This window comes from Zingiber officinale, chromosome 2A (genome assembly GCF_018446385.1).
Source record: "Zingiber officinale cultivar Zhangliang chromosome 2A, Zo_v1.1, whole genome shotgun sequence".
Taxonomy (NCBI): domain Eukaryota; kingdom Viridiplantae; phylum Streptophyta; class Magnoliopsida; order Zingiberales; family Zingiberaceae; genus Zingiber; species Zingiber officinale.
In genome coordinates this window covers 99,319,513-99,391,601 of record NC_055988.1, presented here as the reverse complement: position 1 = coordinate 99,391,601, position 72,089 = coordinate 99,319,513, and the positions used below count along the sequence as shown (strand labels likewise).

Genomic DNA, 72,089 nt, shown 5'->3' with positions numbered 1-72,089 from the left:
TAAGTGGTCCTCACACATTAGGATGTATAAGATCAAATGGAGAGTAAGGAAAAAAAAGACTTTTATTAAACGGTAAGGTAGAAAATTTGTTATGTTCAGAACTTGCGATCTCAGAGGCTGATTAGGACAAGCCGTAGGTAAGGAGGACTCTATATTTTGGATCAACTCAAAATATCATATGTTGTACCTTTGAATGTGAATTTATTATCTTTTCGTTTGAGGCATTCATCTTCTAATTTTTATTTGTGGCATTTTTATTTAGGTTATGTTTCAACATCTCGTTTATAATTTTTAACTTCTATAGGAATATTATGACCTTTTAAAAATTATGATATTTTTTATTATAGTGTTTGTAAAGTGGTTGATTACAAGATTTTCATGAAGAATTCTGATGCAACAATGGTGACTGTTGAGGTTGTTGCTGCTGATACTATTGTTACGGTGGTCATTTCTGCTGTCGTAGCGGTTTACCTTTGTTCAATAATAACGGATATTGAGACTTCCAATGTCCATTATCTTTGCAATAAGAACACTCAACATTAGAAATCTTCGAAGTCGACTTATGTTGGTTATGAGGTAGAGGTCGATATGGTGCGAAAAAAATAGATGGCATAGATGGTGCAATAGTCCCCTTATCAACTTGAGACTTAAAGCGAATCTCCTCAGCTAGCAATTCATGTACTATTGAATCAACGGAAGAGAGAGGACTATGATGTAAAATTATCTCATGCAACCTTTAAAATCATCACGAAGAGTCATCAAGAATTGGACCAACGTTGTTCTTCTCTATAAGTGATATAAGTTAGGAATGCTCGCAATTCTGAAGATTCTGTGAGTGTCAACTGGTCTCATAGTTTTGACATGACAGAATAAAAAACTTGGATATTCATAAATTTCTACCGAAGTGCACAGATATCTGTTTCTAATTGATATTGTTTGATAAAGTTAAACCATGTGTATAATCTTGTCAATTGATCTCAAAACCTTTTTGGCAGTCTCACACTTGGTCAACTAAGCATCAATGAAACGTGTAATAGAATTATTGATACATATAATAATCTTTGTATTATTGACCTCCCAAACATCCATCGATTTTGTATAATCAGTAGCTTTGTTGTCTGTTGGTTTAACTTGCTCACCTAAAACATATCCACATATAGATTTTTCCCAAAAGAAATTTTTTATAACATATCCCTAATACGAATAATTTTTTTCCATCTAGTTGAACACTAATCAATTAAAGAGAATAATCTGTATGATCAGTAATGGTGACAGAATGAACAATGCTTACGAATAACCAAATAGTAAACAAAATCAAGTTGATGTGAAAACAAAAGAAAGCCAATCAAAAGTTTCAGAACAAAAAAACTATACGGATGAAAAATTGTACGGACTGTAACGCCCGAAAATTCTCAAAAGACTTTTAGAAATATTCTATGATTTTTCTGGAATTTTAAGATATTTTTACAGAATTTTTAGAGTAGCGGAAGTAGCAAAAACAAATAGAAACGTAAGATAGCTTAAGCGGGAATTGAACCCGAGACCTAATAGACCTTATGCCTTATGGATGACTCTAGTAACAAAGTGAACCCAGCAGGGCCGTGCTGAAAGAAAATGGAATCAATTATATTTATATTTAAGTTGGTTGAATTAACCACTTAATATAAATAGGAAATTAAGAGGAGAATTATTTTCATCGTAACTTTTCCTCTCCCTCAAACCCTTACACGCCGCCCTCTCTCTTCCTTCTCTTCTTCTCTCGGCGCACCAAGCCAAAGGGGCTAGGGTTCCGTCCCAAGGGCTATAGGAGCACCTTCCGGCGACAACTCCGGCACGAGAACGCTCCTCTCCAAGAGAAGAGTACATAGACGCGAGGAGATCGACGAAGGGATCTTCTCCACCGGAAAACCTAGCGTTTAGATTTGTAAGAAACTTTAAGCAGGAGGTAAGAAACCCCTCACCTGCAGTATAAGTAGCTCTTCGTACGTTTTATGCAGAATTTTCAGTATATAGGGTGTGAATTAGCGCACACCAAGTGTTTGCTTTAATGCCTAGCTCAGTAAAATGCCACTATAGGCATTCCAATAGTTAGATAAATGCAGTAGAAGCATTTTATAGCACAGTTAGTCTTGCTACAGCTTTTATGGGACTACGGTCCAATGGGTGGGCTCCCACAGTCGCCTCTAGGTTTAGATAACCTAGTTCTAGGTTCAGACAACCTAGTAAAAGCAAGACAAGAATTATTAGTTTGTGCTCAGTATTTTACTTTTAGCAGTGGCACTGTACTTGACTAGATGTCCATTGGGTTGGGCTCTCATAGTCGTCCCTAGGTTTAGATAACCTAGTAAACCCTACTAGATTCGGAATTTGCAACCCCGGGTTTAGTTAGGGATGCGCGCACAGCAAGTACAGTTGTCGGGTCCATCAGCAGCATGATTATATATTTTCATCCATTTATGATAAATAGCTTTCAAAACTTCGCAACATAGTTTATGTGAATACAGAGCAGCTTAGCATAAGTTAGCAGTAGTGTAGCTTAGCTTTTATTTCAGTTTAGTTCTTATGGATCCACATGATGGTTTTATGCTTAACTATGATTGTCATGTATCGTATGTGATTATGCCATGTTTTAGAATCCATGTTTAGCAATGTTCAGCATATATTTCAAATAGCATGTTTTAAAAGCATAATTTGCATCGTATGCATGTTTTGTGAGGTAGATGGTTTCTTACTAAGCTCTCGAGCTTACAGATACTTCTTTTCCTTATACTGCAGATAAAGGTAAAGGAAGGATGGATTAGCGGAGGCTGGAGGACAATGCAGTGAAGATGTGTGTGGTTGGGAACTTGGAATAAAGACCTTGGAGAAACTAGCAAAAAAAAAAATAGAAACCTTTAGCATTTTCTTATGTTATTACGTTTCCGCACTTCTAGTTATTTTAACATTTTGAATCATGAAAGACCTATTTAGGTTGTTAGTGATCATGCTCAGAATGTCAGTTAATTGTCATTGGTATGTTTACAGCCATGTTAGAACCTATGCATGTGAATTTGGCCTGAAACAGTGCTGAAATCAGACTCCTGATACTAAATCAGAAACCCCGATCGATCAGCCGATCGATTGGGGGTCCTCAATCGATCAGTTGATCGATTGGGGAGCTGTTTCCGCGAACAGTAAGCTTCTGGATCGATCTGCCGATCGATCCAGACGCATTCTGTCACGAACAGAAGGCTAAGGGATCGATCAACCGATCGATCAAGGAATTAGCTCTCGCGAACTGAGAGCTTCAGAATCGATCACTGGGTCGATTGGCAAGTCTGGATCGATCAGTCGATCGATCCAGAATATTATCCCGCGCACAGTAGCTCGCTGAATCGATCAGTGGATCGATTAGTCAGGCCGGATCGATCAGCCGATCGATCCAGAAGTTCTTCCGTGCACAGTAGCACGCTGAATCGATCAGTGGATCGATCAGATGATTCCAATCGATCAGCCGATCGATTGGAGTGTCTGATTCCAGCTGGAAGGGTCTCATTTCAGTCTTTTGATCAAATCGAAAGTTTGGGTTCGTTCCCTAGTGTATGCATGCCAATGGAAAGGTCTTTGAACCTAGTCTTACAGACTGTAATAGTCATTAGTAGAGTAAGATTTTAATTAACTCAGTTTTTCGCACACTAAGAATAGTTAGCAACAGTATAATGTAACCCCCGGCCTTACGGCTTAGTTAGTAGGAGGCGGGGCGTTACAGAGTGGTATCAGAGCGAAGTTCCATACTTCCTACACACACATCAGCATTGAACCTACAGCTTCCAAGTAAGAACATCTCTCACTTTATTTATGTTTTGTTTGTTTTCATGTTCCTAGATAACTAAAGCATGCTTATAGATGTATGATAGTACCTAACATGATAACAATAGTTATGCAATATGGTCCTATTAGTTATGTATGTCCTCTATTTCTTTAGAAAATGGTACGAGGACGCCCAGCTAGAAAGGCACCAGCTACTGAGCCCCAGCATGAGGCAGGCAGCTCAGTGCCTCCTCCAGACCTTGCAGCAGTAGTGGCTCAGTTACAGAAACAACTAGCTGAACAGCAACAGGAGATAGCCACCTTAAGGGCTAGTCAGCAGAACATTCCCACTGTCACTCCAGAACCGAATTTAGCAACCCCGGTAGTGATAGAGGTTCCACCAGTCCAACTTGCAGCACCAGTAGCCCCAGCAGCAGGGGCAAGGAGAGAAGCCTATCTGATCCAGTGGCAGAAAATCAAGCCAGAGAATTTCTCAGGCACCAGCGAACCATGGGATGCCCAAGTCTGGTTCAAAACACTGGAGAGTACGATGGAGCTTCTGGACTGGCCAGAACATGAGAAGGTGAAGTGCGCCTCTTTCTGCCTGACAGGGGACGCACGTATGTGGTGGGAGCGAATTAAAGCGAAGGGCCCAGTGAACCAGATGATGTGGGCGGACTTCGAGAAAGAATTCTTCAAAGAGTTCTTCCACATGCGGGTCACAAACCGCCACTACCATGAGTTCACTGAATTTCGCCAGGGCAACCTTTCAGTGAAGGAAGTTGTGAAAAAATTCAACAGATTGGCTCGTCTATGCCTTGAACTAGTCAGTACTGAAAAAGAACGAGTTCGGTTGATGCTCAAGATGCTAAGGCCGGAAATAGCAATGAATGTGGCCAGCGGCGTCCATAGGTCGCAAACCACTGAAGAACTAGTAAGTAGTGCTCTGACCACCGAGCACTACCAGAACAATATCAAACAGTAGAAGCAAGTCCTCACAGAGTCCAAAGGTCAGGGAGGCTCAGGTACTCAGAAACACCAGGGCCACAGCTCTAACTGGAAAGGGAACTCCAGCAACAAACGCAAACCAGAGAGTTACCCAAAAGGAGGACTAGCCAGCAAACAACCTAGTTATTCCAAGTGTTCTACTTGTGGGAGATTTCACCCAGGAGTTTGCCGCAAGGGCACACGAGGATGCTTCGAATGTGGACAAGAGGGGCATATGGCTAAGCAGTGCCCGAACAAGACCGGTTTTCCTCAACCACAACTGATTCAGTATGGAGGTCAGCCAGCCCAGTTACACCAGATGCAGGCTGCTTTAGACGGTCCATACATCAGCCAGGGCAGACTAGAAGCCCCCTCAGCCACGACGAACGTGAGGATCTATTCATTCACCAGAGAGGATGTAGCGAATGCCTCGACAGTTGTTACAGGTTAGATCAGTATTTTACAGCAAAGTACAACTGTCTTATTCGATACTGGGGCAACCCATTCTTATATATCCAGGGCGTTTTCCGAAAAGTTAGTGATACCTCCAGAGGTACTAAGTGGTCAGTTTCTGACAACACTACCTTCGGGAGAAATTATGACATCCACGCACTGGCTCAGAGCAGTGCCAGTCATTATAGCAGACAGATAACTCTTTTGTGATCTGATAGTGCTAAATATGACTGATTACGATGTCATTTTTGGAATGGACTTCCTGATCCGATACGGTGCCTCTATCGAGTGTCGTAAACAGAAAGTCATATTCCAACCTGAAGCAGGAGTACAATTTGAGTACAGCGGAGAACCAAAGAGAAAAGCCAAGAAATTTATTTCAACTCTGAAAGCACAGAAATTGCTAGATTCAGGATGTACGGGATTTTTAGCGCATGTAGTCAATACCAGTCAAGACAAGGACCGAAAGCTAGAAGAGGTCCGAGTTGTATGTGACTACCCAGCAGTCTTCCCTGAAGAGCTACCAGGCCTAGCACCAGACAGGGAGATTGAATTCGAGATAGAACTCATTCCCGGTACAAATCCCATCTCTAAAGCACCTTACCGCATGGCTCCAACAGAACTGAAGGAACTTCAGGAGCAACTACAGGAGCTGCTTGACAAGGGCTTCATACGTCCTAGTCACTCACCATGGGGAGCGCCTGTATTGTTCGTGAAGAAGAAGGACGGGAGCATGCGCCTGTGTATAGATTACAGAGCACTGAACCAAGTCACGATCAAGAACAGGTATCCTCTTCCCAGAATAGATGACCTGTTTGATCAGCTAAAGGGGGCAGCAGTGTTCTCCAAAATAGACCTACGGTCAGGATATCACCAGGTTAGAGTTAAAGAAGGAGATATACCCAAGACAGCCTTTAGGACCAGATATGGACATTATGAGTTCGTAGTCATGCCCTTTGGCGTGACAAATGCTCCAGCTACCTTCATGGATCTCATGAACAGAGTATTCAGGGAATACTTAGATAAGTTTGTTATCGTGTTCATCGACGACATTCTTATCTATTCCAGAACTCAGGAAGAACACGCAGAGCACCTGAAGACAGTACTACAGATCCTTCAGCAGAACCAGCTGTACGCCAAGTTCACGAAGTGTGAATTCTGGCTCGATCAGGTGTCTTTTCTGGGTCACATCATCTCCAAGGATGGTGTTATGGTAGACCCCAGCAAGATAGAGGCTGTGAGTAACTGGAAAAGACTTAAGAACGCCAGTGAGATCAGAAGCTTCCTAGGACTAGTGGGCTATTACAGAAAATTCGTAGAGGACTTCTCCAGGATAGCCTCCCCACTGACAGCTGTTACCAGAAAGAACAGAAAATTTCAGTAGACAGAGGACTGTGAGAACAGCTTCAGCGAGCTAAAGAGGAGATTGACCAGTGCTCCCATTCTGGCTCTACTAGAAAACACAGACAGCTTTGACATTTATAGTGATGTCTCTAAGTTGGGACTAGGAGCAGTACTGATGCAAAATGGCAAGGTGATCGCCTATGCCTCCAGACAACTCAAGGATTATGAGAGAAACTACCCTACTCATGACCTCGAGCTTGCAGTAGTTGTCTTCGCTCTCAAAATTTGGAGACATTACTTGTATAGAGCTCATTGCAAAGTGTATACAGATTATCAAAGTTTGAAGTACTTCTTCACTCGGAAGGATCTGAATATGCGACAGCGTAGATGGCTCGAGCTGGTCAAGGACTATGATATAGACATCCTCTACCACCCAGGGAAGGCCAATAAGGTGGCAGACGCACTTAGCAGGAAGTCCAGTGCCACCCTACTATCCCTGGCAGCCATGTCACCACCCCTATAGAAGGAGATTACAGATTTTGGTCTCGAACTTATAGCGGGACAACTCTCTACTATGACTTTAGCATCTACCCTACTTGGTGACATCCAGACAGCTCAGGATCAGGACCCTGAAATTCAGAAAACCAAGCAAGGGTTAACAGAATCAGAAAGTGGAGAGTTCAGAGTCTTAGATAGTGGGGTATTATATTTTGGTGATAGACTATGCGTTACAGATCAGGAGGAACTACGGAGGAAGATTCTAGACGAGGTTCACAGGACTCCTTATGCGATGCATCCTGGTTCCACCAAAATGTACCAAGACCTGAAGAAACGATTTTGGTGGCCTGGGATGAAAAGAGACGTCGCTAGGTATGTTAGTATTTGTCTGACCTGTCAGAGGGTCAAGGCAGAACATCAGAGACCAGGAGGAGTTTTGCAGCCCATTCAGGTCCCAGAATGGAAGTGGAAGGATATTTCCATGGATTTCATAGTGGGATTACCCAGAACCACGAATGATTTTGATGTCATCTGGGTAATAGTCGACAGGTTGACTAAATCAGCCCACTTCTTAGCTATCAGGATATCCTACTCCATGGAGCAGTTAACTCAGTTTTATCTCAAGGAGATTGTCAGACTGCATGGAGTTCCACGGACCATTATTTCAAACAAAGATAGCAGATTTACATCACACTTCTGGGAGTGTGTACAGTCAGCATTGGGTACTAAGTTAAAATTTAACACAACTTTCCATCCTCAGACAGATGGTCAGACGGAGCGAGTAAATCAGGTACTCGAAGATATGCTCCGAGCGTGTGCCCTAGACTTCAAGGGAAGTTGGTGCAAATATCTGAGTTTAGCATAATTTGCATACAACAGCTACGAGGCTCTCTATGGGCGGAGGTGTAGATCTCCAATCTGCTGGTATGAGAGTGGTGAACAGAAAGAGCTAGAACTTCAGACAGATCTAGTGGCAGATACCACAGCAGCTATACAGTAGATCCGCCAGAGGATAGAGACAACTCAGAGTCGCCAAAAAAGCTATGCTGATACACGGCGCAGACCCTGAGAGTTTACAGTTGGGGATACAGTGTTCCTCAGAGTAGCTCCCATGAAGGGAGTAATGCGTTTTGGGAAGAAGGGCAAATTGAGTCCCACATATGTGGGACCATACCTTATCACCAGAAGAGTTGGCAAGGTAGCATATGAGCTAGAGCTACCCTAGGAGATGTCAGCTATCCACAACGTATTTCATGTCTCTATGCTGAAGAAGCATATCCCAGATGCCACCCAGGTGATTGAGCCCCAATCGGTACAAGTCCGCGAAGACCTCAGCTATGACAGTCGGCCTATTCAGATAATAAACCAAGCAGTTAAGAAATTACGGAACAAGGAAGTACCATTAGTAAAAGTTATTTGGCAAAGTCACACAGCAGAAGAGGCAACTTGGGAGACAGAAGCCAGTATGAGACAGAAGTACCCAGAGTTATTCTAAGTTCGAGGACGAACTTTTTATAAGGTATGGGGGATTGTAACGCCCGAATATTCTCAAAAGACTTTTAGAAATATTCTACGATTTTTTTTGGAATTTTAGGATATTTTTACAGAATTTTTAGAGTAGCGGAAGTAGCAAAACCAAATAGAAACGTAAAATAACTTAAGCGGGAATTGAACCCGAGACCTAATAGACCTTATGCCTTATGGATGACTCTAGTAACCAAGTGAACCCAGAAGGGTCGTGCTGAAAGAAAAGGGAATCAATTATATTTATATTTAAGTTGGGTGAATTAACCACTTAATATAAATAGGAAATTAAGAGGAGAATTATTTTCATCGTAACTTTTCCTCTCCCTCAAACCCTTACACGCCGCCCTCTCTCTTCCTTCTCTTCTTCTCTCGGCGCACCAAGCCAAAGGGGCTAGGGTTCCGTCCCAAGGACTATAGGAGCACCTTCCGGTGACAACTTCGGCACGAGAATGCTCCTCTCCAAGAGAAGAGTACATAGACGCGAGGAGATCGACAAAGGGATCTTCTCCACCGGAAAACCTAGCGTTTAGATTTGTAAGAAACTTTGAGCAGGAGGTAAGAAACCCCTCACCTGCAGTATAAGTAGCTCTTCGTACGTTTTATGCAGAATTTTCAGTATATAGGGTGTGAATTAGCGCACACCAAGTGTTTGCTTTAATGCCTAGCTCAGTAAAATGCCACTATAGGCATTCCAATAGTTAGATAAATGCAGTAGAAGCATTTTATAGCACAGTTAGTCTTGCTACAGCTTTTATGGGACTACGGTCCAATGGGTGGGCTCCCACAGTCGCCTCTAGGTTTAGATAACCTAGTTCTAGGTTCAGACAACCTAGTAAAAGCAAGACAGGAATTATTAGTTTATGCTCAGTATTTTACTTTTAGCAATGGCACTGTACTGGACTAGATGTCCATTGGGTTGGGCTCTCATAGTCGTCCCTAGGTTTAGATAGCCTAGTAAACCCTACTAGATTCGGAATTTGCAACCCTGGGTTTAGTTAGGGATGCGCGCACAACAAGTACAGTTGTCGGGCTCATCAGCAGCATGATTATGTATTTTCATCTATTTATGATAAATAACTTTCAAAACTTCGCAACATAGTTTATGTGAATACAGAGCAGCTTAGCATCAGTTAGCAGTAGTGTAGCTTAGCTTTTATTTCAGTTTAGTTCTTATGGATCCATATGATGGTTTTATGCTTAACTATGATTGCCATGTATCGTATGTGATTATGCCATGTTTTAGAATCCATGTTTAGCAATGTTCAGCATATATTTCAAATAGCATGTTTTAAAAGCATAATTTGCATCGTATGCATGTTTTGTGAGGTAGATGGTTTCTTACTAAGCTCTCGAGCTTACAGATACTTCTTTTCCTTATACTGCAGATAAAGATAAAGGAAGGATAGATTAGCGGAGGCTGGAGGACAATGCAGTGAAGATGTGTGTGGTTGGGAACTTGGAATAAAGACCTTGGAGAAACTAGCAAAAAAAATTAGAAACCTTTAGCATTTCCTTATGTTATTACGTTTCCGCACTTCTAGTTATTTTAACGTTTTGAATCATGGAATACCTGTTTAGGTTGTTAGTGATCATGCTCAGAATGTCAGTTAATTGTCATTGGTATGTTTACAGCCATATTAGAACTTATGCATGTGAATTTGGCACGAAACAGTGCTGAAATCAGACTCCTGATACTAAATCAGAAACCCCGATAGATCAGCCGATCGACGCTGATCGATTGGGGGTCCTCAGTCGATCAGTTGATCGATTAGGGAGTTGTTTCCGCGAACAGTAAGCTTCTGGATCGATCCGCCGATCGATCCAGACGCATTCTATCGCGAACAGAAGGCTAAGGGATCGATCAACCGATCGATCGAGGAATTAGCTCTCGCGAACAGAGAGCTTCGGAATCGATCACTGGGTCGATTGGCAAGTCTGGATCGATCTGTCGATCGATCCAGAATATTACCCTGCGCACAATAGCGCGCTGAATCAATCAGTGGATCGATTAGTCAGGCCGGATCGATTAGCCGATCAATCCAGAAGTTCTTCCGTGCACAGTAGCACGCTGAATCGATCAGTGGATCAATCAGATGATTCCAATCGATCAGCCGATCGATTGGAGTGTCTGATTCCAGCTGGAAGGGTCTCATTTCAGTCTTTTGACCAAATCGAAAGTTTGAGTTCTTTCCCTAGTGTATGCATGCCAATGGAAAGGTCTTTAAACCTGGTCTTACAGACTGTAATAGTCATTAGCAGAGTAAGATTTTAATTAACTCAGTTTTCCACACACTAAGAATAGTTAGCAACAATATAATTTAACCCCCGGCCTTACGACTTAGTTAGTAGGAGGCGGGGCGTTACACGGACGCATCAAAAGGCTCAGTTCAATCTGCAAATGTTGTGGATGTGATTAACAGTCCTTCAATCAAACTATCAAAACCATGAAGATGAATGCTTTAATACCATATAGAAATCAAAGAGAGAAAACTGGGGCTTGCTTTATTATATACATTAATAATACAATGTTACCCATATGTATAAGAAAAAAGACTAATATGTCTTTAATAGCTAATAATCCTGTCCGAATGCTGAATCAACGGACGCTGGACACGGGGCGCTATTCGACTGCTGTCATGGATCTCCGACTGGTGGCACGAAGCTCCGACGGACCTGCACAGAAGTCGGGCCGGGAAGGGGTTCCCGGCGGCGACCCTCCGATGCTCAAGTCAGGCGAAGCTCGAGGAAGAAATAGTGGCTTCAAAACGCGTAGAATGCATACCTCCGGCGAAGAATGAGGGCCTTTATATAGGGTAGCGAAGAAGTGAGTGTACACCTGCCGAGGTGTACACGTGTCCATGGCCCATACCCCAGTAAGGACTTGTCAGTGAGCTTCCCTAACCCATACTGCTACAGTCTCGGCATGTCCTCGATGGGACAGCGGAATCCCCTGTCACAAGATTTAGAGCATGGCCTACACGTGAAACATACCTGCTGTCAGAAAAAGACGTCCCTTGTCCTTTTCCCCCATTGCTCCAGATCTGGCGTCCGGGCGGACAGCAACCTCAACATCCGGTCGGACATATGCGGTGGTTTACTTGGGGAGATTTTCCATCATATACTTTGTGGAGACTATTAGTAGTGTTACCTTATGGCTTTGGCCGAGCGTGCAGTCCGCTCGGCTTTACGACTTTTCCCATTGAGCGCCGGAACCCTGATTTCGACAGGGTGCCTTTAACCATCAGCCGAATATCATCCGGTCGACCAGCCGATCGGACCCATCCCTCTCCGGACGTTCGATTCCACCGGACGACCGGCCGGACAGCCGGTCGGTGCCGGCCCTCTCCGGATGGACAACTGCCACTGTGACTTCCACGTGGCGTTGACTCCATAGGGTGGGGTCCCCTGTTCTTACTACCGGATCACTTGCCTCTCCTTCAAGTCTAGTCGAAGGAGGCGAATAGTCCGACTGACTGGACTAAGAATCTGGCCGAGGAGAAGAAGACAGCCGACCAGGCCCATGCCCTGGCCGAGTCCGAGCAGCAAGTCAAGTCGCTTGACACAAAAATAACTCTGGCCACCACTCGGAAGAATACTGCTATCTCCGATCTGGAGAAGAAGAACGTTGAGGCTCGGGGCCTGGAGCTGAAGATAAAGGAATTGACAGAGCAGCTCGACAGGGAGAAGGCAGGCCGCTCGGCCGACGCGGCTAAGATTCAGAATCTGAATGAGGCTCTTACTGGCTCCCAGGCGGCTTTCAAAGCATATCAGGATGCCGAGCCGAGCCGAGTCGCCGCTCTACGGCAGAGCTACATCCGATCGCCCGAATTCTCGGAGAAGATCCGCGAGCGGATGTACACAGCCTTCGACTTGGCCATGACTGCCACTATAACCTATCTGAAGTCGAAAGGCCTTCTTCCGGAGTCCACCAATATTTCGGCCGGTGATCAGGTGGCGCTCCTAGATACCATCCCCAGGACCCTCTACGATTATATCGAGTAATTTTTGTAATTTGGCCGCTCGGCTAAATATGATCCCTTTTGTACTTAGGCCGCCCGACCTGAGATTTTATTGTTAATGCAATGTTTTCCTTGTATTTGCTGTCTCCTTTCATAACCGAGATGTGTGTTTATCTGCTCGCCCATAATTATTTCGTGTGCTCCCCTATAAGGGATCTTAACAAAGTAATCGTCGTGATCTCCCCGCTCGGCAAAATATACCGCGTTCTTTGCGGGCATAGCTCGTTTACCAAATGCCAAGTAGTTTTGGATACTGGGCCGCTCGGAGAGTGTATAGACGATCGAACGACATCGAAATCGCGTGCCTCGGGACATTAGATGCTTTAATCCACTCAGTGGGTTTATAGATGCCGGCTTGCCTCTCGATATTTAACGTCGGAGCTCGACGGTATTCCGCTTGGACGTTTATAGACGCCGGCTCGTCTCTCGATATTTAACGTCGGAGCTCGACGGTCTTCCGCTCGGACGTTTATCGACGCCGGCTCGTCTCTCGATATTTAACGTCAGAGCTCAACGGTCTTCCGCTCGGACGTTTATAGACGCCGGCTCGTCTCTCGATATTTAACGTCGGAGCTCGACGGTCTTCCTCTCGGACGTTTATAGACGCCGGCTCGTCTCTCGATATTTAACGTCGGAGCTCGACGGTCTTCCGCTCGGACGTTTATAGACGCCGGCTCGTCTCTCGATATTTAACGTCGGAGCTCGGCGGTGTTCCGCGCGTATACGCCGGCTCGTCTCGATATTTAACGTCGGAGCTCGACGATCTTCCGCTCGGACGCTTATAGACACCGCGCTCTCGATATTTAACGTCGAAGCTCGGCGGTCTTCCGCTCGGGCGTAGACGCCGGCTCGTCTCGATATTTAACGTCGGAGCTCGACGGTCTTCCGCTCGGACGTTTATAGACGCCGGCTCGTCTCTCGATATTTAACGTCGGAGCTCGACGGTCTTCCGCTCGGACGTTTATAGACGCCGGCTCGTCTCTCGATATTTAACGGCTAACTTCGATACTGCCGATCGGCGGAACCCTTGGCCTTCCTTTGAATTAATTTCATTTCCTGCATTACAAGGACACGGGCGACTAACATGTACAAAAATGATTTACATTCATGCACCTTTCACCCCGCTCGATAAGGCTGGAGATGATTCGCACTCCACGGTCGATCCAGCTGCCGCCCGTCTTCATCCTCCAAATAATATGCTCCCGATCGGAGCTTCTCAATAACCTTGAAGGGACCCGCCCAAGGAGCTTCTAGTTTGCCGACGTCGCCGACCGACTTGACTTTCTTCCAGACAAGATCGCCGACCTGGAATGATCTGGGGATTACACGACGGTTGTAATTTTGCTTCATCTGCTGCCGGTACGCCATCAGCCGAACGGACGCCTTGGCTCGCTCCTCGTCGACCAAATCTAGCTCCATGTTCCTCCGTTCGGCGTTGCCATCATCATAACTCTGAATCCGGACGGACTCGACCCCGACTTCAACCGGAATAACTGCCTCGCCACCATACACCAAATGGAATGGTGTGACGCCCGTCCCTTCCTTCGGAGTCGTCCGGATGGCCCACAAGACTCCCGACACTTCATCCGGCCAACTTCCTCCCAAATGGTCGAGCCGAGCGCGCAGAATTTGGCTACTTCGGCTTGACCGTTGCTTTGGGGATAAGCCACGGACGTGAAGTGCTGCTCGATGCCGTAGCTCTTGCACCAATCCTCTAGCACCTTCCCTGTGAATTGCCGCCCATTGTCGGAAACCAATCGGCGAGGGATGCCGAACCGACAGATGATGTGTTGCCAGATGAATTTTTTGACCATCTGTTCGGTGATCTTTGCCAGCGGCTCGGCCTCCACCCACTTGGAAAAATAATCCACCGCCACTAGCAAAAATTTCCTCTGCCCGGTCGCCATCGGAAATGAACCGACAATATCCATTCCCCATTGGTCGAACGGACAAGACACAGTAGCTGCCTTCATTTCCTCCGCCGGTCGGTGGGAGAAGTTATGGTACTTTTGGCAAGAAAGGCACGTCGCCACGGTCCGAACGGCGTCTGCTTGCAGGGTTGGCCAAAAGTATCCGGCCAGCAGGATCTTCTTAGCCAGCGATCGTCCGCCGGATGTCCTCCGCACGATCCTTGATGTACCTCTTGGAGGATGTAAGCCGAGTCTTCCGAGCTCACGCATTTCAACAGCGGGCGAGAGAAAGCCTTCTTATAAAGCTGATCGCCGATGAGTGTGAACCGACCGGCCCTCCTTCTAAACAGCTAGGTTTCGTTCCGATCGGACGGTGTGGCTCCCGAGCGGAGGAACTCTATGATGGGTGTCCGCCAGTCACTTGGAAATTTGAGGCCTTCCATCCGGTCGACGTGCGCCACCAAAGATACTTTTCAATTGGATGCTGAATGGCGACCGGCGTTATTGAGCTCGCGAGCTTGGCTAACTCATCGGCTGCTTGATTTTCTGCTCTGGGTATCTTCTGGACAGTAACTTCTCTAAAATCAGCTTTGAGCTTCTCGAAGGCTTCAGCGTAGAGCTTGAGCCGAGCACTATTGATTTCGAAGGTACCAGAGAGCTGCTGAGCGGCCAACTGCGAATCCGAGTGAAGTGTTACCCGACCGGCTCCCACATGCCGAGCTGCCTGCAAGCCGGCTATGAGGGCCTCATACTCTGCTTCATTGTTGGTAGCTTTATAATCCAGCCGGACGGATAAGTGCATCTTCTCTTCTTGAGGGGAGAGTAACAATATTCCAATCCCGCTTCCGAGCCGAGTGGATGACCCATCCACATATATTCTCCACATAGCTTCCGGCTCTGGCCTTTGCACCTCAGTCACAAAATCGGCCAAGGATTGCGCTTTGATCGCCTAGCGGGGCTGGTATTGGATATCAAATTCACTTAACTCCGTAGTCCATTTGATGAGCCGTCCGGATGCCTCTGGGTTTAGCAATACGCGCCCGAGCGGACTATTGGTTTTGACAATGATGGTATGCGCCAGAAAATATGGACGAAGGCGCCGAGCAGCGAGGACCAGAGCGAAGGCTAGCTTTTCGAGCCCAGTGTAGTGAGATTCAGCATCTTTTAAAATGTGACTAAGGAAATACACAGGCTCTTCTCCGCTCGCCCTCACCGGTGCTGAGCCAATTGCCTGCTCGGTTGAGGATAGATAAATACAGAGCGGCTCACCAATAGTCGGCTTGGCTAATACCGGGAGCGAGTTCAAATATGCCTTTAAATCTTCGAACATCCGGTCGCATTCTTCGTCCCAGTGAAATTTTGTAGCTTTGCGTAAGATCTTCAAAAAAGGAAGGCTCCGGTCGGCGATTTTGGAGATGAACCTGGACAGAGCGGCTATCCGACCGGTCAAACGCTGCACTTCCCTTGTATTTCTTGGAGGCGGCATATCTTGTAGAGCTTTCACCTTGCTGGGATTTGCTTCGATTCCCCGCTCGGTCACTATGTACCCCAGAAAGCGGCCTCCTTTTGCTCCGAACAGGCACTTTTGGGGATTTAGCTTGACTCCATATTTGCGCAGCGTTCGGAAGGTTTCCTCCATGTCTTTGAAGAGATCGGCCGCTCGGACGGACTTAATGAGAATGTCGTCCACATAAACTTCTAGATTCCGTCCGATCTGCTCTCTAAACACTTTATTCATCAAGCGCTGATATGTGGCCCCCGCATTCTTCAATCCGAACGACATTACATTATAGCAATAAGTGCCGTCGGCCGTCACGAAGCTGACCTTTTCTTGATCTTCACGGGCGAGCGGCACTTGGTGATAGCCCTGGTAGGCGTCTTCGCAGCCGGCCGTAGAGTCCACCAGCTGATCTATCCGGGGCAGCGGATAAAAATCTTTCGGGCAAGCTTTGTTAAGATCCCGAAAATCTATGCACACTCTCCACTTGTTGCCTCGCTTGGAGACTAATACAACGTTAGCCAACCAGCTCGGGAACTGCACCTCGCGTATATGGCCGGCTTCCAGAAGCTTTTCCACCTCCGCCCGGATGATGACATTTTGCTCGGCGCTGAAATATCTTTTTCTTTGCTTTACCGGCCGAGCGTCCGGTCGGACATGCAACTCGTGTTGTGCTGTGCTCGGCAAAATTCCGGGCAGCTCATGTGTCGACCAGACGAAGACATCATGATTTCTTCGGAGGCATTGGATCAATTCTTCTTTCTGCTTCTCTTCCAGATCGGTCGCTATAAAGGTTGTGGCCTCCGATCGGGTTGGGTGAATCTGCACTTCCTCTTTTTCCTCATAAATTAAAGAGGGTGACTTTTCGGTGATGGCATTTACCTCGATCCGGGGCGCCTTCCGAGCGGAATTGGCCTCTGCTCGGACCATCTCGATGTAGCATCGCCAAGCTGCTAGCTGATCTCCCCGCACTTCTCCCACCTTGTCCTCCACGGGGAACTTGATCTTCTGATGGAAGGTTGAGACGACCGCTCGGAATTCGCTGAGCGGCGGTCGTCCCAAAATGACATTGTAGGAAGAGGGAGAGTCGACCACCACGAAGTTTGTTGTTCTTGTCCTCCTGAGTGGCTCTTCTCCCAGCGAGGTAGCCAATCGAATCTGTCCGACCGGCTGAACTTCATTACCCGTAAACCCATAGAGTGGGGTTGTCATGGGCAACAGCTCAGCTCGATCAATTTGCAGCTGATCGAACGCCTTCTTGAATATGATGTTGACTGAGCTTCCTGTGTCAACAAATACGCGGTGAATAGTGTAATTTACTATTACCGCTTGATGAGCAGAGCATCGTCGTGGGGTACTTCAACTCCTTCCAAGTCCTTGGGCCCGAAACTAATTTCGGGCCCTTCTGCTCGTTCTCGGCTACAGCCGACCGCATGAATCTGGAGCTGCCGGACGCTCGCCTTTCTGGCTCGATTGGAGTCTCCTCCGGTCGGCCCACCAGCAATAACATTGATCTCGCCTCGGGAAGTATTGCTTCTATTTTCTTCCTCCCGAGCGGACGGTCGGGACCGTTCCCTGGATGCTCGGCGATTCTCCTGCCTTGGAGAACGACGTCGATCGAGAGTTTATTGCTGTGGCCTACCAGCTCGCGTTCGATTGCCTTCATGAGTTCTCTGTCGTCTGTCGACTGAGGGAGATCGTCGTCCGGCATTCTGGGGCATAGGATGAGCCATGAAGGGAAGACTTTGGCAATCCCTTGTGTTGTGTGTATCCGTCCGGTGGAAGGAGCAGAACATCGGGGTCCATTTCTTCTTTGGCTGGGGTCGGGCGGCAGCTACCTCTTGTACGTGGGGCCTGGTATGGGGGGATCGGATTGCTTCGGCTCTTGGTCCTCTGGACGGCAGATGTGTGGCGTGTGGTTTCCGCTCGGCCGGAAGAGCCCGCTCGGCTGGCGTTTCCTTTTTCCTTGCCGCTTGCGCTTCTTCCACGTTGATGTATTCGTTCGCCCGGTGTAGCATGTGATCATAGTCTCGGGGTGGCTTCCGGATGAGCGATCGGAAGAAATCCCCATCCACTAGGCCTTGTGTGAAGGCATTCATCATGGTTTCCGAGGTGGCCGTTGGAATGTCCATCGCCACTTGGTTGAACCGCTGGATGTAAGCTCGAAGCGACTCACGGGCTTCTTGCTTGATGGCGAACAGTCTCACGCTCATTTTTTGATAGCGCCGACTGCTTGCAAAATGATGGAGGAAGGTCGTTCGGAAGTCCTTGAAGCTTGTAATGGATCCGTCCGGCAGCCTCCGGAACCACCGTTGAGCCGATCCCGAGAGAGTGGTAAGAAAAACACGGCACTTTACTCCATCTGTGTATTGATGGAGAGTGGCTGTGTTATCGAACTTACCCAGATGATCATCCGGGTCGGTTGTCCCATTGTACTCGCCGATCGTCGGAGGCACGTAGTGCTTGGGCAGAGGGTCTTGTAGAATAGCCTCCGAAAATTGGCGATTGATCCGCTCGGGAGAGGCGTCCGCTCGGGGGGCTTTCCCCTTTCTGTTGTCTCGTCTCGGTATTTCATCCGAAGATGATCCCCGTTCTCGATTAGTTGCTACGGCTTCAGGAGTGCGGAAGAGAGCCCAATGGAATGGTACCATCGCAGGTGGTGCTTCTGCTCGGCCACTAGACGCTGACGTTGCTTATTGCTCCGGCCGCTCGGCTGTGGCTTTCTGTTTTTGCTCCACGAGCTTAGCGGCCCTCATCTCGATCAGAGCGTCGAGTTCCTCGTTCGAAAGCGTCACCATGTATTGTCGTCCAGCCTCGTCCATTGTTCCCGTTCGGATGCAGGAGCGTTCCCACAGACGGCGCCAAATTGATCCTGTCCGAATGCTGAATCAACGGACGCTGGGCACGGGGCACTATTCGACTGCTGTCATGGATCTCCGACTGGTGGCACGAAGCTCCGGCGGACCTGCACAGAAGTCAGGCCGGGAAGGGGTTCCCGGCGGCGACCCTCCGACGCTCAAGTCAGGCGAAGCTCGAGGAAGAAATAGTGGCTTCAAAACACGTAGAATGCATACCTCCGGCGAAGAATGTGTTGGAGTGTATACTGAAAGCCTAAGCTTTGTAAACATTCATTATGAATAAAGAATCACATTTGGTCAAATTTTCTACATTTAGTTGTAGTTGTTCAATTAATTTATATTGTATATAATATAGTATGTGGTGTCACATACAGAAGATGATATTATCAGTACCTTATAAATTATAAACAGTAGCTCACGACCAAAATGGAAAGGAACAAACCATTAGAAGGTCGTAGTGTAATTAGGTATCAGTTTATCTTGACTGTATAATTATACTAGTACACTCAGAGTGTATTGAGTAGGACCATTTGAGGTCGTTTCTTTTGTACTGACTTTATAAAGAAACAAAGACCTCGGTTATTATGGAAGTGTGTGCTCTTAATCCTAATATAATAACAAGCACATATATTTGATATTTATTTCTTTAATTTATCAATGGGTGAGATTTAGTTCGATAAATCAATAAGCCCGATAAATTGGGAAATGATATCACTTATAGTGTGTGTTGTTGATTATAGAAGGAAACTGTGTCCTAGAGATACTAGGTTGATAATGTCCTCAAGAGGAGCTCATAAAGATTGTCATGTTAAACCCTGCAGGTGGACTTAGTCCGACATGATGATAAGGTTGAGTGGTACTACTCTTAGACTTAGATATTAATTAAATGAGTTGTCAGTAACTCACTTAATTAGTGGACATTCGATATCTTAAACACAGGGAGACTAACATGCTCATAATAAGAAGGAGCCCAAAAATATAATTTGGGATTGGTGCGGTAGTTCAATAATAATTCTCTAGTGGAATGAATTATTATTGATAAAATTAAGTTGTGTGTTCGGGGCGAACACGGGATGTTTAATTTTATCGGGAGACCAAAACCAATTCCTCCTCTCGGTCCCTATCGTAGCCTCTTATTTATAGAGTTCTATACCCACCTATACCCACCTTCTATACCCACCCAATTGGGGCCGGCCAAGCTAGCTTGGGAACAAGCTAGGGCCGGCCTAGGTATGAATTTGGGTGGCCGGCCCTAGCTTGAACCCAAGCTAGTGGGGGCCGGCCAAATTAAATTAAAAAGGAATTTTAATTTTAATTTTTATTATGTGGAAGAAATAATTTATTAAAGATAATTTAAATTAAAATATCTCTCTTATAGAAGATCTACAAAAGATTAAAGAAAGAGATTAGATCTCTTTCCTTATTTGTAGATTGGTGAGATATTTTATTTTCTTTTTAAAATTATTCACATGATAATAAAATTAAAATTATAGAAATTTCCTTTTATTAACCATGAAGAGATTTTTAAAGAGAAATTTTATTTTTTAAAATTTCCGGAAACAAATTAGGAAGTTTTAATTTGTTGATTGAAACTCTCCTAATTTGCTCTTTTGATTGTGGCCGACCATCACAAGTTGATTGGGAAATTTTATTTTATTTTTCTCAATTAATTCATGTCAAGGAAAATTAAGGAAATTTTATTGTAATTAAATTTTCTAATTTGCCTAGGCCAAGGAATATAAAAGAAGGGGTGAGGGTGCCTTCATGAGACACAACATCTATTATTTCTCTCCCTCTTTTGTTCCTTGGTGTGGACGGCCATCCTCTCCCTCTCTTCCTCTTGTGGTGGCCGAACCTCTCTCTCCCCCTTGGAGCTCTTGTGGTGGCCGGATACTACTTGGAGAAGAAGAAGAAGAAGGAGAGAAAGCTAGCATCTCTTGGAGCTTGGTTAGTATTTTGATTTTCTTCCTTGGTGAAGCTTTTCCTTTGTGGTCGAACCTAGCTAGGAGGAGAAGAAGGTGGTTGGTGGTTTCTCATCTCGGAAGATCGTTGCCCACACAACGTCCAAGGTTAGAAGAGGAATACGGTAGAAGATCAAGAGGTTTTTCTACAAGGTATAACTAGTAATTTTTCTTTCCGCATCATGCTAGTTATTTATGGAAATAATACCAAATACAAGAGGCTTACGTTCTAGAATTTCGAATATGTTTTTCGATATTGTGTTCTTTTATTTTTTTTCTTTTCCTTGTGATTTGATTGTTCTCTTTGGTTAACCTAAAGTTATTTTAGGAAATTAAATATTAGCTTTCTATAAAAGGTTTTGTCTAGTCGGTGGTGGTTGCTCCCATATCCAAGAAGGTCATGTGCCTCGCCACGTCAGTACCGGGAACCAATTATGGAAATTAATATTTAATGGAATTAATAACTTAAGGTAATTTGGGTCGAACGTGTTAAGTTCCGCAGGAGATCCAAGTCAAAACCTAAAAGAACAAATAGATTAAGTTTTGGATCAAACGTGTTAAGTTCCGCAGGCGATCCAAAATTTAATTTAAAAGAACACATGATAGCTAGGAAAAGGTTCAGACCTTTGTACAAAATTTTTGTACAGTGGAACCTATAGATTTTTCGAGTAGCAACCAACAACTGGTATCAGAGCTAGGGTTTTGCCTCTGTGTATTTGGTATTTAGTTTAATTATGCACATGTCATACATAATTTAGGCAGGTTAATAGTAGGATGTGCTAACTTTGTGGATGCAGGATCCAACTATTATGGCTTTTAGTTATTATGTGTGTGATTGGACCCTTGGACATGTCAAGGGCATTTATCTGTGTGTGCATGATTGTATTAAAATACAGCAGGAGCTGTATTTAGTTTTATTAGGATTTTATTTTTGATCTAGATACATGTACATTCCTTTTATGGAATATAGGATCAAAATGTAAAATTCTATTTATGTCGCGGATCGAATCTTGCAAAGCGTGGAACCTTCTAAGGACCAGAGGCGTAGCGGAACTAGGAGCAAGATGGATGCGACAGCTAGATCCGGTGGCGGTGGCCAAATATGGCAGCAGCTAGGGATGACAACACACGGAGGACAATTAGTGATAAAAGCCATAATAGTTGAAAATTAAATTTTCTATTTATTGCTTTTATATTATGCTGTGTGTGCATGTTAGTTTACAAGTTTTAGTAGGCTAGCATAGTTAAAATTCCTCATTTATAAATAACTAAGTGGGAGAGGGATTTTTAAATAAATCTCATGGTCTCCATTACTGGTTTGTAAGTGATGCAAACAAGCTTGCGCGTTGGCTCTGAGTGCCTTCCTCCATAACGGATGAGATTGTTTGTGGATCACTAGAACAGACTTCCATTTTTGGATGACTATAGGAAGTTAATTAAGAGCGTGTGATCTTCCCCAACGGAAGGGGCATAATCTTATTAATGAACTTAGTGTCAAGTAATGGTATACACTTAGACACATCTAATAGTATCCTCCCTATCGGAGTCACTGCTATTATTTGTGTGACCAAAAGACACCAACTATTAATTTTATTTGTCAAAAAGTTAGGTTGACAAGATAATAAAATTAATGGGATAAAACCCTCCTTTTACAAATGTTGAATTTGTATACGTCCACACTAACGTGGCATACAAAATTCACGGTGTTTTGAGGTGTTGGTTAATTTAAAATAGTATTGTTTGAGGAATCAATATTATTCTAAATTTAGAGTGCTGACCAAAAGTTATTTGTGATTCTTAGGATGTCTTTCAACCCACTGTCCATCATACTTCAACAGAATAGACTTACTGGACCAAACTACATAGATTGGAAAGAAACCCGAACATTGTTCTTACTGCTGAAAGCTATAAATTTGTATTGACTGAGCAGTGGTGAATCTACCCAAGAGGAGATTGAATATCATAGGAAATGGGTAAAAGCGATGAGATGGCGCGGTGTTATATTTTGGCTTCAATGTCAAATGTATTGCAACATCAAGATCAAGATTTAACAGCTTATGATATTATGAACAATCTCAAAGAACTCTTTGGTCATCGGATAGGGCTTCTAGGCAAGAAGCCATGAGAAAGATAATGACACCACCATGCAAGAGGGTACTCTGTAAGGGATCATATCCTAAAGATGATGGCTTATCCGAACGAGATACGATCCTTGGAGGAGAAATTGATGGGAAACCCGGATCGATATGATCCTCCAACCGCTACCTAGAAGTTTTGAGCAGTCCGTTTGAACTATAATATGAATAAGAGGGCTTATTCATTAGCGGAACTACTGACATAGGATTATTTCGTCACAATGCTCAAATTCACTATGTTGAAAATGGTTCTACTTCTAAACCGAAGGAAAGAAGAAGAAGAAACAAGTCGGTTCAAGAAAGAAAGTGAATAAATCTCGAGTACGGATTTAAAGTTGGAATGAAGAAGTCAAGGGCAAGTGCTTCATCCGTGTGCAAGACATTGGAAGGCTGTCCTCGTAGGAACCAAAACAAAGGTATATCTCATACTCTAGTTGTTGAAACATGTTTAGCGGTGTTATCTACCAGCACCTGGTGTGTAGATACGGGAGCCACTGATCATGTCTGCAATTCCTTGCAGGGGTTCCAGGAAACCCGACGACTATCTGAAGGAGAAATTACCGTCTACATGGGCAATGCTACTAAGGTGGCAGCTGTTGCAGTGGGAGACGTCTACTTATCTTTTAGTAGAAATAGAAATTTAATTTTAAGAAATTGTCTTTATGTACCCAGTTTTAGAAAGAATTTAATTTCAGTTTCTAAACTGTTTTTAGATGGATATTCAGTTTCTTTCAGTAACGATGTAGTTATTAAAAGAAATAAAGTGATTATCTGTTCTGGTGCATTAGTTGGCAATTTGTATACTTTAAATCCAATTTCTTCCACAAAGCAAAACTTGGAAATTTATAACTCATCTTCTAACTCTAATAAGAGAAAAGAACCTTCGGAAATGAACCAAGCATATCTTTGGCATCTAAGGCTTGGTCATATTAACTTAAGTAGGATTCAGAGGCTTATAGCCGATGGACTTTTGAGTTCATTTGAGTTGGAAAATTTTCCAACTTGTGAATCTTGCTTGGAAGGTAAAATGACCAAGAGGCCATTCAATGCCAAGGGGTATAGAGCCAAAGAAGTGTTAGAATTGGTTCACTCTGATTTGTGTGGTCCTATGTCTGTCCAGGCAAGAGGAGGTTTTGAATATTTTGTCTCTTTCATAGACGATTATTCAAGATATGGATACATTTACCTAATGCGCAAGTCCAAGTGCTTTGATAAGTTCAAAGAATACAAGGTGATGTGGAGAAACGACTAGGTAAAGTATCAAGACACTACGATCTGAACGTGGTGGCAAATACCTCTTAGGAGAGTTTAGGAATTACTTATCGAGGGATTCAATCCCAATTGTGCACCGGAACACCCAGAATGGTGTAGCGAGCGAAGGAATAGGACTCTTATGGAGATGGTTAGATCAATGATGAGTTATTCAATTACCAAATTCGTTTGGGGATATGCTCTGAAAAGTGATATGTTCCGAACTTAGTACCTTCTAAATCAGTTTCTTCTACTCCCATAGAATTGTGGAATGGGCGAAAACCCAGTCTAAGACATATTCGGATTTGGGGTAGTCCAGCACATGTGCTGAAACCAGATGCTGATAAGTTAGAATCTCGTACAGAAGTTCGCGTGTTTGTAGGATATCCCAAAGGAACGAAAGGTGATTTATTTTATAGTCCTAAAGACCAGAAGGTCATTGTTAGCACCAATGCTCAATTTTTAGAAGAAGACTATATAATGGATCACAAGCCCAGTAGCAAAGTTGTTTTAGAAGAACTTAGAGAGGACACGTCTAATCTAGTACCAACAGTATAAGATGAGATATCACGAGAAACTGCAACACGTGTCACAAATGATGCACAATTACAGACAATGCCTCGTCGTAGTGGGAGGGTTGTTAGGCAACCTGAAAGATTCATGTTCTGGGAGAGTCTTTGGACTTGATCCCAGTTAAACATGAACCTGATCTCCGAACATCTGACGAAGCACTCCAAGATAAAGATACAGTATCTTGGCAAAGAGCGATAAATTCTGAAATAGAATCTATGTATTCTAATAAGGTCTGGGAGCTTGTAGAACCACCCAATCGTGTAAAAGCCGTTGGATGTAAATGGATCTACAAAAGGAAAAAAGGGACAGATGGGGAGGTGGAAACTTTCAAAGCAAGGCTTGTTGCGAAGGGATGGAATCGACTATGAGGAGACTTTTTCACGGGTAGCCATGCTTAAATCTATCCTGATACTCTTATCCATTGCCGCTCATATGGATTATGAGATTTGACAAATGGATGTCAAGACAGCTTTCCTTAATAGAAGTCTTGAAGAAACATCCATATGAAACAACCAGAAGGGTTCATTGAAAAAGGCAAAGAGCATCTAGTGTGCAAGCTCAATCGGTCCATTTATGGACTGAAGCAAGCTTCAAGGTCTTGGAACATCCGGTTTAATGAAGTAATCCAGTCATATGGATTTATTCAAAGTCCGGATGAGTCTTGTGTATATAAGAAGTGTAACGAAAACGTGGTGGTATTTCTTGTACTATACGTAGATGATATTTTGTTAATTGGCAACAATGTCAAGGTATTATCAGACGTAAGGGTATGGTTGTCCAAACAATTTGATATGAAGGACTTAGGAGATTGTGCACACATTCTTGGGATCAAAGTTATAAGGGATCGTAAGAAAAGAATGTTGTGTCTGTCCCAAGCTTCATATATAGATACAATCCTTGCTCGTTTTAGCATGCAGGATTCCAAGAAAGGTTTCTTACCTTTTAGACATGTGGTAGCTCTATCTAAAGAGATGTCTCCAAAGACGTCGAAAGAGATAGAGGACATGAAAGCAGTTCCTTATGCTTCGGCTGTAGGAAGCCTAATGTATGCAATGCTATGTACGAGACCTGATATCTGTTTTGCCGTGGGCATGGTCAGCAGATATCAGAGTAACCCTGGACAAGGACATTGGACTGCGGTAAAGCATATATTGAAGTACCTGAGAAGGACTAGAGATTATATGCTAGTTTACCAAGCAGACGATTTGCTCCCTGTGGGTTACACGGATTCAAATTTCCAATTAGATAGGGATAACAGTAAGTCTACATCAGGCTATGTGTTTACTTTAGGAGGTGGAACCATTTCATGGAGGAGTGTTAAGCAGAAATGCGTTTCGGACTCAACCATGGAAGCTGAGTATGTAACAGCCTCTGAGGCAGCTAAAGAAGCAGTATGACTCAGGAACTTTCTAATGGACTTAGATGTAATTCCTGGTTTGCCCAAAATCATCACAATTTATTGTGATAATAGCGGTGCAGTTGCAAACTCGAAGGAACCACGAGCTCATAAGACAAGTAAACATATAGAGCGTAAGTACCACCTGATACGAGATATCGTGAAGCGAGGAGAAGTTGTCATCGCCAAGATTGCATCAGCGGATAACCTGGCAGATCCTTTCACTAAGGCCCTTCCAGCGAAAGCTTTCGATCGGCATGTGGAGGGAATGAGAATCAGATGTATGGTAGAAGATATGGCAGCTTAGTCATTAGTATAAGTGGGAGATTGTTGGAGTGTATACTGAAAGCCTAAGCTTTGTAAACATTCATTATGAATAAAGAATCACATTTGGTCAAATTTTCTACATTTAGTTGTAGTTGTTCAATTAATTTATATTGTAGATAATATAGTATGTGGTGTCACATACAGAAGATGATATTATCAGTACCTTATAAATTATAAACAGTAGCTCACGACCAAAATGGAAAGGAACAAACCATTAGAAGGTCGTAGTGTAATTAGGTATCAGTTTATCTTGACTGTATAATTATACTAGTACACTAAGAGTGTATTGAGTAGGACCATTTGAGGTCGTTTCTTTTGTACTGACTTTATAAAGAAACAAAGACCTCGGTTATTATGGAAGTGTGTGCTCTTAATCCTAATATAATAACAAGCACATATATTTGATATTTATTTCTTTAATTTATCAATGGGTGAGATTTAGTTCGATAAATCAATAAGCTCGATAAATTGGGAAATGATATTACTTATAGTGTGTGTTGTTAATTATAGAAGGAAATTGTGTCCTAGAGATACTAGGTTGATAATGTCCTCAAGAGGAGCTCATAAAGATTGTCATGTTAAACCCTGCAGGTGGACTTAGTCCGACATGATGATAAGGTTGAGTAGTATTACTCTTGGACTTAGATATTAATTAAATGAGTTGTCAGTAACTCACTTAATTAGTGGGCATTCGATATCTTAAACACAGGGAGACTAACATGCTCATAATAAGAAGGAGCCCAAAAATGTAATTTGGGATTGGTGCGGTAGTTCAATAATAGTTCTCTAGTGGAATGAATTATTATTGATAAAATTAAGTTGTGTGTTCGGGGCGAACACGAGATGCTTAATTTTATCGGGAGACCAAAACCAATTCCTCCTCTCGGTCCCTATCGTAGCCTCTTATTTATAGAGTTCTATACCCACCTATACCCACCTTCTATACCCACCCAATTAGGGTCGGCCAAGCTAGCTTGGGAACAAGCTAGGGTCGGCCTAGGTATGAATTTGGGTGGACGGCCCTAGCTTGAACCCAAGCTAGTGGGGGCCGGCCAAATTAAATTAAAAAGGAATTTTAATTTTAATTTTTATTATGTGGAAGAAATAATTTATTAAAGATAATTTAAATTAAAATATCTCTCTTATAAAAGATCTACAAAAGATTAAAGAAAGAGATTAGATCTCTTTCCTTATTTGTAGATTGGTGAGATATTTTATTTTTTTTTTAAATTATTCACATGATAATAAAATTAAAATTATAGAAATATCCTTTTATTAACCATGAAGAGATTTTTAAAGAGAAATTTTATTTTTTAAAATTTCCGGAAACAAATTAGGAAGTTTTAATTTGTTGATTGAAACTCTCCTAATTTGCTCTTTTGATTGTGGCCGGCCATCACAAGTTGATTGGGAAATTTTATTTTATTTTTCTCAATTAATTTATGTCAAGGAAAATTAAGGAAATTTTATTGTAATTAAATTTCCTAATTTGCCTAGGCCAAGGAATATAAAAGAAGGGGTGAGGGTGCCTTCATGAGACACAACATCTATTATTTCTCTCCCTCTTTTGTTCCTTGGTGTGGATGGCCATCCTCTCCCTCTCTTCCTCTTGTGGTGGCCGAACCTCTCTCTCCCCCTTGGAGCTCTTGTGGTGGCCGGATACTACTTGGAGAAGAAGAAGAAGAAGGAGAGAAAGCTAGCATCTCTTGGAGCTTGGTTAGTATTTTGATTTTCTTCCTTGGTGAAGCTTTTCCTTTGTGGTCGAACCTAGCTAGGAGGAGAAGAAGGTGGTTGGTGGTTTCTCATCTCGGAAGATCGTTGCCCACACAACGTCCAAGGTTAGAAGAGGAATACGGTAGAAGATCAAGAGGTTTTTCTACAAGGTATAACTAGTAATTTTTCTTTCCGCATCATGCTAGTTATTTATGGAAATAATACCAAATACAAGAGGCTTACGTTCTAGAATTTCGAATATGTTTTTCGATATTGTGTTCTTTTGTTTTTTCTTTTCCTTGTGATTTGATTGTTCTCTTTGGTTAACCTAAAGTTATTTTAGGAAATTAAATATTAGCTTTCTATAAAAGGTTTTGTCTAGTCGGTGGTGGTTGCTCCCATATCCAAGAAGGTCATGTGCCTCGCCACGTCAGTACTGGAAACCAATTATGGAAATTAATATTTAATGGAATTAATAACTTAAGGAGACTTGGGTCGAACGTGTTAAGTTCCGCAGGAGATCCAAGTCAAAACCTAAAAGAACAAATAGATTAAGTTTTGGATCAAACGTGTTAAGTTCCGCAGGCGATCAAAAATTTAATTTAAAAGAACACATGGTAGCTAGGAAAAGGTTCAGACCTTTGTACAAAATTTTTGTACAGTGGAACCTATAGGTTTTCCGAGTAGCAACCAACAGAATGAGGGCCTTTATATAGGGTAGCGAAGAAGTGAATGTACACCTGCCGAGGTGTACACGTGTCCATGGCCCATACCCCAGTAATGACTTGTCAGTGAGCTTCCCTAACCCATACTGCTACAGTCTCGGCATGTCCTCGATGGGACAGCGGAATCCCCTATCACAAGATTTGGAGCATGGCCTACACGTGAAACATACCTGCTGTCAGAAAAAGACGTCCCTTGTCCTTTTCCCCATTGCTCCAGATCTGGCGTCCGGGCGGACAGCAACCTCAACATCCGGCCGGACATATGCGGTGGTTTACTTGGGGAGATTTTCCATCATATACTTTGTGGAGACTATTAGTAGTGTTACCTTATGGCTTTGGCCGAGCGTGCAGTCCGCTCGGCTTTACGACTTTTTCCATTGAGCGCCGGAACCCTGATTTCGACAGGGCGCCTTTAACCATCAGCCGAATATCGTCCGATCGACCAGCCGATCGGACCCATCCCTCTCCGGACGTTCGATTCCACCGGACGGCCGGCCGGACAGCCGGTCGGACCCGGCCCTCTCTGGATGGACAACTGCCACTGTGACTTTCACGTGGCGTTGACTCCATAGGGTGGGGTCCCCTGTTCTTACTATCGGATTAGCTAATAAATAGAAAAGCCTAATAATAATAGTAGCCCATATGCATTTTTTGGATTTATCCTGATGATTATAAAATTTTTTTATAGGGTCATATCAACCACCTCAAAAATTAACTGGATTCTAAGAGTCAAATACATAGATTTTAAAAAATAAAATAGACAAGATAATAGATTAATGGATAAATTAATAAAAAAAGGAAGGTAAAAGATTTAATTTTTTTGGGCAAAAATTAAATGAGCGACACCCTTTGCGTTTTCGTCGTTGAACATTTTATTTTTTATTAAAGTCAAATGAGCGTCTTATATAAAATGATCTATCGAAAATATTTTTGTATTATCTGATTATTTGACCGTGGAGAAGTTAATTATTAATTTTTACAATAATCATTCATTTAGAAGTTAGATGTTATCTACACGTTATAGAATCTTCTATAATAATAATTTTATATCATTTTAATTTATTTATTTATACGGTAATCTAATTAAAATACTATTTTAACTACTAAATTTTTGTTAAAAAGTCATTAGGTGTAATAATATTAATTCAATATAAATTTTAAATTTTTACACCTGTTGATTTGTCAAAGGTGAATGCTATATAAACATGTATATATTTAAAAATAAATTAAAACAAAAAGAAAATTGAAAATAATTCACTAATAAACTTTTCAGAAATTAGTCGGGCTCGACCTCTGTCTGGCTCGCCGTTCGAACGCTGTTCTTTTGACGCTCTATTTATTCGACGGAGTGTTACTCCGCGATGAGTTCTACCCATCAGCCGCCGCCGCCTCGTGCACACCTTCAGCAGACCAACATCAACGTAGCCGGTCACTGGTGGCGGTTGCTGTTCCCGAAGGATCCTACTTAGGTTCCTTCTGCTCGCGACGGTTTACGACGGAGCAGCCGCGGCCTCAGTGGATCCCTAATTCGAGCGGGAGCTTTCTTCGTTTAAATTTTCCTTCTCGTTCTAGCGTGTATATATTCCCAAGCGAATCACGGAATGCCGAGTTTTCCGCAGCCAGGAGTGGTCACTGTCTGTGAGATTAACCGCGATATCAGTACGGAACCCGCATCGCTCCTCTCTCGATTTGGGGTTTCGTTTATTTCTATTTGCCTACTTAATTTTGTTCATAGAAACTGCTTTATGGTCGTTTTATTATTATTTTTCTTCTCATAGTAACTGCTGAGAGTCTTTCGGATGAACTGGCCAAGGACACTTATGGCAAAATTTTGGTGAGTTTTCCTAGTAACAACCCTCAATATATAGTTATTTTCCCTTTGTTTTCAAACTACCGATTCACTTGCTGATAAGAACTTATGGATATTAATGACATAGATATTTTTCTTTGCATGTTTTTTGGAACAACCTCATAAAATTGAAGTTAAATATTCCACTGAAAAAGATTAAGATCATAGAAGTATCTTTGATTAGTTTTCTTTTTTCCCCCTCTCTTATCTTTACCATTCTGCAACTCTGATGAAGTTTAGATGCTATATGAGGCTGAATTTGGTAACCTTTTGTAACCTCCTTTTCGCTAGGGAGTGATATTTAGTCCGGTTCCTTTCCAACTCGAAGCCTCCAATGTAGAGCAAGTAGCAGGACACGAACCAAGCGATGCTGCTCCAACAGGGGGTTTTGCTCGTTTGAAGGAAATTGTGGCTGAGTACACTAATCGTATTTTCTTCCCAAATGAAGTTAGATACTCAACAATGGTACTACCTCTTTCTGAATTTCTTATTAGCAATCCAATCACAGATATGTGATCAATACAAAGAACAAACATGAACATCCACTTAAACTAAATAAGCAAGGATCAGAACAAGACCAAGCATATGCTGTCTTATTGTTAAGTGGGAATCTCATGAAAAGTAACTTCAGGGAATGCTCTCATTCTTTTCTTATAATACATCAACTTAGTGATAATTTTTTCACACTCTTGATTCTTCTTTTATTACTGTTAGTTGTGTCCAGTGTTCACAAATCCTTAGTTGTTTTAATTCAGCTAGAGAGATAGGATGCCCTTCTGAACTTGCTCAAAAATGTATTTTGGTAGTTTAATATGTCTTTATTAGATGAAACCACTCGTCTGAACCCACCTTGTGATCTAGCCCGTATCTCTGATTTGTATAATTTTCTTTATCTGCAAAATGAACATTTTTTGTCAGGGCAATATTTAGTATAATTTGGTAAACAATCACGTGCAACTATATATTCAAAGGGAAGCTCATATTCATTTTCTGTTTTATTTGGGAATAAGGGGGCTCAGATGATTCAGTTTTTTTTCTGACAAAATAGAAATATCAAATAATGTCAATGCAAACATATTTTATTTACAGTTCATGTGGTGTCCTTGTGATTTTTAATCCACTGAGGCATTAGAGCCCTTACTAGACAGGGATCTTGCAATTAACCCTTACAAAAATATAGTTTCTTTCTTTGATAGAACTTTGATTGTAGTTTTTAAGATAATAAACTAAGGCCTTCAAGAAATATGGAGAAAAAAATGAATATTAGTTGTGTGTATCTTGCTGTTTGACAATTATAGAATATATCCTAAACAATTTTATTCTACCATACAAATACATCCTCTGTGAAATATAATTATTTCAAAAATTGATATTGCTTTGTTTTCTTTTTTCTATTGGTTATTAGTTAAATATGCTGGCAGACATTGATACACAAAGAGTAAGTTGGCATCCAAAAAGGCATTGTCTAGCATTTGTTTCTGGGCAAAATCAAGTAACTGTAAAGGATTATGAACATTCAGGCAAGTTCTAGAGACCATTATTTGAGAATCAAGAGTTATTTTTTTTTTAAAATGTTACTATTGGTTGATCTGTATGCTTCCATAAAGATGACCTTCTTGTGACCAGATGGTAAAGATCCATGCTTTTTAACCAGTGAATTTCAAAGAGATATCAAAACACTTGAATGGAGGCCAAACAGCGGCATGATGCTCGCTGTTGGTTGCAGGTATGGCATTCTTGTTTCCTAATGCATTTTCATTTAATCTATTTGCCTACTCCATTAGATTTAAATTTGTACAAACATTTCTTCTCCAGGGGTGGAATCTGCATTTGGTCTGCCTCTTTCCCTGGCAATTCAGCATCTGTTCGATATGAAATTACCTCTTCTGTTAACAGTGTTTCTGGAGGTCCTGGAGTTCGATGGATGCTGGTAGATTTTCTCCAAAGCTCTAACAGTGAACTAACAAGCATACTTTCTTGGAGCCCTAATGGGAGATATCCTTTTCTATACTATCGAAACTCGAACCTAACATTGACTGATGTTGTTGTTTATTAGATTTCCTTCATTATAAGAATTGTTCTATTTGAGACTTCAACTTATGTAGAACTATTCAAAGATTCTGTAATGTACTTGACACTACATCTATCTACATCTATGGTACAACCATTTAATGGTTGACTTAGTTGCCTGAGTATAGTAATCTTTGGATGGTTTATTCTTGACATCATAGAACATATCTGGCCTCTTCCTCATATGGTAGTTCATCATTCACAGTATGGGATGTTTCTCAAGGTAAACCTTATCAGTCTATTGTTTTTTTGTGATTATGTATTTATATTGTTTAAATCCACCTGATTGAGTCTTACATGCAAATTGCAACATGTCTTCATTATTTTTATGATCGTTGAGCATATAAGAATCGCACGATATGCATTTGTTTTAAATTAATTGTCTAATAATTGGATTTTCCGTTCTATCGCCAGGGCAACTATCCAATGAGTATCTACATAATCTAATTTGTGTCTGGACTTCTTTCTTTATTTAATGCTAGCTTCAAATTTTTCTCCACTTTTTACAATACTTATTTTGGCCATGAATCAAGAGTTTACAAAATTGTTTGACCTTGGTTTAAATGATATTTAATGGTCCAATAGATGACTGACTGTAGACAGGGGGACCACTATGTTTTGTTTTACATTGGGAATGCCTTGCTCATGAGTGTTCTGCTTCGTTCATTTTTACAGTATTGTATGGTGCTGTGCCAATCTGGTTCGTAGCCAGTCTGGTTTCTTACTGGTCTGGCAAAATCTTGCTGAGAATGAAATTCCAAAACCTTTTTTGAATGATATTTGTATTTTAAAATCTAATAATATGACACTTCGTCAGGTTCATGGAGTGCTGTCCTTAGCCTTTTAAGTGGAAACTGGCATGCAGGTTTAGCTGAACTAGATATTTAATAGTGTTAGACTTATTTTGGTGCATTATCCATGCTGAGTTGCGATCTTGGTAACCATGTGGCATGCTCAGCTGCAGTCTATTTTGAGTGGTGTAGTATACTGGTATTAGCATAAATTCTTGAACGTATTGCAAATACTAGTTTTTTTTCCGTGTGATTCAAGTAATATTGATGTTATTGCTTGTCCGAACTATTTTCATTCTCCTGCTAGGCACAACTACTTTTTTTTTCTCATGGGAATTTCAGTTATCATATTATCATAAAGGACTTAGATCGGTGTTTCTAATGTGAATTTAGGCTTGTCATACACAGTATGCTGAGCAAGTTTTATTTTCTTGATGTTATCTGTCTTCATAATAGCTGCAGTCTTAGTTAAATTAATTTCTGCTGTTTCTGAAATCCACATGTGTAGGTGTAGGAACTGCTATTCGACGTGGATTAGGTCCACTATCAATGCTGAAGTGGTCACCAAGTGGAGACTATTTTCTAACTGCTAAGCTGTATGCTCAGATGCATCCTTGTCATTTTTCCCTAATAATCTAGAGTTAATTGTTAAAAATATCCTAACAGCTACAAACTTTTTACCAATTTTATCCCACCTTTTTATTTTTAAGCTTACGTCTGTAATTCCTACTGTTGGATTTATCATCCATTTCCTGTTAAGTGATGACATGACATGCTATGTTAAGCATGATAATTTTATTTCTGATCAGTTGTCCATCAGCAATACTTGAAACAAATTAATAAACAAAATAGTTAAGAAGAGAAAACCCCCCATAACTTGATCTACTTCCCTTTACTCCCATGAGTCGGCACCCCTCCCTCTCGAGTGACCTCAACATTTTACTAGTTGGCACTTCAATTGGCAACCTATGGCCAAGCCTTTGGCTAACGAGAATGCTTCCACTTTACATTCATGGTTGGCAAATTTGGTGAATCATGATCTGGATTGATCAATGCTGATCTGATTTTGAGCTAGAAATTAGATACCCCCCCCCCCAATGAATTTCTGAAATGTTGATTAGTCAATGTCAAATTGGAGAAAAATCTTGATTGATTGATAGTAGTTGGTTGAGATGATGTAGAATTGGAGTTGAATCAATTTGTTTTGATGATTTCTCCTATTTCTCAAATGACAGGAGTATCGATGTTCAAATGTGTAGATCTAGATCTAGAATGGAGCCTTGCTTGTGATTTTGAGAGGAAGAGAACTCCAATGAGGGATTTGGTGGTCGTGCAGATAAACCAAAGGTGGATAGGTTGATGTTGGTGCCCACTCTTAGGAGTTCTCATGGAGGACAAGTGACGTTCTCTCTTCGTCTTCAGTTTTTCTTTATGTTCTGTAGGCATTCTTGAGCAGGAAGACAAATGGCATTTATTGTTGCTATGGTCGTTACTATGGGAGGAGGCGTGAAACAGTTCTCCTGATCCTTGTACCCAGTAATCTAATTAAAATAATTAATTACATTTAAATTATTTATAACTTTAAGAATTATTTAATTATTTCCATTTTTTCTAACAATTATTTATTTAATTAATAGTATAAAATATTATTTAGTTTAAATAATTAAAATTGATTAGATTAATTAACTGTGATTTAAATTTTACTAGTCTGTTAAATTTTACTAGTCTGTCATAAAAGTAGCAGCAGCATCAACCTTAAAGGCTGTAAAAAGTGTGCAAATCCTTTCATCCTAAATCAATGAAAGAAATGTTGTAAAATTGTGCTTTATTGATAATATAAAGTATTCTTAGTTCAAAACAAAAAGACTTCTGTAATTTGTAGCATTCATATATGCACATCAAATATAAACATATGATTTTCAGTGTTGACATTTACAGCTAATGATGATATAATGATATTATTTTAAGTATTGACATTTGCATCAATGTATTTTTACTTGTTCTCTCAATGCAGTGATGGAACTTTCTACCTTTGGGAGACGATTACTTGGACATCTGAACCTTGGTCTTCAACCACTGGATATGTCACAGTAAGTAATTTGACTAACAATGTCCTCTGTCTTTAAACAGATTGTTGATTATTCTACTGAATTTATCCTATTTGAAAAGCTTGCTGAAAGTAGCAGAGAAGTAGTATGATTTTATGGGATGGCATTTTTTTTATCCAAATGCATTCTGCATATAGCCACTTCAATTTTTTGGAAAAAATAAGCTGATTATTTTTTATTTCTTTATAATTCTCCTTCGTCCGATGGCTAAAAACCAATTCTTAAGCAAACCTACATCTCTGTTGTTTGTTAAATCTTTAGGGAGTTGCATGGGATCCTGAAGGACAAATGATATTAATTTCCTTCTCTGAATCTGTAACCTTAGGTGCAATTCACTTTGCATCAAAGCCGCCTTCTTTGGGTACGTTACCTGCTTCTCATTTGAATCCTAGCTTATTGCCAACATCTATAGTCTTTCTTGGCTGTACCAACTAGTGGAATTAGTTCTGTTGTTGACTAGGTTATTTTTGTATGTTCTTGTGTTTTATAAGTCAATATGATGTAAGGTTTTTTATTCAACATACCTCTTCTGGGTTGACTAAGCTATTCAAGACTATGTTGTGTTATCTAGATTAAAACTTATCATCTCTTTAGATGGCTCATCTAGGTTGTTACTCTTGCTGTTTATGCTGTTGATCTTCTGGGTATTGGGAATAATAGGTTGCTCTTCTTTAAGCTAAAAATATTAGGAAGTTCACTTTGCTGACACATTGGAAATTTCTTTATCTAATTGATATGGAGGGATATTTCTTTGTTGTTGGTGTTCATTCAAGAGCCAAATAATGTCATACTGGAGTACATTTTGAGAATATTACTCTATTTATAAATAAATTTCAAGCAAAGCATTATTTCAGTAAATAAATTATTTTCATTGGATGATTGTAGAAGGGCATCTTAAATTCTAATTAGAAGTTGACTTTGGGTTATTGCTCTTACGCTGGGTATACTAGGGTGGGAATTTAGGGGGGAGGGAGAGGAAAAGGCTCACAGATTATGCATGGAGTTTCGTCATTCATGCATATTTTGTGTAACTTTCCCATCTCCACCCCATCCCCTCCTATCTTTCTGTTGAAGCAAACTCACCCGTAATTCAGTGAAACTTACCTTAGGAGCAAAACAATGAATATGGTGGCTTGTTCAAGTACCAAAGAGAAACACTGATTCATGACTCATGCAAGGTTTAAAATACCTGTACTAGTTGCCATCCCTTATCTAACTGGTACTGCTTTAGTTCTGATGCATACTAATTTACGTTATAATCAGCACTGACCTGCTGTGCCAGAAGTTCAGGAAGAGGGAGAGGAAGAGAAAAAGAAAGAAAGAAAGAAAGAAAGAAGACTAGAATAGGAAGATGATGAGAAATGGGCTGTTTGTTTTCAAAATTCATTAAAAGGCTCAATGGATTTAGATTATCACAGATATTGCTGAATACGGACAATGCACATTGTTACGACAGTGAACAAGAGGTCGAATAGGTTGGCATGGGCAGAGTATACCTATCTTTATCTTTTAAACTTTCATGGCTCTCAAAACCAGCCTTCCATTGTCTGATCTATGTCACTTTGACTTGGTAGGAGTATTCACAGCTAAGGTTCTAGTTATCCTATGCCCTATTTTCTAATAGTGCATGGATATGGAATTGTCCGTATCCAACAAATAGTGTTAGTTCCAAAGTGTCAGATGACCAACATGAGTACATGTGAAGTGTCCGAGTATTGATGTAGCTGTTCGAGCAATATAGATGCCTGCCTTGTCTGTACTAGGTGAGACTGACGCCAATATTTACAGCTAGATAGAATTTAGAAAATTGACCAGTGTTAGGGTGTGTGCAGTTTCTGAAAATTTCAGACCTGCGAAGGATGAATTTGGAGAACCTTCACACTATACTCCTAGCTACTAAGTTATTAGCCAACTGCAGAACGTGTTTGGCAATATTTGTAATTTATTGTTAAACATTCCAGGGAGATTCTGTATCTTTTTGGAAAGCTTTTGAAAGTAATGGATTTTTTTATATAATATATCCATTTAGGAATTCTTTACTATCTGCACAGCTGCTGTATAATTCTACAGTAATTCATAAATAATCTCCTATTTAGCGGATTGATAAGCATTAATGTGAAACTTTCTGTTCTTGTGTCATTAATCTCAGCTGCACACCTTGTTCCATTGGAGATGCCAGAATTAGCCAGTTTGTCTGCCAGGTAATACTTGCTATTTTCATTTTAATAACTACCTATGACAGGAAATCTTCGATCCATGATACAATCTTGGTGAAATTTGCAATTTTCCAAGTATCTCATACTACAACCTCTTCTCCTGTGGTTCTTTTCTTTGGTGTTTAGGTATAGCATTGTATCATCATTAACTGTAAATGGCCTATCATCTGTTAATGCTCTGCTGGCGCTCTTTTGCAGAGGCATTGAGAAGATGGCCTGGGATGCTTCAGGAGAACGCTTAGCACTGTCATTCAAAGATGGCGATGAAATGTACAATGGTTTGATTGCTATATATGACACTAGGACAACACCTCTTGTCTCTGCTTCGTTAGTGTTAGTCCTCTCTACTCTGAACATTATTGCTATGATTTCTACACCATTCTCTTCTAATGAATTTAAATTAATTGTCAAATCAGGGGCTTCATTAGAGGGCCAGGTGAAAAGCCAAAGCCCCTTGCATTTGCTTTCCACAAGTTCAAGCAAGGGCCAATTCTGTCTGTGGTAGGTTATTGCAGCCTCCCCCATTTTAGTACATTTCTGTTTGTTAATCAATTATCACACTCCTCAATATGCAGACTAATATTAAATCTGTGGATTTCAGTGCTGGAGCAGCGGATGGTGTTGCACATATCCTCTCATTATTCGGTCTCATATTCTTCTTTGATCATCAGGGTAAATGTCTGCCATCTCTCAGCCAAAATGATTAAATTGATTTTCACTTTTACTCCCGTGGAGTTAAATTAGCAGTAACAAGCATTTACATACCTAAGGGGATTCAGTTTATCATGAACACAATTTTTATCCCAATTGTCTCATGTGACAAGCTAATTTGAGATATGGATGTTGTGCATTCTGATGTATTTATGATAAACATTCACATTGCACATTGCATAAGAAAGCTCCTATTTTTCTATCCTATCTAAATTTGGTATTTGTATAAGCAAATTTTGGTTTGGTTATCATTCACCAGTGCTGTTAAGATGCAATTTCAATCTGCTCAAGGCTTTAAGTTTCCTCTTAGTGATTGTTTGATTCGTGTGGTTTAGATAACCATTTTATCATACGACAATAATCTTATGCTGTGGTATAGTAGTTCACTTCATTTCCTGCTTAGGTGGGCAGTCCAGCTTTGAGCTCCGAGTGCCTAAAAGTTGCTGATGCACCAAACTTGAGGCCCTCTGTTGTAGATGATGATATTCTAATGAAGTCCGCTCTGCTTGCAAAGAACTGGATGATGTGGACAATTTTCTTCGAAAGCTTATAGTTGCAAACGAGTGGTGGAGTAAAATGCAATTTGGGTTTAAAATTCAAATATGTGGACACTGGTGACAAGTGATAAAAAAGATCTTTGACTCTTTTATGGTCTCTGCTTTAGCATTCTGCTCATCTGTGACAAGGCTTAGTTGATTAACTTGATCTTAGATTAAAATAAAAAGGCTTGAATAACTGATGGATTGGTCTTGTCTTGAATCACTTCATTGGGATGGTTGACATAGCTTGATTTTGTTGGACAGAGATAGCTATGGCATGTCTGGTTCGCAGTCCCAAAGCTTCTTCAAGAGTTCTGAAAATATTAAAGATCATGGTGCTTAGAGTTCTTCAAGGTCGTGTATACTCAAATGGAATACACTTACCCCTGGTAATGGTGTAGTGGTTAGGCTTTTCAAGCGTTTAATTAGATATTTAATGGTTGAATTTCAGTTGCGGTATATTGTAGAGATTTTTTTTTTTTTTTTTTTCTGTGGATAAGCCTCCGTGAGCATTTTTCGTTTTATTTTCATGGTTAGTGGGAAATTTTTATGGGATTGAGTCAGTCATTTTTAGGATTAATTTGTTCGAATAGTTAGATATTTATATAGCATAGCAATTAGAAAAATAGAGAAAAAACACTTATAGTGATTTTTTAAAAAAAGATTCATAGTTTTAAAATTTATTTAAATATAAATTATAATAAAAAAGTGATTACCTTCCCTTCGGGGCTCTCTATGATTGTCTCCTAAATGGAAATAAATTATAGGTAGGTTTTATCTAGTACAATGAGTTTTTGAATGTGAGTTAGATGAGTAACAGTCCTTTGCATGTGAGTTAGATGAGTGATAGTATATTTATCTAAATGTAAATGATGATAAAATATGAGAAAATGATTATATAGTTAATGTTAGCATAAAATTTAGTAGTGATTGTTAGAGCATCGCTTCAACACAAATTTATGAATTATTTTAAAATTTTAATTTTAATTACAATTTGTAACTTTAAATGTATTTTAAAAAATAAATTTATAGAGCATTTTGGAGATAGAAAAAGATAATTGACGAAGTTATTTGATAACTGATAATAGATCAAAGGATATAATGACTGAAATATTCCTTTTTTAAAAAAAGTAACTAAATGAAAAAAAAATCAAAATTTTTCTTAACGATTAGGATTTTTTTTGAGCTCCCCCAAAATCGGTTAATATAATTGCGCGTGATCGTGAGATATTACATCATCGGGTTTGCAGTTCATGTTCACGCCAACAACCAAACCGAAAACCCGTCCAGGTTCACTCCCCGTAATTGTCATTAAGAAGGACAATCACCCCAGTCTTCTCCTGCCTTCGTTCCTTCCGCCCCTTTTCTCTTGTTTAGGGTTCTTCTCGCATCCAGCTCTCCTCCTTCGACATTGATGGAATCTCGCCTCCTCGCCACGTTCACCTCCTCCTCCTCCTCCTCCCTCTGTTCCTGTTCCTGTTCTTGTTGTTGTTTCTGTTAAATCGGTGTTCGTGTTTTTTTGCGTTTGTTCTGCGTGCCGAAGGTTTCTCCATGGATCTCACCCACCCTCAATCAAATCTCTCACTGGGGTTCCACGCTGCTCCGCCTCCGCTTCCATCTTCGCCGCCGGTGCGTGGCCCGATCCTGGATGACTCGATCTCGCTCCATATCGACTCCGGCCTTCGGGATTCATCCCACAATCCCCGATCGATCCCCTTGCAGCTCCTCGACCAGCATCCTGAGAGCTCCCGTGACGGATCCCTGCGGACGCACGAAGCGGATGAATCCGACGAGGAGCAACAGGAGGAGGAGTTCAGGATTTTGGGGTACGCCATGTGCATCAAGAGGCCGAGGAGAGGGGAATCGAGCTCTTCTTGCTCTTCTACCTCTGTGCTCCCTGCAGCCAAGAAAGCGAAGGTGGAATCCGATCTCGAGACAAGAAGGGCTGCCGTCCGTGCTTGGGGGAACCAGCCCTTGTCTGTGGCCGATCCGGATATATTCAATATCATGGAGAAGGAGAAGAAGCGGCAGGTTCTGGGAATTGAGCTCATCGCATCAGAGAACTTCGTGTGCCGCGGGGTTCTTGATGCCCTTGGGAGCCATTTGACCAACAAGTATTCTGAGGGGTTCCCTGGTGCCAGGTACTATGGCGGGAACCAGTACATTGATCAGATAGAGCGGTTATGCCATGAACGTGCACTCACAGCATTTGGTCTTGATCCTGAGTGCTGGGGGGTGAATGTCCAGCCTTACTCGTGCACCTCAGCCAATTTTGCAGTCTATACAGGGCTACTGCTTCCAAAAGATAGAATTATGGGTTTGGATTCGCCTTCTGGTGGACATGTTAGTCATGGGTACTATGCACCTAGTGGAAAGAAGATATCAGGGGCTTCCATATTTTTTGAGAGTTTGCCATATAAGGTAAATCCACTCACAGGATATATCGACTATGATAAAGTTGAGGAGAAGGCCATGGATTACCGCCCAAAGATATTGATCTGTGGTGGGAGCTCATACCCGAGGGAGTGGGATTATGCTCGATTTAGGCAAATTGCAGATAAGTGTGGAGCAGTCTTGATGTGTGATATGGCTCACATTAGTGGACTTGTGGCTGCTAAGGTTTGAGTTCTCTCCTCTCTCTTTCTCTCTCTTTTTTATTTTTTATTTTTTTATTTTATAATTTACTTTCAGTTTGTGGCATATGGTGCGATTTATCAATTCAGTCATCTACCTTTTATTTCACTCTCTCTCACAAAGGCTTGAGATGACAATGTTTTTTCAATCTATTGCCATTTGAGAGCCATTTTATTAAGAATAGAATTTTAGATAAACCATGTATCTATCTTTTTCTTCATTAAATTCTACTTGTACTTTGAGTCTTAATGATGATTGAATGCCATATCAAGTCTAAACTAATTGCTCATAGTTTAGCACAAACGAGTTTTCCACGACAAGGTTTCTCCAATCTATTGTAAGCCATTTTGGTAAAAATATAATTTTTAATATTTCATTATTCTGTGAATCCTTTCCTTCAATCTATTGTCACTTAAGGGCCATTTTCTTAAGAATAGAATTTAGACTCGTCATTTGTCCCATTTATTTTTTACTGAATTGTAGTTTTACATGAGTCCCAATGTTGACCGGATGTTATATAATGTGCGTTAATGGCTTAAAGTTAAGCTTTCATTCTTGTGGTTACGTAGTGGGATTACTTTTTTTATTTTTATTTTGCCTGTGCAGTGCAACATTACTTTTTCCTGTACTTGCTATTGCATATTTCTTTAGTTTTATAGATATTTGGGTTGCAAAACTCGCACAATTGATAATATATTATATATTGCTATTTGCTTGATACAGTGACGCCTACCATTTCTTCAAGTTATTGGGCCAAATTTAGGGAATTTGCATTTATATACTTTTTTCTCATCATGACATCCTTTATACACAGTGCTCCATTTTATACGTTTTTCTCATATGACATCCTTTATACACAGTGCTACATTTATATACTTTTTCTCATCATGACATCCTTTATAGACAGTGCCAACTAAGTCTGGGATGTGCTAAAAGCGGTTTTGTATAGATCAAAACATATATGGGACTTATTTTGTGTAGGTTGACTTCTTCCATGTTTAGACAGGAAGAGAGGTGAATGCCGATTTTACTAGCATACTGAATTATTTAACGCACTTTGTAGCCTCTTCATAACTGTTTGAAGTTCTGTTTTGGGCTACTGTATTCATTTTTTCTTTTTGGATGGGAAACAACTGTCTTGATATCTTTTACTATCTATAGTTGAACCTTTTTCGCAGGGCAATATTATTGTTATGTCTGAGACCTATTTATTTTTTCTGAAGCGAAACTATCATTTTTTTAATGGTCTTTAAATTCATGGAAAAGCTTTACTCATTGTGTGCCCAATTGAATTCAGGAATGCTTGAGCCCATTTGATTACTGTGATATTGTTACTTCGACAACCCACAAGGGCCTTAGAGGTCCCAGAGGTGGTATAATTTTCTTCAGAAAAGGTAAAAAACAGAAAAGACAAGGATTGTTTCCTGGTCAAACAGAAGGAAATGACAGATATGATTACGAGGACAGGATAAATTTTTCTGTTTTCCCATCACTTCAAGGGGGTCCACATAATAACCATATAGCTGCTTTAGCCATAGCTCTAAAGCAAGTAGCTACACCAGAATACAAAACCTATATTCAACAGGTCAAGAAAAATGCTCAAGCGTTGGCATCAGCTTTTTTAAGAAGGAACTGCAGATTGGTTAGTGGGGGTACAGACAATCATTTAATCCTTTGGGATCTCAGGACTTTGGGTTTAACAGGTATGCAACAAGAACAGGCTTTTACATTCCTTGGAAATATAGTCTTTTAAATTTTGTTTTTTTTTTTTGAAAAAAAACTATCTATTTCGAGTCAGCTACAAGAATCTTATTCCCCATTTAGTGCTATGCAAACTTATATCATTAGTAATATTCAATTTCAATTAAATTATTTTTCATTTTGTTAACTAATGGCTTACTCTACTCGATTCAACTCTTTGTAACTATAGAATATGGTTGCCTTTTAACATGTCCTTGCCATTTCAATGTATTTTCTTTTATTTATTAGTTATTGGGGCCAGACCCTATTGCTCTTGGATACTGATATTTTTTTCTTAACTTGTTTAGCTATACCTTATTAGGGCCACAGATCCTTCTCATATCTACTTTATTAACTTGTCGTGTATGTTTCTTTCTAATAACCAAACATTGATCTATAAAGTATGACCCATCACACCATAGTCTAATGCAAATTCCCTTTTAGCCTAAGGGCATGTAAAGATCATATGAGATTCAAGACTTCTTTATTTCAATCCTCATTCTTCATCCTATTAATTATATTCTTCTTTAATCTCTGTTTTTTTGTTAAATGATAAATCTAAAATATCTGAAGTTGTAGGAATTTCATATTATTCCATCTTAGGTATTATGTCTTAACTATTGCATTATGTGGATTCTTTACTTGTTATTAAAATTACATTTTATATATTCAGTTTTTGTGTTATTTAATTTGAAATCTTTAATTTCCAAGTGTTTTTTCCTCACTGTTCAAGATTCAAATATAATTTATTTACACTAATCAATTAGCACAATATCATCTATTTACATTAATAATAACATAAGAAGATAGAGAGTTAGATCTAGTCCTTCATTTGAATATAAAGGTCATTGTAAAATCATTTATCTACTTCAGTTTGCTCTAAATTAATGGAGCAAACTAACAACTAAATCGTTCTACTATATTGTTTTTTTTCCCATCATTGTAATTTCTATTTTTTTCTCATTTTTCATAAGCCCCTTGATCAGAATGGGGCATTATTGGAATACATGAAAAATGTTCGAGGGGCTTATAGATGTAACAAAACTAGCACCTTTGTCCCCAGAACAGATTACAACTGTTGCAGCTGGCCATATTTTCACTGAAATTTCCTGGCCAGATAATCACCGTTGTAACTAGTTCTCTCAGTTATAGGATTACTTAGAGTGAAATCACAGTGGCACTTAGCAACTTGATGCATTTCCCAGTATTTTTTTACATTATCTGACTAATATACTTCTTAGTTGCTAATATTTGTTTAGCTCCTGACGTGCATCTTAGCCATGATTACCAAAGTTATCACACTCTAAGAAAAATAAACCCAGTTAGCCTCATTGACTAGTTCTGAGGGTGACCGGCCCAGTCATACAGAAATTTTCCATCGGTCACCAGGCTAAATCGGGAATCACATGCGGTGGGCAGCCCAGAAGCTCAGCATCGTTTAGTTGTGCGCTAAATTCTTGCAAATACGTCATAGCTGGGGATCGAATTGCGAGTGCTTGGGTGACACAACCTAGATGTCCTATCGGGCCGGTCACCCCAGAGCTAGTCAATGCTAATTGGGTTTATCATCACACTCTAGAAAAGAAAAGAAAAAAAATGATAAACCCAGTTAGCCTTATTGACTAGCCCGGGGAGTGATCGGCTCGGTCCCATGGAAGTTTTCCACCGCTATTAGGGTAAATTGGAAATCGTGCACGGCGGGTAACCCAAGGCCCAACATCCTTTGGTTGCACACCCCCATTTGGAGGAAATCAAACTCTAGAAAAGAGCCCCATGAGTAGGTTGTTTATGAAGATAAAACTTATTAATTATTCAGATATTATATGTGTGCCAAACATATGGTATTTTTAGAGTTTACTCTATTGGATTCCTTACTAGAAACATGTAACGAGAAGTGATTCTAATTTTTGAGCAGGTAAGATTTTTGAGAAGGTCTGTGAGGCATGCCACATTTCTGTGAACAAAACTCCAATATTCGGTGACAATGGTACTATTTCTCCCGGAGGAGTCAGGATAGGTGAGTTACGACATCCTATATTTTTTTATATTTATTTTAAGCATATGCGGTGTGTAACTACTTGATGTTGGTATCGTGAAGGGACCCCTGCCATGACAACAAGAGGTTGCTTAGAGGGGGATTTCGAAACGATTGCAGAGTTTCTCCTGAGAGCTGTACAAATAGCAAATAACACTCAGAAGGAGCATGGGAAAATCCAAAAGGAGTTCCTGAAGGGCCTCGAGAGCAGTAGGGATGTCATCGAGCTTCGCAGTCAAGTGGAGTCCTTTGCTTCACAGTTTGCCATGCCTGGGTATGATGTTTAGGTAAACAATGAAATGGTTCAGAGGTACCCACTACTTCGCCTTGTGGGGCTTTTTACTTATCCCGAGTTGACGTACCTTCTGTACAAAAATTTACCTGCCGTTATTTAATTTGTCTGCATACAGGTTCTCTGACTTTTTTGTTTTGTTTTTTTTTGCAATTTTGCAATCATGTATGTAAACCCATACTATTTCAATTTACACTTGAGAAAGATTGCTGACTGCAATGTGTAAGATATAATTGTTGATTTTAATTCTTGTAATTTCTTCATTTTATGAAGAACTCTAACCCCAACTAAGGTAATGGCTAGTTCCACAATGGATGGCAGATTGACTATTATATGTTGTAAAGCTTACCATTGAGTATGGAGTGGAAAAGGAAAGAAAGGAGCGAGCAGACAACTAAGTTCACGTCACAGTCAAATGAAATCGGTGGAATCTGGTGTTGTGCTTTGATTAAAGCATTCAAAGGAAACATTTAAGAGGATCAAAATTTGAATTTTATTTGGGATGAATATTCTAGAGGTCGGTTTATAAATTGTAGCGGGGAGGGAGTCTCAGCCCCGTTCAAAACTTAATGTGATGGGTGACCTGCGAACAATCATGGGAGAAATGTAAAGGTGGCATGGGCAGAAGTTGTGTGGCTTGGTGGATTTGAGGGCAACTGGGCAAGAGGATTCGTGGTATATGCTGGATGTGGTGTTCTTAAAAAATTACTATAAATATAATTATATATCAAATAATGAACTTATTTATTTTTTCTTTTGATCTTTATTATTTTTTGTATAAACTTGTAGATTAAATATAATCTCATATATTTTCTTTTCTTTAGTCATACTAAACAATTCTAAAATAAGATAATAAATTGACTTTATGATATAACCAATATATATACTAAAAGTAAAAAAAATCATAAAATAAAATGTAAAACATGACATATATTTTGGCTTTGTTTTAAATTTCGTAAAATAAGTATCTAAATAATATTACAGTATTTAATCCAATAGTAGTTTTGTTTAAGATGAAATTTAAAGTTAATAACTTTAACAAGAATATTTAATATTGTTTTATAATATAAATATCAAATATTTTAGTTAATATATATATATATATATATATATATATATACACGATTTTGATATACTGCGCGACATGCACAGTGCGTGTCTGTGCGCGTCGCGCAGTATATCATGATTTTTTTTTTAATTTTGATTAAATAAATAAATAAAATATATTAATTTTGATTAAAAAAATAAATAAAATATATTTTATACAATTTTATTGGTAGGGTTCAGACATTCTAATTGGGATATAATTTTTCAGTTAATTTTTTTTAAAAAGGTTTTACCTCTGGGGTTTAGATTTTTTCAATTGGATTATAGTATTTAGTTAAAAAAAAAATTAAAAATGAAATAAATTTAAGTATTTACGGAGTATTGTAATATATTAAGGGGATATTATTAGCTACTTATATAAATAAATATTGTTTTTTTTTTAATTAAAATGTCTGTGTTTTGTTTTTTTTTTAATTTTGAATTAAAAAAAAAATTTTTTTAAAGATTAATGTATTAAAAATTTATATAAAGAAATGTTAATTTTTTTAATTATTTTTTTAAATTTAAAATATTAAAAAAATAAAAACAAACTATTAATTGCGTGTCGCGCACTGCGTGACTGTGCAGTCGCGCAGGAGATCAAAACTATATATATATATATATATATATATATATATTAGTTCAATACTAAATTTGATATTTTATGACATAGTATGAAATTATGTTAATACTGTTATAATTAAAAATTATAACAGTATTAACATAATTTCATACTATGTCATAAAATATCAAATTTAGTATTGAACTAATATCTATAAATATATATATATATATATATATATATATATAATTTTATATATTAATCATAGTTAGGCTATATATATTGAATGTATTTATAAATTACTTACTTTGCAACACTTTCAGACGTTGTAAAAATTATTATAGAATTCAAAAATTCAAACGGAAAGTTCTTTAGGTAATCTGTAACGCGTCCGTTAATATGACATTATAATGACACTGTACATTAATTTGATACTGTGGAGGGTATTATAACATCCTTCTGCTTGAACGTGTTCAAGTATGCACTGGGCCACCCCCTATGTTATAATTTTTTTAATTTTATATATTAAAAAAATTAATATTATTTTTGAAAAATAATAAAATTATATTTTAAAAGTAAGATTATTATTAAAAATAATAATAATAATTTAAATATTTTAAAATATATTTATTTAATATGATATAATTTTAAGATGATTGAGTGGATTGTGAGACCTATAGATAATGAATATTAATGTTAAAAGGAATGTGGGTGAAAGAACGATGTTGTTATAATAAATATGTGAGAGTGACTCTTATGTTTTTTGATGAGATGATGAGTATTATAACGATATAGCGTTATGGATGTCCTAAGACAAATGCATTAAATAAGTTACAAAGCACTTTAGTAAAGCATTTTCTAGCTATATGTATATTCACTTTTGTCTACTCTGATTTTGTTCATCATGTGGACAATATTGTTTAGTATTTTCATGCCCTACATTATATATTGTTCTATGACTCTTTTAACTGATTCTATGATTTATTTTTCTTTATATAACCTGAGAATGAACAGATACCTTAGATGAACATGCTACTATATTCTTCTTGTTCATCATGTTCACAATATTGCTTGATATGATACTTTCCCTTCATGCTCAACTCATCGTTTTTGCTACTCTCTTTCTTTTTATTGGAGTTATCATGCACGGTATCCACAGGTTGAGTGAAACTTGAGCTTAAAGCACATGGCGAACAAGTGAACCAACTAGTCATGATGAATGAGCTGTTATTTGGGCCTTATCGAGTTGAGCTAGGTCATCCTATCCTAATGTGGTAAAAGACGATTCATTCACCGTCAGCACCCCTGCTAACTCGTCTCTAGGTCAATACGAAGGAGGTAAGTTACGCAAGTCATTCTCCCCTAGGAACTGAGCATACATGAGCAAATAAAAAATGTCTCAAGATTAATGTTCAATTTTCAATACATCATTATCCTGAGACTGCCCAAGCTCGGAGCATATTATGAACAGGTGAACCAGCTGATCGTGGCAGTAGAGGAGCTTCTGTTTAGGCCTCATTCGTCACGCCGACCTCACTCTTCCACCCCAAGAAGATGAGCATGGATGAAAACAGGAGGTAAACTAAAGGAAAATATCAAATAAAAAAAAATAGTTCGGATCCTCTGTCTCAAAATCATATTTTCACGTGTCCCTTTATCGATCAGATGGTCATGACATCCTTGAGATATGTACAATATCTTTGAGATATTATTTAATTTGTCTGATACGCAAGTGACATAGAGATGATACATGATTTCAAGACAAAGAATCCGAACTCATGAGCGGTTATTTCAACGATTCAAATCCGAGTATGGATATCTCAAGATCATAAAAATTTGACCGTTACAATAAAACCTCCTCGAAAGGAAGGTGTTAAATAATAAATTTTAATATTGTAATTCGAAATTTCTCAAACGTGTCAAGATATATAAGGATGGGCTTTTTTACGTTCCGGTCTGGTCAAAAGACGGGCCCCGCTCGGCCCGGTTGATACTTCACCGAGGCGGAAACCAAAACGATCTGCCGCTTTAAATTCGCCTCATAATTAGGTTTTGAACTTGATCCCCACCGGTTGGTTTCGTTCTTCTCGATGGCGGCGGAGAGCAGCAGGGAGCTCCTGGACCAGCCATCGGCGCCGCCACTCCTGCGCAGGCTTCTCGTGTCCGGCACGACGCATAAGCGAGGACGCACCGCCAAAGCGGCCAAAGGCGCGGCGGCGGCGGCGGCACCTCGAAGCCAAGTGATGGACAAAGTGAAGGACTTCCTGGGCGTGATCGCTAAAGCCAACGACAAACTGGAGCTCGACGTCCGCGAGAGATCGCGCGCGGACTACGACGTCGAGGTGCTCAGCGGCAACGAGAAGACGTACATCGAGATGGATCTGCTCCTGGGCGTCGCCGACCTCCACGACGACGAAGCCGTGGCGGCGGCGGAGGCTGCCATGAGCGGCGCCACGCCACCGTCGCTGCCTGCCGCTAGCGACGCCTCCTCCGACACAGGCGACGGCTCAAGCGACGAGAAGGAAGCATCTAGTGGATCGGAGAAGAAGCGCAAGCAGAACAAGCGGCCGAAGATCGTAGTGCTGGATCCATCTGATGCGAGTTCGATGCAAATGCAATAGTGACTACTAGACATAGACATTGTGCTGCTGTTATTCTAATCCCTTTCTCGTAGCTCACAATTCCTTACAATTTTAATCTTTTACTGAAGGCCACTCCATTGATCTTACTGTTGGACACAAACAATCTGTTGTTGTCGGAGATTTACGGATATTAATTGAATATAAGTTATACTGAATTAAATTCAATTTACAGTCGAAATGATCTGAACGAATAATTTCATATTGCCAACAGACGTTGGTTCCTGTAACGTGCAGAAGATTAGACTAATTCATTGAGTGGGCAGTTCAAATCGACAGGGTAGGTATGCAGAGCGACAGACTAGATCGGTAGGGCAGGTTTACAGAGCGGCAGATCAGATCAACAGGGCAGGTTTGCAGAGTGGTAGACCAAAGCGACAGACCAGAATGGCAGGGTAGGCCTGTAAGGCGGTAGATCAGAGCGACAGATCGACCAGAGCGACATACTAAATCTGCAGAGCGGCATACCAGATCTAGCGAGCAGACTGGCTGGTCGGGCGGATGAAGAGATCGACCGGGAAAATTAACCGAGGCCTACGAGAGTCACAGTTTCCTTGAAACAGATTTGCCTATCTCCGGCTGTGTTTCGAGGCTTACAAGGATTGTCTGTTTCCCAGATTGGGCAAATTGGTTGTCCCACTTGAGCAAATTTTGCCCCGACCGGTCCGACATTCGTGTGCTTCGAGGCTTACAAGGGTCGTCTGTTTTCTAGACCGGGCAAATTGGTTGTCCCACTTGAGTAAATTTTGCCCCGACCGGTCTGACATTTGTGTACGCAGGTCGCGCTCGCACACGAGCCAACTTAGTTCAGTGCAATCCGGGCGCTGGATTTGCACCTCCTCCTGCGCACCCACACGTGAGAGAGAGTCTCTCCTCATGCATTTGTTCACATCCTCAATGTATGTAAATCAATATAAATAAAAAAAATGCTTTGAAACTTTCAATGTGGGACTAAAGTCCCATTCACAATGGAACCTCTTTTCTTTTCCATTTCTTCTCCATTCGCTTATTCAACAATCCCCCACATGAATGGAGATAGGGTAAGTGATAGCATTCAGCAGTTGAGTCAAGTATAGGATAGGTAGGTTTTACCCTTTGAACCTTCCTTTGTGAAGATCTGGTTATTTACTGGCTGATAGTAGACACGATGTCCTTGAACTGTACGACTGTCTGTGTAAGCAGTGACAAATCTCATCCAAGACTCTCCCTGATACAACTCAGTTCTCATGAGTGTGTTCGTTCTTGGCCATGAATACGTCTGGTTCTGTGAGAAGCTTTAAGAATTGTGCCTCCAATTCTCTTCGAAGCGGTCCCACTTCTTTCTCACATAGGTGATCCCTCAAGAGTTGCCATCTACTCTTCTTGATCATTAAAAGCCCATCGGCTTACCCTAGTCTAGTCACTGTTTCATTGGATTATCTCCCTACAGTGTGTCTAGTCAGTGCATATTAGTTGTCCCTTTGAACCTAGTTCTTGGGATCTCCAGTCAGCATAGGTTGGCTGCCCTCTGCACTGATCGCTGACAACGACGTCAAGCCCATTCCTCTTGATGAGCTTGCAACTAACTCTCCATTTAACCCTTGGTTAGCGGATCCACTAGGTTATCTTTTGACTTCACATAGTCAACAATGATAACTCCCGTTGAGAGTAGTTGTCTAATGGTATTATGTCTACGACGTATATGTCTAGACTTACCATTATACAAATGACTTTGTGCCCGACCGATTGCCGATTGACTATCGAAATGTATGCAAATCGTCGACACAGGTTTCGGTCATCGTGGAATATCTTCTAAGAATTGCCATATGTTGGGTTATCGGGCCGCGAAAACCGCGTTTTCGCGTCGCGGAAACCCTGAATCACCCATGCCACTGGATCTCGTGCGAAGAAAAACTTTCGAAAATACGAGTACGAGTTTAAAACTATGATCTACAGTAGATCTACAAAGGAAAAACATTTTATACCTTTGAAGCGTGCCCTTGCAAATCCCGCTCGTCCAATGGTACGCCGGATCTTGAAGTTGTCAATGTAGACAACTCTCTAGTGATATCCACACGAACAAGATGTGTTCTCTAACACTCAAGGATGGAGAAGAGAGCACCACAAGTGTGCTAGCACTCTCTAGGGCTCTCGGATAGGATTGGAAGAAGAAGAAAGGAAAAGAAGAGAACACACTCCTCTAAAATCTTTATGTGACTTTCACTAACCTTTCTTCTTGGATTAGATTCACTCTCCTTTCTTCTCCCTTGCTTGAAACCCACGACCAAGAGAAGAGAAGGAGCAAGAAGAGAGCTTAGGAGGAGGAAGATCACTTGAATGAGAGTTACACTTGCAAAATGAAACTCTTTTCATCTAATTAAGTGGTTTGTAACCTCCATGGGATACCAAGAGTTACAACTCTTGGTAACTCCCATGAGGTGGCACTTCACTTAAGTAACCATCATGATGTGGAGCATCATCATTGATCCACTTAATGCCAACTCACCAATGAGGTGGCATAAAGTCAAGTCAAACTTGACTCTTCATCTTCCTCTCAAGTCAAGTCAAACTTAACTTAATCTCTCTCATGGTTGATCTAATCCAACCATTTAATTCAAGCCAATTTAATATAATGAATCTAATTCATTTAATTAAATTGATTCAATGAGTCATAATCTAAATTAGACTCATTGAACACATGAATCAACTTGAGTCCAACTCAATTAGCCCAATTAGGATTACTCTTAATCCAATTTGATTCATCAAATGAATCTAATCCTCTTGGTTCATCATATGAACCTAATCTCCATCCACTTGTTCTTTGTGTGTGACCCAATAGGTTCTTGTAACGTTGGCAATGCCCCTAAACTCATTTAGAAACATAAGTAATGAGCGGTATCTAGCAATACATCATTACTACCCAAGTTACAAGAATGTTGAGATCCAACATCACCTTGTGACTACTAATTGTGACTCCTCACAATATATGACAAGTGTCCTTCTATCCTAGACATCTAGATTGATCAATGTGAGGCATAGACCGTGTTATCCTCTAATCAATCTAAATCTTGAACTCCAAGTAGATTCACTCAATCAAATGAGCTCAATATCTCATATTGACTCATTTGGACATGGCCATGCACTTCGTGGTCTCACTCTATTAAGAATATTGATGTCTCTCCCGTCATATAGGAGGGATAGATCCCATCTACATCACTCACATCCCTCCGCATAATTTGTTACATACCCAGTAATCGCCTTTATAGTCCACCCAGTTACGGGTGACGTTTGACGAAACTTATGTAGGGAACCATGGTGACTTCAGGTCTAAGGACTAGTAGTCATACTAATAGTCACATGAGAAAGTATATGACACTCATATAACGATCCATGATACTTTCTCATGGCGGGTCATTTAGTATACATTCTCTAATGTATACCTATGTGTCAACTTGATATCTCTATATCCATGACTTGTGAGATCAAGTCATCGAGTTGACCTACATGCTAGTCTTATTGCATTAACATTGTCCCTGAATGTTAATACTCGACTAGGAATGATTAAGAGTAGTGTTCCCTATATCATCTCACTATCGGTTCAACTAACCGATTGATATAGGTGAGAACCGTCTACTCAAGGACGTTATTATACTTAGTTTATTTGGCACCAATACAAGTAAGCATAATAACCAAAAACCAAATGCCATTATTTATATAGAATATGATACAAGAAGTCCAAAATACAATCATCAAATGATTGGCTCTAGGGCTCTAGCTAACACCATAGCCATTCAGTCTCTTCACCACATTTGTCAAGAGCTACAAACTCAGATTCCATCGTGGATTTGGTTATTACGGTTTGCTTAGAAGATTTTCAGGAAATGGTTGCACCTACTAGAGTGAAGACATATCCACTCGTAGACTTAGAGTCTTTTATATCAGATATCCAACTTGCATCGCTGTATTCTTCGATTACAGTAGGATATCTTGTATAGTGTAGTCCATATTCACGAGTATACCTCAAGTACCTCAGTACTCTTGTTATCCCTTTCCAGTGCTCAACACCGGGATTACTCGTGTATCTACTTAGTTTGCTTACTGCGTAGGCCAAGTCTGGTCGTGTACAACTCATCAAGTACATCAGACTTCCAATCACTCGAGAGTACTCTATCTGCGAGATACTTTTATCTCGATTTTTTGATAGATGTTGACTCGTATCTATCGGCGTTCATGCCAACGCAGTATTACCCTTGGTGAATTTCTCAAGAATCTTGTCCACGTAATGAGACTGACTAAGATCAAGTCCTTTTGTCGTTCTAAGAATTTTGATTCCTAGAATCACATCAGCAAGGCCCATGTCTTTCATGTCAAATCTTGAGTTCAACATATCTTTAGTGGATTTGATTATCTTATCATTATTCCTATTGATAAGTATGTCATCTACATAGAGGCACAAGATGACATAGTCACTCTTTGTGGCTTTCATGTAGACACATTTATCATATTCATTGATCTTGAATCCACATTCCTTCATGGCATTATTGAATTTCTCATGCCACTGCTTTGGTGCTTGTTTCAAGCCATATAATGACTTCACCAATCTACAGACCTTGTTTTTCTGTCTTGGCACAGAAAATCCCTCAGGTTGGTCCATGTAGATTTCCTCTTCTAAATCCCCATTTAGAAAGGCTGTTTTTACATCCATTTGATGTATTTCGAAATTCCATAGAGTGACAATAGCCAACAATACTCTAATGGAAGTTATTCTTGACACCAGAGAGTATGCATCGAAGTAATCAAGGTCTTCTCGTTGTCTGTATCCTTTGATTACCAATCTGGTCTTGTATTTATCTATTATGTCATCTGATTTCATTTTCTTCTTGAAGGTCCATTTGTAACCTAGTGGTTTACTTCCTGGAGGAAGATCCATAAGTTCCCAAGTGTGATTTTACAAGATAGATTCTATCTCAGATGCAATTGCCTCTTTCCAGTGAGGTCCATCAGAAGAGCCTACAACTTCTGAGTAACTTCGGGGCTCACTCTCAAACATGAAACTGATAAAATCTGATCCATAGGATTTTTCTACCCGAGCTCTATTGCTCCGTTTAGGCTCAACCTCCACGGGTTCCTCGTCATCATCATCATCTTCTCCGCCTTGTGTTTCGTTTTCCTATTTTGAGGAGCTAGAATCCTCTCGGGTATTATACAGAAACACATACTCGAAGAACGAGGCATTTCTCGATTCGATTATCGAGTTCTTGTGTATCTCCGGTATGTATGACTCATACACACAAAATCTATACGCAGTGCTGTTTTGTGCATATCCAATAAATATGCAATCAACAGTCTTTGGTCTTATCTTAATCCTTTTTGGATCAGGCACCAACACTTTGGTAAGACACCCCCACATTTATAAATATTTGTAGGACGGTTGTCTTTCATTCCACAACTCATAAGGCCTCTTATCTATTTTCTTCCGGGGTACCTTATTTAAAAGGTAATTAGCTGTTAACACAGCTTCCCCTCACATGGACTCTAGTAATCCAGAGCTCAATAGAAGAGCATTCATCATCTCTTTTAGAGTTCGATTCTTTCGCTCAGCAACTCCATTTTGTTGAGAAGTATAAGGAGCTGTTGTTTCGTGTCTGATCCCATGTTCAGCACACAACTCAGCGAATGGTGACACATATTCACCGTCTCGGTCACTTCGAACCACCTTAATTTTCCTATTAAGTTGGGTTTCAACCTCATTCTTATAGAAAGCAAATTTCTCTATATCTTCATCTTTACTTTTAAGAAGATACACATAACAATATTTTGTGTTATCATCTACAAAAGTGATGAAGTATTTATTACCACTACATGTTGGCGTACCTTTCAGGTCGCACACATCAGTGTGGATTAGATCAAGTGGTTCATTACTTCTTTCAATATGCTGAAAGGATGACCTTATCATTTTTGCTTCAACACAAATCTCATACTTGTGTTTTGGGTCAAGGTGGAATGTAGGTATGCTTTGCATATTAATTAATCTACGAAAAACATCGTAGTTGACATGTCCTAGTCTACCATGCCACAAACACAAAGACTCAAACATATAAGTGGAAGAGCTTTTAGTTTTATTTATCTTAGGCCTAATCGCCATTACATTGAGCTTAAACAACCCATCAGATACAAAGCCACTTCCTACAAACACTCCATTCTTGGACAATACAACTATGTTCGACTCAAAGACAATGCGAAAGTCATGCTTGCTTAACAGTGATCTGGACACTAGATTCTTTTGAATCTCCGGAACATACAACACATTGTTCAGAGTGAGAACCTTGCCCGAGGTCATCTTCAGCACCACCTTTCTTTGGCCCTTGATGTTCGAGGTTGCTGAGTTCCCCATGAACAATTTGTCTCTAGTGACTTATTCGAAGTTGTGGAGCAGCTCCTTATTGCAGCACACATGTCTGGTGGCTCCAGTATCGATCCACCATTGCTGCGGGTTTGAACCGATCAGATTCAACTCAGAGACAACAGCGCAGAGGTCGTCCATTTCTGGTCCCTCGTTCAGGTTGACCTCTTGCTTCTTCTCCGACTTTCTGCACTCCGAAGATTTGTGACCCACTTTGTCATAGTTGAAGCAATTCCCAGAGAATTTCTTCTTGCTAATGCCTCCTCTGGGTCCCATCTTGGAAGACTTGGGGTTCTTCCGTTTCGAGCTTTGACCGTGCTCGACCATGTTGGCTTTCACAGTAGCCTGAGAGAATAGTTTCCTCTCTGAACTCTTGTTGTCTTCTTCGATGCGAAGTCGAACAATGAGTTCCTCCACATTCATCTCCTTCCGCTTGTGATTCAGGTAGTTCTTGAAGTCCTTCTAGCCGGGAGGCAGCTTCTCAATGATAGCAACCACCTGGAAGGTTTCACTCAGAACCATCCCTTCTGAGTGGATCTCGTACAAGATCATCTGAAGCTCCTGGACTTGACTGATCACCGTCTTGGAGTCAACCATCTTCTAGTTTAGGAATCGGCCCACGATGAACTTCTTTGCCCCTGCATCCTCCGTCTTGTATTTCTTGTCTAGGGACTCCCACAGCTCCTTAGCCGTTCTCTTCATGCTATACACAACATACAGCGAGTCGGTAATGCAGTTGAGGATGTAGTTTCGGAGAAGGAACTCAGAATGAGTCCATGCCTCCACTATACTGATGGTCTGCGCATCAGCATCCTCAGCTCGCTTGGGAGGGTCCTCGGTCAAGAACTGAGCCAGATTGAGCGTAGTCAAGTAGAAGAGTATCTTCTGCTACCACCTTTTGAAGTTCAGTCCACTGAACTTCTCTGGCTTTTCCCCGTGGTTGATTAACACAGTTCCAATCGGGACGGAGGGGGCCTGCACGTATTGAGTCTGTTGCACCTCAACATTTCGTTCCGTGACCATCTCAACAGAGGCGAGTCTGTTTCAAGATTGTTGGACACAAACAATCTGTTGCCGGAGATTTACGGATATTAGTTGAATTTAAGCTACACTGAATTAAATTTAACTTACAGTCGAAATGACCTGAGTGGATAATCTTAGGCTGCCAGCAGGGGCTGGTTTCTGTAACATGCAGAAGATCAGACTAATTCACCAAGCGGGCAGACCAGATCGATAGGGCAGGTCTGTAGAGTGGCATTCCAGATCGACAGGGCAGGTCTGTAGAGCGACATACCAGATCGACAGACCAGAGCAGCATGGCAGGTCTGTAGAGCGGCAGACCAGATCAACAAGGCAGGTCTGCAGAGCGGTAGACCAGATCGACAGACCAGAGCGGCAGGGTAGGTCTGCAGGGCGGTAGACCAGAGCGACAGACCAAAGTGGCAGGGCAGTAGACCAGAGCGATAGGGTAGGTCTGTTGGGCAGTAGACCAGAGCGGTAGGTAGAGCCGTCAATTTGGGTTGGGTCCGTCGGCTTGGCCCGCCCCGCCAAACTATTAAGTTGGTTTTCAACCTCATTTTTATAGAGAGCAAATTTCTCTATAGTTTCATCCTTACTTTTAAGAAAATACACATAACAATATTTTGTGTTATCATCTACAAAGTGATGAATTATTTATTACCACCACGTGTTGGCGTACCTTTCAGGTCGCACACATCAGTGTGGATTAGGTCAAGTGGTTCATTACTTCTTTCAATATGCTGAAAGGATGACCTTATCATTTTTTCTTCAACACAAATCTCATACTTGTGTTTTGGGTCAAGGTGGAATGTAGGTATGCTTTGCATACTAATTAATCTACGAAATACATCGTAGTTGACATGTCCTAGTCTACCATGCCACAAACACGAAAACTCAAGCATATAAGTGGAAGAGCTTTTAGTTTTATTTATCTTAGGTCTAATCGCCATTACATTGAGCTTAAACAACCCATCAGATACATAGCCACTTCCTACAAACACTCCATTCTTGGACAATACAACTATGTTCGACTCAAAGACAATGCGAAAGCCATGTTTGCTTAATAGTGATTTGGACACTAGATTCTTTTGAATCTCCGGAACATACAACACATTGTTCAGAGTGAGAATCTTGCCCGAGGTCATCTTCAGCACCACCTTTCCTTGGCCCTTGATGTCCGAGGTTGCTGGGTTCCCCATGAACAATTTGTCTCTAGTGACTTATTCGAAGTTGTGGAGCAGCTCCTTATTGTAGCATACATATATGGTGGCTCCAATATCGATCCACCATTGCTGCGGGTTTGAACCGATCAGGTTCAACTCAAAGACCACAGCGCAGAGGTCGTCCATTTCTGGTCCCTCGTTCAGGTTGGCCTCTTGCTTCTTTTTCGGCTTTATGTACTCCGAAGATTTGTGACCCACTTTGTCACAGTTGAAGCACTTACCAGAGTACTTCTTCTTGCTGATACCTCCTCTAGGTCCCATCTTGGAAGATTTGAGGTTCTTCCATTTCGAGCTTTGACCGTGCTCGACCACGTTGGCTTTCACAGTAGCTTGAGAGAACAGTTTCCTCTCTGAACTCTTGTTGTCTTCTTCGATGCGAAGTTGAACAATGAGTTCCTCCACATTCATCTCCTTCCGCTTGTGTTCAGGTAGTTCTTGAAGTCCTTCTAGCCGGGAGGCAGCTTCTCAATGATAGCAACCACTTGGAAGGTTTCACTCAGAACCATCCCTTCTGAGTGGATCTCGTGCAAGATCACCTGAAGCTCCTGGACTTGACTGATCACCGTCTTGGAGTCAACCATCTTGTAGTCCAGGAATCGACCCACAATGAACTTCTTTGCCCCTGCATCCTCCGTCTTGTATTTCTTGTCAAGGGACTCCCACTGCTCCTTAGCTGTTCTCTTCATGCTATTGTAACGCCCGAAAAATTCTCAAAACTGTTTTAGAAATATAGTATGATTTTTCTGGAATTTTTAGATATTTTTCCGGAATTTTCCGAGTAGCGGAAGTAGCAAAAACAATTAGGAAACGAAAATGGCCTAGGCGGGAATCGAACCCGAGACCTATGGGTTGAGGGATAATGCTAGTAACCAGTGAACCCAGCAGGGCCGTGCTGAAAGGAAAGGGGAACAATTTAATTTATATTAGAGTTGGGCCTAGTTACCCACTTAATATAAATAAGAACTTAAGTTGGGGTTTGGTTTATTTTAAGTTGGTTCGGCAATTCCCCCTCACAAAAACCTCACGCCGATCCTCTCCAAACCCTCAACGCCGAACACCCCTCTTCCTCCTCCTCTCTCGGCGCCCAAGCCACAAGGGCTCTCGGATCACTTTCCGGCGAGGACTCCAACACGAAAAAGGTTCATCTCAGCGAGAGGAACGCGAAGACGTGAACGGATCGTCGAGAGGATCAGTTTTCCGGAAAACCTAGCGGATAGAATCGTAAGAAATTACGATCAAGAGGTAAGAAACCCCTCACCTGCAGTATAATAGCTATCGTTTGATTTTATGTGCATTAGTTTAGTTATATGCGTATGTTTTCGACACGTAGGGTGTATTTAACCTTCCTCACAGGTTTAGGGATTTAGTGAGTACCTTTAGATGGGCCGGACACGTCTTTTCTCCTTCAGTTGGAGGTTTAGATGTTGTTGGGTGCCTAAAGGTAGTCTCCCTAATAGAGAGGGGAGTTAAAGCACACTAAGTGTTCGATTAAATCACCGGCTTAGAAAAGAATGCACCTTAAGCATTTTAATAGCTCAGTTAAATGTATTAGAAGCATTTAAAACAGTAAATCAGTTTGTGATAGCTTATATGGGACTACGGTCCAATGGGTGGGCTCCCACAGTCGCCTCTAGGTTCAGACAACCTAGCTCTAGGTTCAGATAACCTAGAAACAGCATGTTATATCAGTTAGCTATAGATATCAGTATTTTATTTTCAGTGGCACTGTACCGGATCAGATATCCATTGGGTTGGACTCCCACAGTCGTCCCTAGGTTTAGATAACCTAGTTAACCCTACTAAATTCGGGACTTGCAAACCCGGGTCTAGTTAGGGATGCGCGCACAGCAAGTACAGTTGCCGGGCCCAACAGCATGTTTATTATTTTCACTTATTATGTACTAGTTTTCAAACTCAAAATCAGTTATGTTAGTTGAGTTGATTTCAGCTTCAGTTTAGTTTAGTTTAGCTCAGTATTATGTTTCAGTTCAGTTCTCTATGTTAGCTTTATGATTAGTTGTATGCTATGCCATGACTTGTTCAGTATGCCATGTTTCTATGATTGTATGCCATGCCATGCTAGCCTGTTCAAAATATTTTCGAATAGCATGTTTTCAAATCATAACTGCATCGTATGCATGATTTTGTGAGGTAGATGGTTTCTTACTAAGCGTTAGCTTACAGGTACTACTTTTCTTATACTGCAGATACAGGTAAAAGAAAAGTGGATTAGCAGTGGAGGCTGGAGGTCAATGCAGATGAGGATGTGTGTGTGTGGAACTGGAATGAAAGATCTCAGGGATCTAACAAGTTTTAATTATGCATTAGAACTCGTTAGCATTTACGTTCAGCACTTTCAGCTTATTAGTTTTGATACTTTCATTTTCACGCAATTTAGATTTGGAACGCATTGAACTATGAAAGAATGTTTTAAAATGTCAGTAATCATGTTAGAATGTTATTACATGTTGTTAGAATAGTTTATTATGCAGTAGGTAGTCGTTAGATTGTATTTTGGCACGCCAAAGTGCTGAAGTCTGATTTTCCGGGCGAAATCAGACTCTGATCGGTCTCCAGACCGATCAGAGCCTGATCGTGCCACTGGATCGGTCTGCCGACCGATCCAGACGGATACAGTATGCTACTGTATCCTCCTGGATCGGTCAGCCGACCGATCCAGACAGATACAGTATGCTACTGTATCCTCCTGGATCGGTCAGCCGACCGATCCAGCACGATACAGTAGCGTCCTCAGGTATTCCAGGTTCCTGGATCGGTCTGCCGACCGATCCAGCTGGGGACAGAATCGTAGCAGGTCTGATCGATCCGTGGATCGATCAGCAGCTAGCTGGGAAGTAAATTATGAGTCCCTAGCTAAGTTGGGATGTTTAGTTTCCCCTCTTTAGCACATGTACACCAGCAAAGGAGGTCTTTAGACCTTTCTTATCAGCTGTCTTAGTTATAGTAGAGTAAAATTTTAATTAGCCCAGCTTTCCGCACAGTATAGTTTCAGTAGTTAATGTAGCGATCCGGCTCACAGTTTAGTACCCAGGAGTTGGGTCGTTACAGCTATACATAACATACAACGAGTCGGTAAGGCAGTTGAGGATGTAGTTTCAACATAGGAACTCAGAATGAGTCCATGCCTCCACTATACTGATGGTCTGCGCATCATCATCCTCAGCTCGCTTGGGAGGGTCCTCGGTCAAGAACTGAGCCAGATTGAGCGTGGTCAAGTAGAAGAGCATCTTTTGCTGCCACCTTTTGAAGTTCAGTCCATTGAACTTCTCTGGCTTTTCCCCGTGGTTGATTAACACAGTTCCAATTGGGATGGAGGGGGCCTGCACGTGTTGAGTCTATTGCACCTCAACATTTCATTCCGTGACCATCTCAACAGAGGTGAGTCCGTTTCAAGATTGTTGGACACAAACAATCTGTTGCCGGAGATTTACGGATATTAGTTGAATTTAAGCTACACTGAATTAAATTTAACTTACAGTCGAAATGACCTGAGCGGATAATCTTAGGCTGTCAGCAGGGGCTGGTTTCTGTAACGTGCAGAAGATCAGACTAATTCACCGAGCGGGCAGACCAGATCGATAGGGCAGGTCTGTAGAGCGACAGTCCAGATCGTCAGGGCAGGTCTGTAGAGCGACATACCAGATCGACAGACCAGAGCAGCAGGGCAGGTCTGCAGAGCGATAGATAGATCAACAGGGTAGGTCTGCAGAGCGGTAGACCAGATCGATAGACCAAAGAGGCATGGTAGGTCTGCAGGGCGGTAGACCAGAGCGACAGACCAGAGCGGCAGGGCAGTAGACTAGAGCGATAAGGTAGGTCTGTAGGGCAGTAGACCAGAGCGGTAGGTAGAGCCGTCAATTTGGGTTGGGTCCGTCGGGTTGGCCCGCCCCGCCAAACAATTTAAGCGGGTTGGGTTGGAATTTTATCAACCCAAGTTCGCCGTGGGCCGACCCGCCTAGGCCCGCGACCCGCGCGGGCTTGGGTTGGCCCGCAGGTTGAAAAACATATGTAAGCCAAGTTTTAGGCCAATTTATTATCTTTCTTTGTTATAATTTTGAAATAAAAATAGTACTTTTCATCCAACATAAGTACTCGTTTGTATTCATTTATATTTAAAATACATGTTTATGTATACATTTAATTATAGAAAACTTTTTCGAAGTAAAATGTTGAAGATATGAAATATTTTTTAATTTCTTTAAAAATTATTGATGGGCTCGCGGGTTGGCCCGCCAAACCCGTAACTAGCTTTAGAATGAGTTGGGTTAGAAATTTCCCAACCCGCCAAGTTGGCGGGTTGGCCCGCCCGCTCCGCCAAGTTGGCGGGTTGTAGTTAGCCCGTCACAGACTGACCCGGCCTGCCACGGGTTGACCCGTCTGACAGCTCTAGCAGTAGGGTAGGTCTGCAGGGTAGTAGACCAGAGCGACAGACCAGATCGATAGGGCAGGTCTGCAGACCAGATCTGGCGAGCAGACTAGCCGACCGGGCGGATGAAGAGACCGACCGGGAAAACTGACCGAGGCCTGCGAGAGTCGCAGTTTCCTTGAAACAGATTTGCCCACCTCCGACTGTGTTTCGAGGCATACAAGGGTCGTTTGTTTCCCAGGATACAACGGTTAACCGTGGACTCGACCAAGCACTGGTGGTCATGGCGAATTGAGTGGCACCCGATTGCTACCACGGGCACTCCACCGTGCAGGAGTTGTAATACAGAGGAGGAGGAAAATGTTGGTTATTCCACTTGGGCAAATTTTGCCCCGATCGGTCCGGCATTCGTGTGCACAGGTCGCGCTCACACACGAGCCAACTTGGTTCAGTGCAATTCGGGCCCTGGATTTGCACCCCCCCCCCTGCGCACCCACGTGTGAGAGAGAGAGAGAGACTCTCCCCATGCATTTGTTCACATCCTCAATGTATGTGAATTAATATAAACCAACAAAAATACCTTGAAACTTCCAATGTAGGACTAAAGTCCCATTCACAATGGAACCTCTTTCTCTTCCATTTCTTCTCCATTCACTTATTCAACACTTACCAACCATGATCACTTTTCATAGTGATCTTCCTTAATATTGCAAGTTGGTTCTTACGCACCCTTAAACAGGAAGGTTAGGAGTGTGAAAAAGCTGATAATATATATCAAAATCAATTAAATAAATAAATTTAAATAATTCAAGTATATATATATATATATATATATATATATATATATATATATATATATATATATATATATATATATATATATATATATATATATATATATATATATATCAGATTTGTTATGCTAAACAATGTTTTGTGCGCGACCGTGAGTGACGTTCAGATGTGGCCTTGTCAACTCTATTTCTTTATAAAAAAAATATTTCATTTATTCTCTCTCCCCTTCTGCCTTCTATTCAAATCAGCGGCCAGAGAAATTCCCCAAATTCTAAATTTCCCTCGTTGCTCTCGCCTCTTCCTTCGCCGCTGTCTTCCTTGGTAGCATGTTCCTGCCGAGCAAGCAAAAGCAAAGGTGCCACAAACTACTTGGACAACTTACAGTCGTATGCTTGTTGTCGAGCTGGCTGGAAGTTTGAGAAACTACCACCGAACACATACACTACGTTGGTTTTCTTGCCAAATTCTCTCCAATCTCGATCATAAGTTTTTCTCCTCTGTATTGTCTGGTTTTCAACTTGTATAATGAAATATCCTACAACGAACAAGCCCTAGCTGCTTTCATACTAGCTTTTGCTTATATCATTTGCAGGGAACTGTCCAGTCATCAATTCTAACATTTCATAACCAATAGTAATTCGATTCATTTTAAGTTATAACTCCCTACCGTGATCCTAATATATATTAGAAGGAAGGATTTATGCTACAACGTGCTAGGTCAATGCCTTCTACAAACGCCTGGAGGCTCCAGCCACTTGGACAATTAGCTACTACAACGTGTAGCAACTAACTGTCCAAGTGACTGCTACAACGTGTAACAACTACTTGATAAGTTGTTTCATTTTAAATTGTAATTCCCTTGCCTCTATTCCTATTATTGACCTTTGATACGTGATTATCTTTATTGGATGTCTCGATTGTTACACTATTAATTAATTCCACGACTAGCTGTTATAATATTGTAGCGGTTACTTGGAATGATAGCAGCTACAATGCTGTAGCAGCTAATTCGACTGTTAGTTGCTACAACATTGTAGCAGCTACTTAGAATGATAGATGTTTGTAGCAGCTAATTCGACGGTTAGCTGCTACAACGTTGTAGTAGCTACTTGGAATGATAGCTACTACAACACTGTAGTAGCTACTTAGAATGATAGCTGCTACAACGCTGTAGCAGCTAATTCGACGGTTAATAGATCATCTTCAAAAATTAATAAATGCTCAATACACAAATAGGAACACGAAAAAAGCCTTAAGGAAAAATAATCGAGCGGGAATAAGAATTAGAATTCGTCCTATTTTGAATTTCATTAATGTATGATAAGATTAGCGTACAGAAGCACATTCCTGCATCCCTTCAAACTCTATTGCACCTATAATTATTAGAGATATAAAGGTTGCTAGGATGATTAAATCTCTCTTTTAACTCCCGTCACGAGCACATCATTTAGGGCAGAGACGCCCTGCCTACCTCGTTCCTTCTCGTTCTTCTTTAATCATGAGTTGGGTTTGCCTCAATTCATCTTGGGCTAACTGTAGGTTTTGCGGTTGTCATGCCCCAGGTAGTCCCCACCAGAAGAAATTTTGGCAGCATCTCCCTTGTACGGGTGATAATATGAATCCAAGAATACATATATCACTCCTCGGCCCACACGACCGGAACAATACAATACAAATAACAAACAATCCACGCAATTATATAATCAATCCACGCAGTTTATATAGATAATCCACGTAGTTTAATATACAACCTCCGACTGTCAACAAAAATTACTAAAAGAAAAGACGGTAAAAGAATCATTGCAACTGTGTGGATTATCTATATAATTTTTGTTGTCAGTGGTACTGCAGTGGTCACGTTGTGTGTAGGCCCATATAGTCGACCGACGAGCTCAACAAAAATGGAATCATCAATTGCCCAGCATGCAATCATGCGGAATGGTGCATGATGCTACAGTATGTCATACCTGAACATATCCTCGCCGAGATATATGTGCCAGAAAGATATCCACATATATAACAATGATATAAGCAACATAAATCCAAGAAAACATGACAAGAATGTCTAACAACTAATCCAGTATAAAGAAGCACTATAAATACATCTATCTCTATGAACACAGATACGCATGGCAAGACAAAACACATACCAGACTAATGTAAAGCAGATAACAGAAGAAGCATGTATCAGGTATCAAATAAACTATAACCAGGGAAGTGATAAATCTACCAATTACTACTAGTTATATATATACTACACATATCATAAGACAATATCAAAAAGATAAGTCAAAGGGTACCCGCCTCAAATAGAAGGTAGTATCAATCCAATCCGAAGTCGAGACGCCTGTCTCGAATCAGAATCCTGCGTCAAACAATATATATATTTTATTTAGCTAAATCCAAATGAATAGCTAAATAAAATCTCCAAAACTAAATTAGGGCAAAATCCTAATCAAACATAATCACAACCTACCTAATTAAATCTAACGGTCAATTAGGGTTAGTTACCTAATCTCTAATCACCCATTAGATTAGAAATCCAACGGTTGACTAGGGTTAATTACCTTAACCCTAATCATTCCATTAGATTAATTCTAAACTAAATAATTCTACATATAAACAACTAAATATAACCCTAATTCAAAACTACACATGATCATGTAATCAAATCATACCTAAATCAATCCATTATCCACAACATGTATCAAATCCCTACACCATACCTCAATTCCCAACTACTGTTGATGCTGGAAGGGGTTGCTGGTTGGAGTACTGCCGGCAAGGAAACACCATAGGAACAAAGATCACCTTCAACATATCCTCATTGATGGATTCACCTCACGATCACAGAACCTCACCTCACTGGATCGGATCAAGATGAGGAGATCACAAATCAAACAAGGAATGGAGATCACTAATCAATCAACACCTTAATCTTACCTTGTTGTCTCACTGTCGGAACCCCATTGCTTTGAAGAGGAGGCGAAGTTCGGAGCTAGGGCACAACATCAAGAACAGAGGAGGTTTGAGGCTAGGGCTAGGACCCCCTTCTTGATCGAAGATCTGCTCACACGAAGCAGTGATCCAAATGCAAAGCACCGGCAACGAACCTAGGGCATGGTTCGGAAAGAATCAAGAGAAGAAGAAGAATCACCGACTGTGCTAGGGCACGAGTCGGAGGAAATCCAAAGAAGAAGAAGATTCGGTTAAAGCTAGCTTACCTACACCGGCGATCGAGTGGATCTGGATCGATCCAGTGGCGTCGGCAACCGGCTAGAGGAGATGCGATGTTGTGATGCGGCCTGGAGAGAAAAACGCCGGCCGGATCTGAGCTCAATGGGTGTCGATGCCGGCAGAGAAGATCACCGGAGCTGGAGTCTCGCTCCCGTCGATGTCGCTCGTCTGCGAGAGAGAACACAGAAGGAAGAGAGGGGAGATCGGGGAAGAGAGGAAGAAGAAGGCTCGGGTTCGGCGATTTGGGTTGGGGAGGAATAATAAAGGAAACGAATTTATATATTAACATTTCCTCACTTAAATGGGTATCCAAAATAGGCTTTATCCGAACCTGTCAATTCGTCCTCTCAAAACTCGTCATACAAGCTTCGAAAAAATTACAAAAAATTTATAAGAATTTCGGAGAAATTCTATAAGGCTATTTCCCAAATAACCTATTTATTTAAATTTGTCGATATCTTACATCGGTTGTTGTGCAATTACCTCATCTTTAGCTTGCACTTCCTGAAGTGCGAGGGAAATGGTGGAATCATGCTTGATCTTTCAATACATTCTAGCTTGTCTATGACTGTCTAGATTTGAATATGTGTTTGCTTTTAAGGCTAGCTCAGCATGAACCCGGGACTTAGCAGCTACCCAACGTTTCTCAATTTACTTTCGAAGAGAGCACTGCAAGTCTCTATCTTGCAACGCCTCTACAAGAGCTATTTCATTTTGAGCAAACAGTTGATTCAGTTGGTTCATCTTTTGGCAAAGTTGTTAGAGTTCATCAAATTCTAAGTTAGAGGTTACTAGTAACAGAGGATTTGGTTAAAGGAGGAATAAGGAGACAAACTGTTACTGATAGGGTGTTACCATTTTTAAAGAGAGATTGGGAACATTAATGGCATTTAACCTATTGGGAAGATAGATCATCTTTCTCTTGGGAAAAGAGAATCAAGAGATAAATGAATCAACACAACAAGATATAATAACTTAACATGGAACTTTGTATTTGTTGGAATGTATACTAAAAGTCTAGTTTTTTGTATAAACATTTACTTAGAAATAAGAATCATATTGGTCAAATATCTATATTTATAAGTTAAGTGTAGTTGTTCAATTAATTTATATTGTAGATAACATGGTGTGTGGTATCACACACAGAAGATCATGTTATCAATTCCTTATAAATTATAAACAGTAGTTCACGACTGAGATGGAAAGGAACAAACCATTGGAATAGTCGTAGTGTAATTAGGTATTAATTTATCTTGACTGATAAATTACATTAGTACACTCTGAGTGTAGTGAGTAGGACCATTTAAGGTAAGTTCTTTTTATACTGACTTAATAAAAGAACAAAACCTTAGTTATTATAGAAGTGTGTGCTCTTAATCCTAATATAATAACAAGCACATATATTTAGTATTTATATCTTTGACTTATCAAAAGGTGAGATTTAGCTCGATGAATCAATAGGCCCGATAAGTTGGGAAATGATATTACTTATAGTGTGTGTTGATGATTATAGAAGGAAACTGTGTCCTAGTAATCTAGGTTGATAATGTCCCCAAGAGGAGCTCATAAGGATTGTCATGTTAAACCCTGTAGGCGGACTTAGCCCGACACGACAATAAGGTTGAGTGGTACTACTCTTGGATTAAGATATTAATTAAAGTGAGTTGCCAGTAACTCCATTAATTAGTGGACATCCGACATCTTAAACACAGGGAGATTAACACATTCTTAATAAGGAGCCCAAAATGTAATTTGGGATTGGTACGGTAGTTCAATAATAATTCTTTAGTAGAATGAATTATTATTGATGAAATTAAGTTGGGTGTTCAGGGTGAACACGGAAAGCTTAATTTCATAGGGAGACCAAAACCAATTCCTCCTCTCGGTCCCTATCGTAGCCTCTTATTAATAAAGTATTATACCCACCTTTATACCCATCCTAAGGTGTGTTAGAGTGTATACTAAAAGCCTAGCTTTTGGTATAAACATTTATCTAGAAATAAGAATCACATTGGTCAAATGTCTACATTTGTGATAAATGTAGTTGTTCAATTAATTTATATTGTAGATAACATGGTGTGTGGTGTCACACACAGAAAATCATGTTTTCAGTACCTTATAAATTATAAACAGTAGCTCACGACCATGATGGAAAGGAAAAAACCATTGGAAGGTCGTAGTGTAATTAGGTGTTAGTTTATCTTAACTATATAATTACACTAGTACACTAAGAGTATATTGAGTAGGACCATTAGAGGTCGTTTCTTTTATACTGACTTTATAAAGGGACAAAGACCTCAGTTATTATGGAAGTGTGTGCTCTTAATCCTAATATAATAACAAGCACATATATTTGATATTTATTTCTTTAATTTATCAATGGGTGAGATTTAGTTCGATGAATCAATAAGCCCGATAAGTTGGGAAATGATATCACTTATAGTGTGTGTTGTTGATTATAGAAGGAAACTGTGTCCTAGTAATCTAGGTTGAGAATGTCCCCAAGAGGAGCTCATAAGGATTGTCATGTTAAACCCTGCAGGTGGACTTAGTCCGACATGACGATGAAGTTGAGTGGTACTACTCTTGGAGCTAGATATTAATTAAGTGAGTTGTCAGTAACTTACTTAATTAGTGGACATTTGTTATCTTAAACACAGGGAGACTAACACACTCATAATAAGAAGGAGCCCAAAATGTAATTTGGGATTGGTGCGGTAGTTCAATAATAGTTCTTTAGTGGAATGAATTATTATTGATGAAATTAAGTTGTGTGTTCGGGGTGAACACGGGATGCTTAATTTCATCGGGAGACCAAAACCAATTCCTCCTCTCGGTCCCTATCGTAGCCTCTAGTATATAAAGATTTATACCCACCGTATACCCACCTTCTTACCCATCCAATGGGGCCGGCCAAGCTAGCTTGGAACCCAAGCTAGGGCCGGCCAAGACCAAGTGGATGAGCCATGTAGGTGGCCGGCCAAAGCTTGGGTCCCAAGCTTAGGTGGTCGGCCACTAGAATATTAAAAAGGATTTTTATTAAAATTATTTCTTATGTGGATATCATGATTTTAAAAGAGAGTTTAAAAATTAAAAATTTCCTTTTATGTTTTTCTACAAAAGATTAAGAGAAGAGATTAATCTCTTTCCTTATTTGTAGTTTAAAAGGATGATTTTAATTTTTGGTAAAAACTTTCCTTATTTGTAAATCATCTACATGTTTAAAAGAGAGTTTAAAATCTTTCCTTATTTGTTGATTAAAGGAGGATTTTAAATTTTAAGAAAACTTTCCTTTTTAACCATGTTCATGATTTAAAAGAAAGTTTAAAAATTAATAATTCTCTTTTATTAGTTTCTACAAAAGATTGGGAAAAAATTTGATATCTTTCCTTATTTGTAGATTAAAAGAGATTTTAATTTTTAGAGATAACTTTCTTTTTATCCACATGTTTAAAAGAAAGATTTTAATTTATTAAATTTCCTTTTTATAAATCAATCATGAAGGGATTAAATTATTGGAGAAATTTTATAAATTTCTGGAGACAAATTAAGAAGTTTTAATTAATTAAAACTCTCCTTGTTTGTAGCTTTTATGTGGCCGGCCAAATAAAATTGAGAAAGAAAATTATTTTAATTAAATAATTTTTCCTTTTCAATGGAAAAAGAATTAAGGAAATTTTTATTAAATTTTTCTTATTTGCCAGGATCAAGGATTATAAAAGAGGGGGTAGAGGAGGCTTCAAGGCTAACGACTCTATTCTATTTTTCTCCCTCTTTTCCTTGGTGGTGTGGCCGGCCCTATTTCTCTCCTCTCCTCTTGTTGGCTGAAACTTATCTCTTGGTGGAGCTTTTGTTAGTGGCCGGATCAAGGAATGAGAAGAAGGAGAGAAAGCAAGCCTCGTTTCTAGCATCCCTTGGAGCATGGTGGTGGTGGCCGAACCTCTTCATCCTAGAAGATGTTTTGATGGCCGAAACTTGCAAGGAAGAAGAAGGTGATTGGTGGTTTCTCATCTCGGAAGAACGTTGCCCACACAACGTCCGAGGTTAGAAGAGGAATACGGTAGAAGATCAAGAGGTCTTTCTAAAAGGTATAACTAGTAATTTTTCTTTCCACATCATACTAGTTATTTTTGGAAATAATACCAAATACAAGAGGCATGCGATTCTAGTATTTCGAATATGTTTTTCGATGTTGTGTTCTTTTGTTTTTTTTCCCTTGTGATTTGATTGTTCTTTTCGGTTAACCTAAAGTTATTTTAGGAAATTAAATATTATCTTTCCATAAAAGGTTTTGTCTAGTCGGTGGTGGTTGCTCCCATATCCAAGAAGATCATGTGCCTCGCCACGTCAGTACTGGGAACCAATTATGGAAATTAATATTTGATGGAATTAATAACTTAAAGTGATTTGGGTCGAACGTGTTAAGTTCCGCAGGAGACCCAAGTCAAAACCTAAAAGAACGAATAGATTAAGTTTTGGATCAAACGTGTTAAGTTCCGCAGGCGATCCAAAATTTAATTTAAAAGAACACATGGTAGCTAGGAAAAGGTTCAGACCTTTGTACAAAATTTTTGTACAGTGGAACCTCTAGGTTTTCCGAGTAGCAACCAACAAGGTGGTTGGCCAAGCAAGCTTGGAACCCAAGCTTGGGCCGACCAAGCAAATACGATGAGCCAAGTTGTGTGGCTGACCCTAGCTTGAATCTAAGCTTGGTGTGGCCGGCCACATTAAATTAAAAAGGATTTTATTTTTTAAATCTTTCTTATGTGGATACCATGTTTTTAAAAGAGAGTTTAAAATTTAAATCTT

The 72,089-nt window shown here is 40.4% G+C and overlaps 3 protein-coding genes across 4 annotated transcripts; all 3 read left to right on the top strand.

Moving 5' to 3' along the window:
* Positions 1 to 30,278: 30,278 nt before the first annotated feature.
* Positions 30,279 to 39,444, top strand: LOC122041692 (aladin-like). Of its 2 annotated transcripts, none has more exons than XM_042601466.1 (15): positions 30,279 to 30,623; positions 30,743 to 30,798; positions 31,105 to 31,278; positions 32,219 to 32,333; positions 32,440 to 32,539; positions 32,629 to 32,808; positions 33,048 to 33,106; positions 34,183 to 34,270; positions 35,689 to 35,764; positions 36,044 to 36,143; positions 37,932 to 37,983; positions 38,197 to 38,331; positions 38,415 to 38,499; positions 38,600 to 38,670; positions 39,121 to 39,444. In XM_042601466.1, exons 1-14 carry the CDS (start codon positions 30,566 to 30,568, stop codon positions 38,660 to 38,662), a joined length of 1,341 nt encoding a protein of 446 aa, XP_042457400.1. In that variant the 5' UTR covers positions 30,279 to 30,565; the 3' UTR covers positions 38,663 to 38,670; positions 39,121 to 39,444. The 2 variants fall into 2 exon arrangements, with proteins under 2 accessions (XP_042457400.1, XP_042457398.1); XM_042601464.1 differs by having other exon boundaries at positions 39,113 to 39,444.
* Positions 39,445 to 40,572: 1,128 nt separating this feature from the next.
* On the top strand, positions 40,573 to 46,162 carry LOC122041691 (serine hydroxymethyltransferase 7-like). Its single transcript, XM_042601463.1, has 4 exons — positions 40,573 to 41,867; positions 43,180 to 43,585; positions 45,538 to 45,639; positions 45,721 to 46,162. Exons 1-4 carry the CDS (start codon positions 40,800 to 40,802, stop codon positions 45,942 to 45,944), a joined length of 1,800 nt encoding a protein of 599 aa, XP_042457397.1. The 5' UTR covers positions 40,573 to 40,799; the 3' UTR covers positions 45,945 to 46,162.
* Positions 46,163 to 49,637: 3,475 nt separating this feature from the next.
* LOC122039832 lies at positions 49,638 to 50,325 on the top strand. The gene has a single exon (XM_042599264.1). The coding sequence runs from the start codon at positions 49,688 to 49,690 to the stop codon at positions 50,216 to 50,218; it is 531 nt and encodes a 176-aa protein (XP_042455198.1). The 5' UTR covers positions 49,638 to 49,687; the 3' UTR covers positions 50,219 to 50,325.
* Positions 50,326 to 72,089: the final 21,764 nt, after the last annotated feature.

Coding starts and splice junctions, on each gene's coding strand:
- LOC122041691 (XM_042601463.1), top strand. CDS start 40,800: ATGGATCTCACCCACCCTCAATCAAATCTCTCACTGGGGTTCCACGCT. Junction 41,868..43,179: donor GTGGACTTGTGGCTGCTAAG/GTTTGAGTTCTC, acceptor AATTGAATTCAG/GAATGCTTGAGCCCATTTGA. Junction 45,640..45,720: donor TCCCGGAGGAGTCAGGATAG/GTGAGTTACGAC, acceptor GGTATCGTGAAG/GGACCCCTGCCATGACAACA.
- LOC122041692 (XM_042601466.1), top strand. CDS start 30,566: ATGCCGAGTTTTCCGCAGCCAGGAGTGGTCACTGTCTGTGAGATTAAC. Junction 31,279..32,218: donor AAGTTAGATACTCAACAATG/GTACTACCTCTT, acceptor ATTGGTTATTAG/TTAAATATGCTGGCAGACAT. Junction 37,984..38,196: donor TTAGCCAGTTTGTCTGCCAG/GTAATACTTGCT, acceptor GCTCTTTTGCAG/AGGCATTGAGAAGATGGCCT.
- LOC122039832 (XM_042599264.1), top strand. CDS start 49,688: ATGGCGGCGGAGAGCAGCAGGGAGCTCCTGGACCAGCCATCGGCGCCG.